Raw genomic sequence first — 72089 nt, 5'->3', positions numbered from 1 at the left:
AGCTGCACTTGTGGTGATTACTGAACTGAAAGGAAGGCTGCTCCCAGAGACCCCAGGAAAACTGAACAGAGAACATTACACCTCTGCTTTTTGAAAGTTTACCCCATTCACATTTATGGTTAAGATTCCTAATTCTGTATTTCCTGCCAACTTATTAACCCCAGATTATTCTTTTCCCTTTCCTTTTCCCCTTACCTCCCTCCCCAGTATTAAACTTATAAACACCAGTTGCCTCACATAGTCCTCTCTCTTTAGGATCCCTCCCTGCCATTTAGAGTCCTTCCCCTTTTCTTAAACCATTCCATTTCAATTTCTATATTCCCTTTTATTTATCCTATCCCTTCCCTTTTCACTTTTTCCCTCCCACTTTTCAATGAGGTGGAAGAAGTTTCTCTGTGAACCAAATATGTTTAATAATTTCTCTTTGATCCAATTCTGGTGAGAGTAAGATTTGCACTATGATCATGCTCCTCGCTGCTTTCCTTCCTATATAATAGGTTTTCTTTGCCTCTTCATGAGATGTAGTTTCCTCTTTTTGCCTCCACTTTTCCCTTTTTCTGATACAATTTCCTTTCCATCACTAGATTCTTTTTTATATTATAACAGTAAACAAATTATACATGTACTCTTTATGTATACCCTTCACAGAAATATAGTTCTCAAGAGTTCTTTTTACCTTTTTATGCTTCTCTTGAGTCCTATATTTGGAGGTCAAATGTTTTGTTTAGCCCTGTTTTGTTGTTGTTGTTGTTGTTGTTGTTGTTGTTAGAAATATATGGAATTCACCTATTTCATTGAATGTCCATCATCTTCCCTGGAAGAAAATGCTCAGTTTAGCAGGGTAGTTTATTCTTGCCTACTGGAGGCAAGTTCCTTTGCCTTTTGGAATATCAGGTTCCAGACCCTTCAATCCTTTAATGTGGAAGCTGCTAGATCCTGAGTGATCCTTATTGTGGCTCTTTGATTATTGAATTGTTTATTTTTTTAATTTTTTTTTCTGACTGCTTGTAGTATTTTTATCTTGGTCTGATAGTTCTGGAATTTAGCTACAATATTTCTTGGAGTTTTAATTTTGGGATCTCTTTCTCTAGGTGATCAACAAATTCTTTCAATGTCTATTTTATCATCTGGGTAGTTCTCTTTGATGATTTCCTGAAAAATAGTGTGTAGGCTCTTTTTTTCATCATGTATTTCAGGGAGTCCAATAATCCTTAGATTGTCTCTCCTTGATCTATTTTCCAGGTCAGTTGTTTTCCCCATTAGGTATTTTACATTTTTTTAAAAATTTTTTTCTTCATTTTTTTTGGTTTTGCTTGACTGATTCTTGTTCCCTTATTGAGTCATTCCTTTCCATTTGTTCAATTCTAAATTTTAGTGTATTATTTTCTTCATTTACTTTTTTTACTTCTTTTTTGTATTTGTCCAATTGAATTTTTGAATGAGTAGTTTTGTTCTATGAATTTTTTTTCCCACTTCACAAATTGTTTTTTAAGAAGTTATTTTCTTTTTCTGTTTCACGAATTCTGGTTTTCTAGGAGTTGTTTTCTTTTTCCAGTTTATCAAATCTATCTTTTAATGAGTTATATGCTTTTTCCATATCACTATGTCTATTTTGTATTGCCTTTTCCAGATTCTCTTGCAAGGCTTTCATTTCTTTTCCCCATTTTTCCTCTAGCTCTCTTTTAAGATCCTTTCTAAGTTCTTCTAGGAGAGTCTTGTGTGATTGGGATCAGGTTATTTCACCCCTTGGAACTTCATTTGAAGACAATATGTCTTTAGTCTCCTCAGGGTTTGAAATCTGTTCTTCTCTTTTGCCATAAAAGCTGTCAATTGTTAGAGTCCTCTTTACTTTTTTATTTATTTTTTTAAGTTTAGTTAAGGTCGGCCTTTAGGGCAGGAGAGGTTTTCCAAGCAAAGGCAACTATGCTGTGTCATTGCTGATTCACTCCTTGCCTCTGCCATATGGAGTCATTAGCAATGCCCTAGGGTGGAGTGTGCTCAAGCACCCTGAGATTGCACTGCTCCTGGACTCTGAGCTGTCTGTGCTGGTGTTTGTGGTCAGCTGCCTGGATCTTGCTGTCTATCTCCTGCTTCCCACTGAAGCTGAGCTTCTCTGGTCTGCTTCATCCTGTAAACTCTGGGCCCCGGAAGTTGCAAGGCCATACTGAGACTGTTCTGCCCTGGGCCCTGCTCTGTCTGCACTGGCAGCGTTTGTGGTCAGCTGTTTGTGCTTGGCTGCCTCTCTCCCATTTCTGATTGAAACAGATCTTTTTTGGTCTGTTTCCTCCCTCTGATTCTCTGCCCCAGAACACTGGGCTATCTGTGCTGGCATTTGTACTGGTTGCCCTGGCTGCCTCCCTCCCATTTCCAATTGAAACAGACCTATTTTGGAGATCTTTGAAATTATCTTCTGCTGATAATTTGTTGCACTCCCAATATTTGTGGGTTCTGCCCGTCCAAATCTAATTCAGAGGCTGGATTTCATAATTATTATGAGGGTTGTAAAGGTCAGAGAGGAATGCATATCATCTCTGCCATCTTAACTCTGCCCCTTCTTTTCAAAAAGAGTTCTTCTACAAACCCTTATTTTAGGCAGTTCATAGGCTGAAATTGAAGATTTACAGAGAAGAGTCCTGAGAGATAGGCTAGTTTAACTCATTCATTTTACAATTGAGAAAACATATAAAGGCCCAGAGGAGTGTATAAAACCATCATACCCTAACTCCCTGTGGTTCACATATTGATTTTGAAAACTACATATTAACATTATCTATGTTCTAATGTTTTCTATTATTATTATTTCCCACTTATATTTTAATCTGGATCAGGCCTCACTTGAGAGTATTATAAAATATATAAATCTCATGTTTGACACTTATGAAATGACATGCCCAGCACATACAAGTTGTGAATTAGGCATAGAATTCAAATCTGGATATTTTAACTCCAAATCCAACTTTCTTTACACCATATTTAATGATCTGTGATTATAAAAAGGAAAATAAATATTAAAATGACATATAAATACTAAAAATGTATTGAATTTTACTTTGGGGAATTTAAATCTAGTATTTTATTTTATAGCTGTTTGATATTATAAGATCCTATAACTCTGAGTGGGTCCATTCTTGATGATTCAATAGCTACACTAAGTATAAAGTTTCTAGATCATCACCATTTCTCCCGTAGATCAACAGGTTAACTCCTCAAAGTTGATTTTTGTATTCCTACAGATTCTAGGATTCATTCCTGAATCCTACTGGAATTACATAGGAAAAGTCAATATTTATTCTAGAGCATAATTTTAGATGTATATTTTCCAGGAGAATTGTTTCTTCCCAACAAATATAAGAAATTTTTGTTGTTGTTGTTGTTGCTATTGCTATGATTTAACAGTTTAACAGATTAACTTTTTCTTGTTGCTTAAATATTTGAGGAAAAATATAATTTTTCTTTATGCTTTTTCTAACTATTACATATCATTTCCTTTTATATGTATGTTTTTGCAACTAGAGAATAGAAAATTCTAATTATATTCTGTCAACTGAGTAGATGAGTAGTCACCTTAACAAGTCACTTAAACTTCCTAGTACTTAAGTTACCTTCCTTGTACAAGTGAAGTAGTTGAATTAGTTTATTTCTAATGTCCCTTATAACTCTCAAGAAATTATCAAAACCTCAAGAAATCATAGAAACATCCTCGGTACTGTGGCATTTAAATCCTAACTTACTATAAAAATATGTCCTTATTATCATTATTATTGCATAATTATAACCCAGTCACAGGTAGACCTTTCACTGTTAAGACAACATCAAAAGAGTTTCTTTCCTCCTATCTTACTCAACATAGCAACTCAAGGTATTTCTGTAGAGTGAGTGGAAGGAAAAAAAATTAAAGAATAAAAATATTTTATTTGTGTTTCAATCTTCTTCCACGTGTGATATCCTGCCTTTTCCCATGCCTTTCCAGGACATGGAATAGAAAAGAGGAGAGAGATATCATCTGTAGAGATGAGAAATTATTCCTCCCTTCTTTCTAATATTTCCATAAGTTTAGACTTTCCATCAAATTAAATTTTGGAAGAAGAAACTAAAGTTTTGAAAAGATTCAGTAAAATGAGCAAAATGAACAGAGATGAAGCAAAAAGTTATAGGGAGCCATTACTACAGAAGATGGAAGAATAGATTATAGTATAGGGTCACAGGGCCAGGAATAGTTGCATAAAAGAATAGTGTCATATATTTTATCTAGGATATACTATAACATATTTAACATGTGTAAGACTGCTTGCCATCTAGGGGAAGAGGTGGAGGAAGGGAAGGGAAGGGAAAAGTCAGAACAAAAATGAGTGCAAGGGATAATTACCCAGGCATATGTTCTGTTAATAAAAAGTTACAATTAAAAAAAAAAAAAAAACTAACCTGTCATAGTAAAAAAATTTCTAAAAATAAATAAATAAATAAAAGTCTAGTGTCAAACTCAAATAAAAATAGAGACTACTATATTCTATATAAGTGTTTATAAGAGCTATATAAAACCATTCAACATATCCTTACAGGTTGTATATTGACTTAGAAAAACATATATTAATATTAACTATGTTCTATTGCCTTTTTATTTATTATTACTATTTTCAGTTACAATTTTAATCTGGATCAGGCTCCACTTACAAGTAGTATGAGATCAGTAGGCCTTGTGTTTGACACCTGTGTTACACAAGCAAAACCTTGTCAAACAGCACCTCTAACACTACTTCATATGACTTACAGTTCCTGTATTCATCCCATGAGTCTGAAGTTATCCCTGGAATCTTCATCTCTGCCTCTGAAATTATGTCCGTCCTGCAAAATACAAGTCAAATGTAGCTTCCTTAATTATTATCCTTCATCATAGAAGCATAAATAGGATGTTGATTTATAAGTTGAATAGTTTTTCTTCCATGCTGCATGTGATTTGAGTTTAGATTTGATATATATAATAGAATATATATTATCGTCTGTATGTGATTGATTCTACAAAGAAATATGTATTGCCTTAAAATGTGTTAATTAGAGTAGAAAGCAGTATCAAACATTAATTTTAGTGTTTTGTATCTTTAATTATAATTCATTGGATTAAAAATTAATTGGATTAAAACTTAAAATTTTTTAAAAAGTAGAAAACATGAGAAAAAAATGAACTACTCAATTTACATATTCTCCTCTCATGCTCTAAAAAGCTGAATACACTATACAGATGTGAAAGAAAATGGGTCATGGGTAATTGTATATTACTATTGAAGTGAGACCACTGGAGAATATTCAATTTGGGAAAATATTCACTATAATGAGTCATTTATTAATATGGTAGAACCTCTTCTTGAAAGAGCTTAGATTGAATAAGATAATGGAAAAGTAAACTTGATATGATAAGGATGACATCATGATACAAAGAGAATGAAATAAGAGGAAAGGAGACCTTGAGGAAAATTACTGTAAGAAATATAGATGCTTGATCTGTCAAACATTTATTTTTGCTTACCTGAAATTGAATAACAGGCTTAACTGGCTTTTTTGCCTGAGTTGTTTTTCTTAGATTATTATTTTGTTGTTTCATTTGTCAAGTCATTTTGGTTGTCACCAACTTTTCATGAACTCATTTAGGGTTTTCCTGGCAGAAGTACTTGAGGGGTTTTATCCATTTCCTTCTTTAGGCCATTTTACATATGAGGAAACTGAGCAAAGCAGAGTTAAATAACTTGGACAGGATCACACAGATAATGAGTATTTGAGGCCAGATTTAAACTCAGGAAGACATCTTCCTGATTTTAGGAGTCATATTAAAATAAGAAAATAGATAATTCAGATAATACAACTTCCATTCTTCTTCCTTCTCTACTCACTTATATTTGATATTTCAGTTGAAAGCTATTAGTTCTGAATTAATTTGCTTAATTTGCTCCAATTCACCCATTGGGAAAATAGTTGATTTTGTTACTACTCTAGTCTTGTTTGGGAATTAGAATGGCTAGAAATATGCTTATGAGGAGTCTTTGTTTTAGAAGATAAACTACATCCAAAAGAAAAAAAAAAAGGTTCTTTAAGCTTTTCCCAGGACTAGCTGATCATTGTAGTAGAAAGCTGCTGTGATTCTCAGTAAAACAAGTTTGTTGATTTTAAGGATAAAGTAAAAATATTCATGAATGAATGAGAGGAGAGGAGGGGAAAAAAAAGTTAAATCCAATGCCAGTTCAGAATTTCACTGAATACCATTTCTGAGAACTTAACTTAAAGTAGCCCTTCAATGGGCTCTTCCTCAATAAAGGATATTCTGGAATCTATAAAAAATAACCAGCAATAAAAAGAGTGAAGGCATTTCAAAATGTATCCCTCTTTGTGTTAACTGAAAAAAAAATAATTGAAATAATTAATCAACTAATCTCTCAATCACTCAACAAGCATTTATTAGCCACCTAATTTTAAATATTGGTTTAGGAAATAAAAGGACTTTTAAAAATACATGGTTCCTTTAAACTTTGATTTTCATGTATTAATAAATGAGAAATTCATGAGAAATGCAAATCACATAACATTATAATTAAAATACATACATATACATATGTATTCACATGTTTATACACGTATGAATATATATGTTCACATTCTCACTGGAATTTAGAAATAAAAAAACTATACAGAAGATAAACAAGAATAGCATCTCTTTTTATTCTGTCATTTTGTTGAATTCTATTAAAATTAATGTTCTGTAACCACTTCTTGGTCAAGGGCCCACAGAATTATTTCAAACTACCCAACCTATCTCACAAGGTATCAATTAAAGTAAAAAAAAAAAAAAAAGAAAAAAAAAGGTATATGTTAAAACTCTAGATAGTTGGTAAGGATTATGGAAGCACAAATATTTTCATTAAATTTGAAACATCAGAACAGAAAATATTCATTATATTTATGACAGTTGAAAAATTATATTAATATTCTCACCATATTTCTCATTGAAAAAATGAAAGAAATATGCATTGTGCAAAATAATAGCATGTTATTTCAAAGACTTTCAATTTTCTTTGTTTTCACAGGATACAAATACTATATATGGTTCCACCATGTTGGGGGAATGATTTATTGTATTTTTTTAACCTCATCAGTGGACCATACATTTCAAGGTCTAACTATTCATTTTTAGTATTATGGTGATATGAAAAATAGTTTGTCAACAATACTTTTTATAAGGTGCCATTTAGCATTCCTTATATAGTTAAGTCAAATGCAGTTTATTGAAAGATAAGGCTTTGATTTTGTATGTAAAATTATATGTTTCTTCACTGATCATTAAAAAAAAGACAAAAAAAGTAAACCCATAAATAATTTAACCAAATGCTTACTAGAAGACACTCTTTTCATCTCTGGAGACACAAAGATAAATACCAAACTGATCTTGTAGATATTAAAGCAGAGATAAATACAAAAGAGGGACTCAAAGTGCTGTGAGAAATTTGAGGAATGAGATTTAACAGAAGAGATATCACTAAAGTTGAGCCTTGAAAAGAGTATGAGGAAATCTATTCTAAGCATGGGAGACAATGTGAAAGAGTTACGATGGGTTTGAGGCAGGGCAAGCTCAAAATGGAACAAAGTTTTAAAATCTTTGTAAGGTAAGCCTGGCAGTCAATGTTGAATTTATCTTTTTGGGTTTCAAAATTTGGGAGTTTATAATTTATTTTATAGACCACTGAAGATTTTGTTATTGGTGTGTTAATCAAAGAAGTGATAGTCAGACATTGCATTTGGAATAGGTATTTGTGGGAAGGGTGAATTAAAGAAGAAATAGGTTAGTGATGGAAATAACAGTTAGGAAATTATTCAAACAATTTAGGTGGGAGATGATAATGAATGTACCAACATGGTGGCAGTAAGAATAGATGAAAGTACATAAATGACAACTATTTTAGAAAGACAATGGATAATTAATCCTCTCCCTCTCCCTTCCTCTCTCTTCTTCCTCTCCTCCTTTCTCCCCTCCCTAACTCCCTCCTCCATCTCCTCTCTTTCCCTTTTCTGCTCCCCCTCCCCCTTCCCCTTCCTTTACTCTCCCACTCTGGTTCCCCCTTACTTATTCTGTCTTTCTCCCTTTCATTTTCCTCCTCAATAAAGAAAAAAAAAAAGAGGAGGGGAGGGAACAATCAGCATGAAAATGATCAACATAAAGAAAAAGCATGAAGATATGTACAATGTGTAACACTTGTGAAACTAATTTCTCCAAATAGGGGAATTGGATATATTCTCTCACATTTCTTCTTTTGACCTATTCTTACTCTTTGTAACTTTGTAACATTCACTTTTGATGTGGGTGTGTGATTAATCTTTCTGCTAACATTGTTGAAGTCATTGCACATCATATATTTGACTCTAGTTGTCTCACTCTACATCAGTTCATGTAGATTTTTCTATGTCTCTCTGTGTTCATCACATTTGTTACTTCTAACAACACAGTAGTATTCTTTTATATTAATATTACACAATTTATTGCTTAATTGATGATCATTTAATATGTTGTCCAATTATTCGCTATCATAAAAGTGCTGCTATAAATATTTTGGAATATATGAGGACTTCTTTTCAATGACCTTCCAGAGATAGATTGGGTAAAAGATTATGGACACTTTAATCATTTTATTTGCATATTTCCAAATTGCTTTTGAAATGGTTCTTATTCACAGCTCCTCCAATATTGTACCAGCTTACCTGTCTTTCTTTCTTTTTTTAATAATAGACTTTTATTTTCAAAATACAAACAATGATAGTTTTCAACATTCACCCTTGCAAAATTTTGTTTTCCAAATTTTTCTCTCTCCCTTCCTCTATTCCCTCCCCTAGATAGCAAGTAATCCAATGTGTTAAACATGTACAATTTTTCTATATGCATTTCTACATTTAATATGCTGCACAAGAAAAATCAGATCAAAAAGGGGAAAAAGAAAGGAAAAAATCAAGCAAACAACAACAAAAAAAGTGAAAAAAACTATGTTATGATCCACATTCTGTTCCAACAGTTCCCTTTCTGGATGCAAATGGTTCTGTCCATCACAAGACTATTAGAATTGGCTTGCATCACTCATTGTTTAAAAGAACCACTATTCATCAGAATTGATTTTTACATAATCATCTTGTTGCTGAGTACAATGTTCTCTTGGTTCTACACATTTTACTTAATATTAGTTCATGCAAGTCTCTCCAGGCCTTTCTGAAATCATGTTCTGATCATTTATTATGGAACAATAATATTTCATAACATTCATATACCATAACTTATAAAGCCATTCTCCAATTGATGAGCATCCACTCAGTTTCTAGCTTATTTCCACTTCAAAAAGGGCTGTTACAAACACATGTGGGTCCTTTTCCTTTTTTTATGATCTCTTTGGGATACCAGACCCGTAGTGGCACTGCTGGATCAAAAGGTATATATAGTTCGATAGCTTTTTGGGTATAGTTCCAAATTGTTCTCCATAATGATTGGATCAGTTCACCCACTATATACCAGTGTCTCAGTTTTCCCACATCTCTTCCAACATTTATCATTATCATTTCCTGTCATCTTAGCCAATCTGAGAGGTATGTAATGATGCCTCAGAGTTGTATTTACTTTGCATTTCTTTGATCAATAGTGATTTAGAGCATTTTTTCATATGAATGGAAATGGTTTTAATTTCTTCATATGAAAATTGTCTGTTCATATCTTTTGACCTTTTATCAATTTTGCCTATCTTTCTATAACTTCCCCAAAATTGATTCGGCATCTTTTGTCAGTTTTGTTAATTTGAATGTGAAAGTGTATGATTATTTTTATTCACATAATTTCTTTTAGGGATTTGGAGTGGTATAATATCTTCATGGAGTCCTTGTAGAATTTATAACCTTCCTTTATATGCTTTTCAAGTTTTTTCTGAGTTCCCTATAGTAGTCAATCATTTTCACTCTCTCTGTCTTTCTGTTTTGTCTTTGTCTCTGTCTGTCTGTCTTTCTATCTTTTCATTTTCTTTTCTGTTTTCTGCATGAGTTCTCAGCTTCTATTTCTATAATTGCAAAGATGAGGTGGAGAGAGTCACTTAATCTATTTACCTCATTTATAAATGTAAAAAAAAAAAAAGTTTCCTCATTTGTAAAATGAACTGGAAAAGGAAATAGTAAACCTCATATCTTTATCTTTGCCAAGAAAATCCAAAAGGTGTCACAAATAGATGCGAATAAAAAATGACCCAAATATGACAAACCTTTACCATTTTCATCTATGACTAATTTTGGTTAAAGTATTTAAAAGTGGCTCTTCTTTCTTGTTTTCTTCATAATTATTTTCATATTGTTTCCTACAATTTTTTCTGGCTCTTGATGTTTTACAAATATAACAAAGATCTTAATGTTCTTGTAAGGTAAATAGACACTTTCTTTTGAAAAAGTAAATAGGAGCAAGGAGCTTGTGATTAAAAAAAGTTGCCAAATATTTTGCACCAATATTTGGTTCAATATGGCAGAATAGATGGAAAATTGAATTTTGCCAGAGGTTAAAATCCTGTTACACCTAAGAATTAGATATACCAATGAAATTACAGATCCAGTCACTATGTATGTATATATGCATATGTGAAGATAAATACATATACAAATATATTTATAATATATGCATATTTTATCTAGCTATATCTATATAAGGGGACTGCAAAGTTTTTGTACATAAATATGCATTTATTATACACACATATACATGTATACATATACATGTATATACATATATAAATTTTTTTCAGTCCCTTTCCCTCTCCTGAAAAAATGGTAACAGAAAATTTCTGCCTCATTCTCTCTCTTTTCCTTTCTCTCTCCTCCCTCTCTTTCTTTTTTTCTTTTTCCTCTGTCTCCCATTCTCCCCCCTTTCTGGTATTACCCATTTTGTTTGAGATATATTTGATCACAAGTTAAACTATAAAATTAGGGGAAAGCACATTTTACAATTTCATAGTATTCAACTCACTATACAGGACTTCTTTTTTTATTTTATTCCAGATTTAAGAATTAAAACAAGCATTTCCATAACATAGAAGAAAAAAATGATTACACATGAAATAGCAAATCTATTATGTACCACTTAGTCTTCATTTTAAATATATAATCAAGTTATCATTTAAGTTTTTTTTTTCTTGTATTTCTTTCCTCTTCACCCTATCAGGCTTTATATGACTCAATAGATACAAATATCTGTATGTGAGTGTGTGTGTGTGTGTGTGTGTGTGTAGAAAAATACACACATACATACACACATTTAACCATTCCATACACACTTCTATTTATCAGGGTTTTTTTCTTTGGACACAGTATCTTCCTTCATATGTCCTTTATAATTAATGTGCTCTTATTTTTCCAATTAGAAGATCTCTTTTACTCCCTAGTAATTTCAAAACATTTTGTTCCCCATTTAAAAAATAATGTTTGGATTTGTTGTTCTTTTTGTTTGCTTGCCTGTTTGCATGTTCTATATCTGAAACAATCTCCATTCTCCTCTACACATCCTAGTTCCCTGGTATCCTTCAAGTCTCTTCTAAAATCCCATCCTCTTTAAGAAATTTTTTTCACAGTCTTCCTTAATATTATTTCCTTGTCTCTGAGACTACACCCAGTTTATCCTGTTGTAGCAAAGTTATCCTGCTCATATAGCATGGATACATGCTATATAGTTTGAAAAGAGGCAGAACAGATATCTCCATCCTCTTCTCCCAGCCTGTACATTTTCCAAAGGAGACTATTTTCTGACAAATAGGGAAACAGCACCAGAAGCCTGACCACTTTAGCTCTCCTCAGAGAGATGTGCCACCCAGTTAGAATCAATCTGTCTACTCATTTTAGTATTGTTAGTCTAGGAGATTTTTTTTTTCACATTCCAGCTGAACTTCTGATCATTGTAAATGGGGAAAATACCTCAACTTTGATTTCCTTTCTACCACATAGTAGTTCTCTGAAGAACATGCCCATAGTAAATTGAAATGTATTCTCTCAGACATCAGAAAATTTACAGGGAAAGATATATTCCAGGCAATATAGAATGAATAAGGTTTCCCATTGGAAGTGAGATAATGCAGCTCAACTGAAAGAATGTCACAGATCTCATTCAAAAGGAAAATTCTTTGAAGATTCTCATGTTTTTAAACTTGGAATAGAGACATATTGGAGACCGCCATCTCCTCTCATGTCAGCTTCTGTCAACTGCTCTAATGCCAGCTTCTTTCCAGACAATTATTCTCCCTTTAGCAACCTGAAGTAAGATTGGTCCCATCAGTCATCTCTCTTGAAGTTAGCCACTAATATCAGTAGAGACTGATAAGCCAGTTCAAAGAGAATATACAGAACAAAAAGAGTGAAGTTTCCTCTTTCACTCTCAGCAATTGTCCCTGCTCCTCATGAAGCCATGGAGCTTTGATCTCTTCCAGTGAAGAGATTGGCTTATTCCAGTGGGCTTTGAGATGCAGGTTATGTTGTGTATATTTCATTTATAGTTAGTTCTTTTCTTTTCTTTTCTTTTCTTTTTTTTCTTTTCTTTTCTTTTCTTTTCTTTTTTTTTACTGGATTGTGTGCTATTTGAAAACAAGGACTTGGTTTTGCTTTTTGTTTTGATTTGCTTTTTGCGTTTGTATCTCCAGTGCTTAGTACAGTGATTGGCTCAGTGGAGTGATATTTTTGAGTAGACTTCACCTTAATCTCTCAGTACTCTAGGCTAAGGGTGAGGAACATCAGGCCTATAGGAACTATAAAGTCTGTGAAACTATTTGCATAATCAACAGGAGATGATGAGCTGAAAACTAGATAGTACAACCTATAGCTTGAGTTCTATAAATTGATGATTGTGTATAGCTTGTGAATAATGTTATAAATATCTATGACTAGTGACAGAAAAAGGGTTCCCTTGCTGCTTTAGGCAAACCTCTAAGACTATAAATTGCAGAGAAAATGCCCACCTGCATTACTAGAGGGAATTTCCTTTCCTGGGATTTCCTGAGAATCACGGAGTACCTCTGGTAAGAAGTAGGTTTAATTCATATATACAGAACTATGAATCTCAATAGATTTTTAAAAATAATGTTTTAAATATAATTGTAATAAGATGATCCAACATAACATAATTTATATGAAGCATGTTGCCATTATTTTATGTATTTCGGTTTTTTTCCTTAATAAGATTTATAAAGTTTAGAGCTGTGAGGGAATTTGGCAATCATCCATTTAAACTATTATAATACGGATGAGGAAACCAAGGCCTTTGGAGATTAAATGGTATGTACAATGTCCCGTAATTATGAAGTAATTATACCAATTCTCTTATCCAAGTCCTCTGATTACATATCTAATGATCATTTGACCACAGATTGGTTCTTTGATTGTAAGAACTTTGAGGATAGAGGCCACATTTATATGTTATGTATCAGTCACAAGGCTGATGTTCTTATGTAACTCTGGAATTTATTTCTATCACTTTCTAATAATTCTAGTGTTCTTCTATATCTGATAAGGTACTGGATACCTAGAAGATTCAATAAAATAATTATCAATTGGTTTATTAACCAATTTTATATTTCTTTGTAACAATTTAAATTGACCTAGTTCCTTATGGAAAAAAAAAGAGGTTGGCATTTTTAGTGAAGATTCATCCTGTATATCAATTAGCTACATCTAAAAACAACTTTCTTGGGGAAAAGTTTTATTATAATAAATGATTTTTTATGAATCAGTCTATTATTGGGCCCTAGCTGACAAGAGTGATTCCATGTTTGACTATTATCAGCCTTTGTACTACAAAGTTGCTATGTACCCAATAACAGAATTAGATCCATTTAGTGTTAGAGCACAAGGTTAGTAAATTATTTGCTTAACAAACTTTATTTAATCCAGTTATATAATGGTAGCAAATATTATCTATGATGTCAGTGTGTCCTGAGGTAATAAGGGGGCATAAATTATAGTCTAGACTAACTACTGACTAAGAGCTTCTATGTCATTCAGTCCATGTTAATCTGCAAAGTGACAAGAATAAGATCTATGGGCACAAAGCCTGAAGATTCAGACTCTGGTTGAGGGTATAAAGCCCCCAGTTTGCTTTAACTATCCTCATTGAGAGTCCATTAGATCTAAAGGGTGAAGGAGCTTCACACACATATATTTACATAGCTGTGAGTATTGGATTGCTTGACTGTTGATGCTTTGAGGGATTATGTTCCTTCTCTCACCTACAATCTTCTTCCAGTCTTGGACTACTTTCATTTAAAATATTTCAGTAAATTAATATATACTTCAAAAGTTTAAAAAGACATACCTGCTATTAATCTCTATCAAAGTCAATATTTAAATTTTATATATGAAAATCACATACTGCATTTCAAGTTGCTCTGAGGTCTTTCTTCCCATTACCTTTGTAATTGAGACTACAGTACATTTGTACAATTTATTTTTTAACTCTTCAAATAATTTTAATAAAAGTACAAAAATTGAGTATGATGAATAAAGGGAAACATAAAAAATTTACATGAACTGAAACAAAGTGAAGAAATTTGAACCAAGAATACCATATACACAACTGTGGCAACATATCAGAAAGAATTATAAAACTATTAAATGAATGAATTTTTTTTTTGCAAAAATTACAAAAAATCACAGTTCTTAGGAAACAATACAGGTAGGCATTCAATTGGTATGAAATATTATGTGTTTTCTATTTTTAATACATTGATTATTTTGCTGATTTTTTTTCTTTAGAAATATCCATTATTAAATGAAATTATTCTGGTGAATAGAGGAAAAAGAAAAATAAAGAAATTAATAATTAACAGTTAATATGAAAACAAATAGCATTAAATTTTATTTTTAAAAGTACAAGTATTAGTTTTATTATAAAAGTATGAATAATTGCAATGTTATGAAGTATCAATATTCTGTACCTGTATGTGTTAGAGAGTTGTTGCAAAATGAAATTATGACATTTCTGCATTTCTAATCTTGTAAAGATATTAGTTTAACAAGAAATAGAAACATGACAGAATGTCTTTATTGCCATATAAAGTGCCAAGGCATAAGAGATAATCAAAATACTGATGGATGATCAACATCAAAGGACCTAAAGGAAGACCTTCAGAAGACTGAGTAGGTAGTTTGCAGTGAACAATTGGACAAAGATTGCACAGAAGACCCCAGGTGTATTAGAAACTTCATATTTGGTGGAAATATTCATATCAATAAGATAATTAATCCACTAACATACTAAGCACCATTACTATTTTCAGCTTTTCATTGGAGATTGTTCACATAATGAAATTGGGTTAATTATAAGAATATTATGTTTAGTTCTGCTTGTCTTTCTTTTCCCCTCATGGCAAGATGTTGAATTAAAAAACAATAACAACAAAAACAACAAACACTTTCTATTGCACCAAGTAACACTAGGGAGGATAACTAAAGTTAAAAATTCAGTATGAATCTATGAAAGGATATCTACTGATTTGCTAATTCATTTTATTTTTAAATGGAAAGAATATTGATTTGTGACATAAATGAATTAGGATTTTATGTCTCTCCCTCTCTATTTCTTTATACATATTCATGTATGTATTTACATCTATCTATCTAGTAATATGTTTGTCCAGATACCCCTAGAACATACATACTACAATTCAGGGGTCCTCAAACTACGGCCCGCCGACCAGATGCACCAGCTGAGAACATTTATCCCCCTCGCCCAGGGCTATGAAGTTTCTTTATTTAAAGGCCCACAAAGCAACGTTTTTGTTTTTACTATAGCCTGGCCCTCCAACAGTCTGAAGGACAGTGAATGGCCCCCTATTTTAAAAGTTTGAGGACCCCTGTAAGAGACAGATATTAAAGAGAGACTAAGACCCACAGGCAGATAGTGAGAGAGCAAGAAACAGACAGCCAATCAGCAAGAGACAGTCAGACAGCCAGCGAGGGACAGCCACACAGAGACACAGATAGACAGAGATACACAAACACACAGACAGACACAGAGACACAGACATATACAGATGGGACATACACATGGACAGGACTCACCAAGACATACAGACAGATGATGATACACTGAAACAGGAGACAGATGACACAGAGAAAGATAGACAGAGAAAGAATATGAAGGAAAATATCTAGAAAGGAGAGAGAAGTACACAGATACAGGAAAAAAAAAAAAACATAAAGGTGTTTTATAACAGGTTGGTGAATCAGATAGAAAGGGTTAGTTTTGAAACAAGGAAGACTTAAAGATGTGCTTTCTATCCTTCCATTGACACTGACTTACTATGATATCTTTACATAGAATCATTTATTCTTACTTTAAACTTGTCTGTGTGTGTGTGTGTGTGTGTGTGTTTGTGCATGCCACAATGCAATGTCATCCAGGCTAAGACAAGTTATTTATCATACATGGATATCACAATTTGTGTCCTTGTTTTATTTGAGAAAGTTATAAATACAAATGTTGTTAAGAATCTTCCTAACATAGATTAAATAACTTAAAGATATTGAAAATTCAGCTAGGAAACAAGTAACAAACTACTAAGTATTTAATTAAAGAGCCACAAGTTACAATTGGAGACATTGATTCTATCAGTTAATTTGCCTGCTTTAGTTCAATGCTTATCAAGTATTAAGGAATTAAAATGCAATCCTAGCACTTTAAATAGAAAATAATTTGCCTTTTTTGATTAAAGGTAATTTTTTATTCTGTCAAACTGTAGACCCCATAATAAAATACAGGAGCAATGTAATTAGCTGAAATGGGTGAATTTAATTTACCTTTAATTAGGTGTAATAGGAGAAAGAGAGAAAATCCACATTAAGCATTTCTTAAAGAATTTAGGAAAGTATAACCCAATTATAATATCATATTCTCCTTATGTTATCCTAGCTATGAATTTTAAACATTTGTCAAAGACATATGAGCCTTTCCTTTAGACTTTTTTTATTTTGTGATACTTATTGTTTTAGATATTTTATCCTGAATTTCAAAGTCACCTTTTCTCTGCCCCTAATTTACAAAATCAAGCTTTCACAAAAACTTTCAAATTAAGGCCTTTCCCTTATCAGCAACATTAGCTTTATGTTAACATTAGCTTTACAATAGCTTAAAATGTGAATTAGCATTTAATCTAGGGCAAGAGTAAATATTCATGGGCATTTGAGGCAAATACTAAATAATAATAATTATAACAATAATAACGATATATTATACTTCCTAACTGACAGGCACTGTGGTATTGTACCTTCACTGATGCATACTGATTTTTCTTTTTCAATTTTGCAAGGCAATTAGTGTTAAATGACTTACTCAGAGAGCTAGGAATTGTTATATCCAAGGTCAAATTTGAATTCAGATCTTCCTAACTCTAGGGCTGGTATTCTATACACTGAAACATCTAGCCGCCCCTCCATACTGATTTTTTTACTGGTTTACTCTTTCACCAGGATTATTTTGTGTATTAAAAAAAATGCCCTACACACCAAAGTGCTATTCACTGTCTTTCGCAATTTAGTGATATGCTTAGAAATGTTTAGAAGCAACATGTTTTTGTTTTACATCTTTATACACATCTCCAGGCTTGCTATCTTTCCCACTCGCTTAATATTTATCTCTCATGCCACAAAATTTGTTATAGCAACCTGTGCAGATCTTTCCTCTCTTTTCTTTTTCTGTTTATTGTCCTTCTTCGAAATTTGTATTCAAATTCATTTGGTGTGATCAGGCATTGTTATTCTGTAATTCCATTTTCCTTCTATTGTATCTCACTGATTTTGAAAAAGTCATGCTAATAGTCTTCTATCATTCTTCTCTATAACATTTTATAAACAAATTTATGTTCTAAATTAGTGTTTCCTTTGCCATTCATATCTCTTCCTGAGGAAAGAATTTTAAAAATCAGATCATGCATTTAGAGGAGAAAAAAGCTTTTTTAAAAAATTCCCTCTTATTTTATACAGCAGTTAATTGATCTGAATAAATCCACATGGCCAATAATATAATGTAGTAGAATTCTAACCCAAGACCTTTGATTCCAATTCCAGTGTTCTTTCCACTAAACTATGTATATGCTAGCTCAAATACTTTCTGGGCTTTTAGAAAAATTTTTATTTGTTTGTTTGGAAAGGAACTTAGATCTCATCCAGTCCTTCCCACAATTGAATATGAATCTCATTTACTATTTGCCTATTAAATAGTCATCTGATTTGGTCTTTGCCTAAAAACTTATAGTACAGAGAACTCACTATGTCCCAAAGCAGGTTGATTCATCATTGATTAGCTCTTTGGGGGGAAATGTTATCTTAAATGATTCCTAAACTGCCTTTATAACTTAGGCCTCTCTGGAACTAAACAGAAGAAGTCTTAATTTACATTATATTACCAACAAAATATGTGACAATCACCTTCCCTCATTTTTGAGAGTTTAGCAGAAATTCTGGCACATGGTAGTTGACTAATAAATTATTTCTGACTTGATTCTCCAGTTTGTCAATTTTCTTCCTAAAAAGAGTTGTCCAGAAATATTGGCAGCATTCCAGATGTAGGAAAAGGAAAAACAGAATTAGACAATTACCCTATTACCTCTCCCAACCTCAACTGACTTCGAGTACTCTGCGCTGTAGTGCTCTTGGCAGCAGTGCTCATAGATTTATTCTTGAATCCATAACTACCTTGAACTTTAATCATGGCTTTTCCATTGTCCTCAAGACTAATGAAAGAAGTCCCAATGGCCACATTCCTGATCCAAAGACTAATAGCAGCTATCATTTTTTTTCCCCCTCTATCATTTCCCAGAGGATAATGGGAAGTGGGCCTTTGGATATATCCCTATGCTCAAAGTTTCTGGAACATGTTTTCCTGACTTTATCCCTGAGGAATCTGACAGCAATAAAAAAGGATTCACCACAAGGACTTCATGAATACCTAAAAGAAATGACCCAACACATAAAATGTGAAATAAAAGCTCTGGGAGAAAATATTGGGAGGATAATATATAGCTTATAAGAGAAAGTGGTAAATAATAGGCTTATTCAAATAGTGTGCTCCCTAGAATTGATTAAAGAGAAATGAACGACTCCATGAGACCATAAGGTATATTAGAATAAAATCTAAAGACTTTTTGAGAAAAAATAAAATCTAAAGTGTCTATAATAATTAATCTGAAACATATTTCTAGGAGAGAGAATTGACAGGAGGGGAGAGAGAGAGAGAGAGAGAGAGAGATTTTTTTTTAAATACACATAAAGGAAAAGATGGAGGTCCAGAAGGAAGCAAAGTCACACAATATAGACTTGATATAAATATGTTGAATTTCTATATACTTAGGGAAAAATAAGTGTTATAAAATGGAGATTTTTAGTTTTATATACAACTTTCTTTTGCTGTTTTTTTTTTTCTGTTTAAAATATGCTTGCAGAAGACACATACAATCCAAGATTTTCTAATTTATAAACCATGGCTTCTAAATTATAAATGTTAAAAACTTATATTTTAAATGATTAACCAAATTCTTTGCCAGTAAGAATTTAACCCATTACTCTTTCTACACACTCATTTTTTCCCCTCTTCTCTATTCCACCCTTCTTCTTCTCCCTCTTCTTTCCTATTCTTCTTTTAAAATTAATTCAAAGATATGAAGAGGAGGAGGTGGGGGAGACACAACTAAAAGTTCTTAATTCAGTTAAAAATGCAACTGCTATATGTAATTACTTTGGTGGCTTCTATAGAAATGACATCAATCTTATTTTACTAAATTCCATTTTTGTACTGTAATTAATCACATTAGCCTGATTGATTTACTGAGAGAATTTGCCTTGTGTTCTACATTTTCTACTCCTAATTTTTTTTAAATCTTATAAGTTTATCCAGGCAAAGAAATTTTGAGTTCAAAGCTCATATAATTTTCAAAATTACTCATGTGGTGATCTTCTTCCCAAATGTAGCCAGGTGATAAAAGTTCAGATCTTTTATTATCTCCAATATAGCCCGGTTAGCTTAGAGGCCTGTCTCTCTGAAGAATCCAAAGGTTCTGTCCTTTAGCCTCTGCCTCTGCTTTCTTCTGGCATAATTCCACTGAAATCTGACTGAGAGCCTCTGTCTGTTTCTTTTATACAAGAGGGATGAATTGTGGGATACGAGAGAGAGGGATTATAAGTTTTCTCCCATAGTGCTCTCTGGCCCAAAGAGCTTCAAGGGAGGTATGAACTCACAAAGTTACAAAGTTTACTTTGTGAAGCTGGCATACTTGTGAACCTCAAGGTGCAAACACAAGCACTGTACTAATTAGTTCTACTTAGTACCTTGTTTCAGGTTCTGCCCAAAACATCTTCTTGTAAGATTAGATCAACAATCTATCAACTCTAATGAGTTAGCAGTTTATAAGGATTCCAACAACTCAAATGCCAACTCTTTAGAATTTTTCTTTTAAATTATTTATTGTTTAGTATTAAGTAGCACCTAAATGTAGAAAGATGTTTATCATCATCATCATCATCATCATTGCATAATGTTAAACTTATAAAAGAAGTTTAAAACTCTTGGAGTAATCACAGAAAAAAAATAAAAATGTGTTGTGGGAAAAACATATTAAATTTAATGAATTGAAAAAATAAATTAACAGAAGTCTAGTTTATTATGTAATCCTCTCTGTTATCCTTTGGAATTGAATTTGTTGATGTTTTCTTTTTTTTCCTAATTGTAAATTTAGCAATCTAAGGTAGTTTTAAAGTATCAAATACAGAAGATATGGGATGCATTATATTGAATTACCAAACATATACATAAAACCAAAAGTTTTAAGTTAACAATTAGAATCCAAAACAAATAAAATAAAGACAAGTTTACTAAAAGAGGGAATTCAAAATGTAAAGCTATAAATGAGTGTATGTTAAAAGAAGGGAAAGTCCAGTGATGAAATTAGGGTTTCTGGTGGTCAGGGAGTTAAATGATGAGGTTTGAGGTTCAAGGAACCAAATGAAGAAGGTTGGCTCTCTTAAATCCCCCTAGAATTCGGCACACGGCAGGGAGTTGTGGAAACCCCCTTCTGGCAGTTCAGAAGTCCTTCATAAAGGAATTTATGATCCCAAAAAACTAGACTGGTAAAAAGAAGTTTATTGTTGGCATTGGGAAGTCAGCCTTTGCTGGATCCTTATGCATGGATAGAAAAACTAAATTCCTTTGTTGTAAGATCCAGAAAGAGAAGTAAAGTTTCTAGTGGAGGAGTCCTGGAAGAGAGATAGAGAATTTCTAGCAGAGAAATTCCGACAGAGAGGTATAAAGTTTTGTTAGGGAAATAGTTGAAAAAGATAAAAGAGAGGGTAACACGAAAGAAAATGTCATTTCAGCAGAGGGTTGCGGCTATGCATGGCATGGCATGTTAGGTCCTCTGCAAGGACTAAGCCCCAAGTTGGCTCATTTGATAATAGAAGTCTTGGCTATAAGCTGGGGTTTGCTCTTGATGGGGGCTGGTGCAGCTTTGAGCTGAAATTTGAATAGAGAATTTTAGAATTGAATAAGTGTTTTTAGGCTGATCTTTAATTCAATGGGAAGCTTAATCTGGTGGGGGTGATCTAGTGGCTAGGATTCAGCACTCTCACTAGGTTCCCTGGTTAGGGAACCAAATGATGAGGTTTAGAATTCAGGGTTCTCTGTCAGGGAACCAAAATGATGAGGTTTAGCGTTCCTGGTGATCAGGGAATTAAATGATGAGGTTAGTGGCAGCATTCAAAGAGACTTTCTCCTTGAAGGAGTTTTAGAGAAAGAGTTTGGGGTCCCCCCTCGTCAGATTCTTAGGTCTATATTTCTATCCTATGAACTTGGCTAGCATTTATTGTCTCACTTTTTACTTCCCTTATAATATTTTTTGTGGTCATTTCTTTTCTTCTTGTTTTATCTCTCAAACTAGACTGTGAACCACTTGAGACAGGAAACTTAAATGATCTCTAAAGCTTTTGCCATTTGTAAATCGCTTGATATACATGGTGTATTTATCAAATAAATCCAAATCAACCTATTGTATGGTTAATGCTATGCTAGTAATACACAGAAATCCTCAATACTCTTAGAGTTCATAATCTATTAAAGGTGACAAATGTATAAACAAATAATTATAAAATTTGAAAAAAATGTAAGATATGACTGGCAGCAAATATACAAAATGCTGTATGAGTTTAGAGGAAGAAAATATTACTATACTTCATATTCCCAACAACACATCATAGGTAATCAATTTAATTGAAGAAAATTAAATTCCCTGCTAACATGACCAATTTGCCAAACTATTCAGATAAGTTTGTTTTTTTTTCCTTCTAATTTAAATATTGTTTGGTATGTGATTGACTAGTAGCTATAAATGATTGATAGCCATGGAATCTCTTTATAAATGAAATTGATAGCTATGTAAATATAGCACTTAAGGTTAATGGCTTAGTTCTTAAGGTTAAGTATAAGACATTAACCTTTAAGCCCCCAAGATTTCTTCCTCTTTATTCTGAGCTCATAGCTGTTGACTGATTTTCTGTTTGACAGTAGGTCCAGCCATAAAAATGGATTCTTCCTGTCAATATGAATACTATGATGTGTCTTGGATGAAAAGCATCTCTTTGTAGACAGACACTGGTGGAACTGCAGACATTTCTGGTCTGCTGAAAAAGAGGAGAATCTGACTATATATGTATATATTCATGTGTGTTTGTGTCTAGGATATGTTATATATTCAGAGAAACATGCTTACTCTTGTGACTTGAGGATAAAGTTATTCCTTTAAGATAGCTTTAAATTCTTTTATTTTTAAATCCTCCTTTATAAGTATCACATTCAGGACATTATCAAGATAACTCATATATTTATGGGACTGAAACATTTTTTTTTTCACAAACTTGATGTGTGTGTGGGTTTATTTCCCTGTTTTATTCCCTATATTTATCACAGTCTTTAGCACAGAATAAGCAGATAATAAATAATTTCAGTTTATTCATTAAAATCCAATTACATTGATACTGGCACAGATCTATGACCTCCTGAGGTGACTAGTTCCCATACTTTCTCTACCTCAGTGATTCTCATAAAGTTAAACTATATATTTGAAATAATTTTTGTATGGAGATTTAATGAGGCAGAATTACATATAGGAGTGAAGAAGACCTCTAATACCTAATATCTGTGGTAACAAAGCCATTTATCATCTCATAGGCCCCAATCAATTTAGAAAGATATTAAGTTTCAGAGAAGTTTTCTATCCATATAGAGACTTCACTGTTTCCTTCACTGATAAAAAAGAAATTATAGGCCTGGGCCTATTATTAAGGGGAAGAAAAAAAAAAAACCCTTAATAGTACATGTAATTCATTATTTTCTGCTCAATCTTTGATAGCAGAACAATAGTCAGCAAAATTTTATATGTATTCTGAACTTAATATAGCTTCAAAGGAGAATGAAAAGCATCTTGCTACAATCAGGAAAGCAACTTGATACTAATGGATTGATATATGTAAATTTACCAAAGTGCTCAGCAGTTATTCTGCTCCCAGAGGGGGAGCCCAACACAACAAAGTGTAAGCCAGTAAGTTCTAAAAGTTCTCAATTACAGTTGCATTTCAGGATATAGATTCATGAAAGTGAAATTTCTTAACGAAAACAGTGTAGCATATTGGTTCCATCTTGTGAAATACTTGATCTGCCAAGAAAGGACAATGATTCATTTTCTTAATGAAGTAAATTGTTTATGTATATATTTAGAAGGCTTCAGAGTAGAATGAAAATTTTTTCATCAAAGAATGACTTTCATTAACTTACTCCTATTAACATGGCCACTGAAGGAATTAATCAAATACTATTGACTTATTGTCAGGACTGATTAAAGAGGTATTAATTCTTTGGCCAATAGATTTTTATATTCTTATGACAGAAATCAAGCAATGATCAACCTATTTCCCTTTTTCTAGTTCAATTGCCATCTATAACTTTATTCCATTTTCTCCTGGATATCAGAGACCATAGAGAGTCTTAGAAATCCTTAAGAAGTCAGAAATTTACTAGTGTTAATATAACTGAAAAATTGCTATGCATATTTAGCTCAGGAAAAAAAAAGGTTCATTAATTGAACTTGGCGATGATCTACATAAAGTTTAAGCAGAAATTATGAAAAAAGAAAGTGAATTTATATCACTTTTATAATTCTGAGGGTTTTTCAAATCTGAAAAAATTGTGCTAATTATATTTTGTTTTAAAACTAGAATGAAATTATTTACATAGGAATAAGGCAATTATTAAGAATTTAACAAGTCCCTGAAATGCAAATGACAATGGAGTCAATTTAGTCATAACAAAATGAAAATAGAGGTGGAATTTGATTGAACTTGGGCAGGTTACAACTAGATCTTAATTTCCTAATCTTAATTTCCTTATCTGCTTACTAGGCTAAATCATAAATAAGATTTTTTCCAATTCTATAATTCTCTCCCCTCCTCTTTTCCCTTTCTTTCCCCTCTTTTCTCCATCGTTTTCAGTTTAATTTTTTGTTTTGTTTGTGTTGTTGTTAGGAAAAAATTTCTGAGTAGATTTCTATTGAAATAATGTTTTTGTCCTTGATATATATGTGTGTATCTATCTATATCTATCTCTAGCTCAATATCTATTTCTATCTCTATGTGTATGTGTATATAGTGAATGTATATATATGTGTGTGTGTGTGTGTACATATACACACACATATATATATAATGCTTGTGTGTATATATATAGTGCATGTATGAACATATATAGTGTGTATATATAGAGTATGTGCATATATATAGTGTATGTACACATGTGTGTGTGCCTATATATAGTGTGTATAGTGTATATATATATATAGTGTATATACATATACACACTATATATACATACACATATATACTCCATATATACTATATATACACACACTACATATATACACATGCACACTATACATATGTGTATATATGCATACAAAACGTATACATTATATGTATATATATATATATACACACACACTATACACATACTGTGTATATACATATATACATACACATACACTATATATTTATATATACATACTATATATACATATATACATTCACTATATACATTATATATACATACACTATATACACACACTATATATATACACATTATATATATATGTATACATACATTATACATACACATACACAAACATATATACAGAGCGAGAGAGTGAGAGAGAGAGAATTCTTAAAGAGCATGAGAGAAACAATCTCCATTTCTTTTCTGTTTTCCCCTCCCCCAAGTCCTTTGCTCTCTGGGGATCTACCTACTACTACCAGTGATTGTCAGGGTGCAAACTTCTCTGGCGCCAGCAGTCCACCAGAGGCTTTCCTGGAAGGGCAATGATGTCACTGATGTATTTCTTCCCTTTCAACCATCCGTTTCTACCTCCTCCTTTCAGCTCACAGAAATCTTTCCCTTTTTCTTTCTCACCTCTTTTATTTAGTCCTCTTTCCTTCCCCTCCCCCCAATTTTCTGGTTTTCACAATAAAGGGGGAAAACCCTGCTGATCGATAAACAGTATCCTTTCTCATTGTAAAGTATTGTATCCTCTTAATTTTTAATGTAGCTGGGCCTGACTTTTTCCCGGGGTAGGAATGAGGATGGCAATATTATCAATGATGCATTTATCCAACCCTTGGGATGCATGGAAGAATACTGCCTATTAATTAAGGTTTTATAATGTGCCTTGCACTCTTTAGAGGAAAGACACTATATAAATGCCAAATAGTAATAATTCAGCTCTATTCTCTCCTTTGGGCCCAGGAGACATAAGCTATTCACCCTCTTGAGGAAGAAAATGAGCCATTCTCCCAATAGCACCTACCTAGCAGAAAGCATGCCAAGTACATAGGCTGCTTCTAGAGCAAAATAGTCACACACATTTCAAAGTGATGGTAATTGTCTCCCTGTAGAAGTACAGTCTTCACCATGGTAGTTGAATGGGAGAATGGATGTTCTTTGAGAACTACACAGTTGGATAGGAAAGTGGAATCCCCTACACTTGTCTTCTCCATTTTCTATCTGGTCAGCACCTCATCATCAAAGAAGTCAATGGAAAGTTTTGGATGTATTTTTCCCAAAGCTTCTTTTTGTGACCTCGTGGGGATGTATCCTACCTGAATAAGAGGACATTAATCCAAGGGCATGGTGACTTCTTCTATTTGAAATAGTTGGAATATGGCTTTCTGCATTGGCTTGGTTCAGACTCATCATATTCAGTTTCCCTTTGATCTTAGTACATAAGACCATATCATTTTCTGATTCAACATTTTGTTTTAGATTGAGGAACTGGCAACTTTGTGTATCCATTTTCTAATTGGGAAGAATAGAAAACATAGATTTTAACTTGATTGTAACAAAAACCAAGGTACCATGCATGCTCTGGCACGATGGTAGATATGACTGTGTTTATGGTTGTTTAGAATAGATTTTGTACTTCTGACTCCTGAAAATTAGTATTTCAGAGCAAAAAGCTATGGGCCATAATATTAATATTGGTGATTTTCACAGTGGAAGTCTTTTAGTTAAATTTATTTTATGTTTTTGTGCTCAATGCATTGTATTTTTACATAATATTTAATGCGACTTTCATCACTGCTGATTATTGTTTAAGATATGAGTAATTCTTTCTTGCTCACATTCTATAGGATCGTATTAATTCCTAAATGGGTTCTCTCATACAATCTCAAGGATATTAACTTACAAAGTTTGGTTTAAGCATATGAACTAGAATACCAAAGCAAGCTTATTACTTCCATTTAAAACACATGCATGTATTTTCATTTCTTTTTTTTAATCAATAGATCTACTAAAAAAAAAAAAAAAGAAAAAAAAGTTTTGTTGGTCTTTACACTTATTTTTTTTCCCCCTGATATGCTTTTCTTTCCCAATTCAGCTTTGTATTCTCTCAACTTTCACTCAAATGGTCAGGTCAGGTCCCCCAAAGATAACTGCTACTTCTCCTCTGAGACTTATGGAATCCTTAAGGGATTAAGTGGCTTTTTAAGTATTATCTCATGAATCCCAAGAGGTGTGCTCCTTTCCTATCCCAATTATTACCAGTTGATAGTAATTATCCAATGACATTTAATTAGCTTTGGATAAGAGTATATAGTAAGATGATATAATAAAAACAAATTATATGTAACATTCTCCTAAAAATATGGTACCACCCTTTTCTACAGGTATACACAAAGTCCAGGGGAAAGTGGATCCATGTTTATAATGTTTATAATGGAAAAAGGGTAAATTACAAATCTTAGAAGTACTTTCAGGAGAATCCTTTTTTCTCCCCTTAGTGGAATATGCAAAAATTCCCTCTCATTTGTGGCACAATTTTTCAAATCTTTAAAAAAAATATTAGGGGCACCTAGGTTGCACAGTGGATAGTGACTACGTCTCTATAAACAACCCCAACATATACCTTGTGTAAGATTTTATTTCATCCAATGGATAGATGTTTTAAGACCTTTTTATACTTGATTAACTTGTTTGTCACTTTGGGTACCTTTGATTAATTAAATAGAGAGCTAGACTTTGTTCTTATCTAGTACATATCTCTGGTTGATTCACTTGATAAGTTTGAGCCATTTGTAATTATTGAGATGGGATAGAATATCCCTCTTACACTCATAACAATGAGTTAAGCAAAACCTAACAATTGAGACATCTGATATGAAAGAATATTCAGCATTCTCTATTTAGAATTCCTCCCATATATCTAAAAGGAATAAGCATTTTTCAACAACTCTTTGCTAAAACCAAAATTGAGCATCACTGCTAATTTGGGTTTGGTTGCCTTTGGGAACTGTTTACATTATTGTAACCATTTTATTATTATTTTAGTTTTCCTTGTATGTTGTCTCAGTTTACATCAGTCTGCTTATATTTTGCTTAAGTCCTTTTATTATGGTTTGGGGTGAAATAATAATTTTGAAGCATTTAGATGCTATATTTTTGAAATTAATTTCCAAATAATTGAATGCCTAATTTGTCTATCATTTGTTCACATATATTTTGTGGGCTAACTCCAGTCTTTATTTTTTAGAAGAATTAGGAAGAAATAAAAATATAGGGACAGTTGTCAATACCTCCAAAGTAATATTACTAGTAAAATGCATATTATAACATGCCACAATGTTTCTGTTAAATCTGTACATTGTCAAATTAAAAAAATATAATTATCTCTAGCAGAAGTTCCAATAGTCTCAAGGTCTTTGAGGCTTAACATCTTTTTTTATTTTTTATTTTTTTTTACTTTAATCATATCTTTTATACATTTATCAGGTTCCCTTTGGTATGACGATCTTAGTTTATTTGGAAATGTCTCTTATAAATTCCATGAGGGAAAGGACAATATTTTGTTTTTCTTTGAATCTCCCTCAATTCCTCATACAGGATCCTGCAGTGTTAAGAAAGTAGAAGTATATGCTATTTAGGGGTGTGTTGGGGTGGAGAAAGGAGGTGGGGTTGGAACATGAAGTTTTACAAAGGAGTTAATGTTGGAAAATTATGCAGGCATATCTTTTGAAAATTAAAAAAGCATTGATAAAAAAATAGAAGTATATATTTAGAGCTAAAAGGGAACTCAGGGATTATCCAACCCCCACTTTTACTGATGAGGAAACTGAGATCCAGGGATGTAAAGGGACTTATCCTAGAGTCACACAGATGATTAATATTTGTTGAACTGAACTCACATCTCTTGCAAAATAACTTTAATGATGTGGCTTTCTTTATCAGCTATTTTTGATGTTCTCAGATTGAAGTGATTTTGACATACTGCTCTGTTTTGTTAGTATACAAGTCAATAAATATTTATTAAGCAATTACTATATACCAGACACTGTGATGAGCACTGGGAATATAGAGAAAACAAAAGACAATCACTACTTTTTATGGATCTGGTGTGCCAAAATGTTGATGTGAGGACACATTTCTGGCTGAGGATTGCTTTACCTCTTGCTTAAATAAATGCATCTACATTGCTGAATGCTATGGTCCATAAAGTTTGTTTTACAATTTTACTTGTTAGTAAAAGTACAATAAGAAATGTTACAAAATTTCAAAATACACTGAGAGACAAGATAACAAAGTTGGGGCCACAGTATTTGTAAAATGAGACAAATTTAGTGTGTAAAAAGAAGGGGAAAAAGACATCTATTGCATGAATGATTAAAGGTAGAGAAAGAACTTTGATGTTTTTAACTCTTCTAAAAATGAAGATAAAATGACCAATACTGAAATGAGTAAAAGTGGTCCTATATTACCTTCCATTTCTGAAAAAAACAAGAAATATAGGGAAAATTGGTAGTAGTGTTTTATTGGAAAACAAAATCAGAGTTAAACTTGTTACCCTTCCAAATGGAACACCATACATGGCGTGATTTTAAATGATTGATAGGTCTTATTTCTACTCTGTGGTTACCTACTAGTCTTCTATTCCATTCATTTTCTCCTCAAAGGACATGAAATAATAGGGGAAACCATTTTGATGGGTAGAAAAAGTTCAGTACATGAAATATTACTTTGGGATATGGTACTGTGACAGTAAAGGATCATGGGCAGTTATGGACATTGGAATATTGGACACTGGGGAAGCAGGCTATTGAATGGAACAGAGTTAAATCAAATATATATTGCTATATATCTTGAAAATCTTCCATCTCCAAACCTTTCCACTTTTGTTAGGATTACAATGTTCTCAGTTACATCTTTCCTTGAAGGACACTTATTTTGATGAGACATTTATATGCACTATTTAAACAGTCACTATGTGATGGTAGTTTGGTAGTTTGTGAAGCTGGATAAAAAGTGATGAAAACAGAAATGATCATGAGAGGTTCCATCTTTATTTGGTATAAGAGAAGTGTTATTAATGATGGAGAGACACTAACTAGCATGACTAGGCTCTGCCACTTGTTTTTAATTTTACATCTTCCCTTTCTTTACTAACATATTTTTTTCTACTATAGATATATATTTTCCCCAGTTTCCTTGCATGTTTGAAATAGAGTTTCTACAGAGTCATCTCCTTCTATTTATTGGTTTAGGAACTTAACTGTCCTTTAAATTTTGTTAACAATAACCATCCATGCAATTATTGTCAATTTTGGCCTTTAAGGTTAACTGCTGAAGGAAAAATCAAGTCCCAGTTTGTATGAAGAGTCGAAGGTCCACTGATCCTCATGTGTTGATCATAATTATAGAAGGTTTTTATTGAGGACAAAGGAGCTAAAAAAAGATTTCCCACTCCAACTTAAGTATAAAAGCTTGTTTCCCTAGAAACCACAAAAACACACATGATGATATAGATGGTTCAGAGTGCCTCTTTTCAGCAGAGGGAGTTAGGGATTTTGATGCACTCTAGCAATTTCAAGTCCAAGTTTCGTAACACTTTGTCTCTCTCCTTTCTTTCCCTCCTGAGGAAATCAAATCCATAGGGATGTGTTGCTAACACACTTTCTATTTTTAATCACTCAAAAGAGTGGAATTATAGAAGAAAAATCCTTGTTTTGCTTTCTTTCTCTTTATAGATCACCAGACTTTGATTCCTAATAGGTAGATTTAGTTATTTGTTCTATCAAAAAATGAATGTGATTGGCTATATGTAATACAGCCTCAGAAAGGTTACCAAAGGCTCCTTAGGTTATTTCCATGTATACTTTAAAGCTTTATGAATATTCCTAACATGGGAGGTAGAAAGATGAGAATGAATAAATGGTAAGCTTTAAAAAGATACTCTGTCATGCCCTATAGTCATTTTACAAATAATAATGAAATATTATTTTTAAAAATATATTACTTTAATGTCCATTCATTTGGAAGACTTTCACAAATATTAATATTTTATAAGACTTCAGGAGAAGAAAGAACCATCAAAGAAACAAGACAAAACTATTCTAAATTGAGAGTGTGAAATGCTTATTGCAGGCCTTTTTGTTCTCAGAATAGTTAGGACCAACTTAATTTTTGTTTAGCATTCAAGTCACCAAATGGTTATTAAATGCTTACTATAATCACAATATAAGACTGGATGAGAGAGTCATGTTATAATATCCAGTCCCTGTAATACAAATTAGAATGTGGTATGTATGTAAGAAAGGATCAAGAGAGAGAGAGGCAAAATGAGTGCTTGCAAAAATTCTGACTGGAAGGTTTGGAGAAAGCAGAAAGCTTCCTGGAAGAAGTGATACCTAAGATGGGACTTGAAGAAGCATTTTAACATAGGACATTTGGAAGGAGTCTATTCAAAGGAGTTTTTTTTTTTTTTTTTGATGAGCTGTGAAAATATACAGATATAAGATAATAAAGAATGAAATCTGAAAATTGCTAATAAAATTGATAAGGAAGATTAGAGCTAACTATGTAAGTTCTTAAATGCACAAATAAGGAAGTGATATTTTATCTTGTACACAATGAGGAAACATTAGAAATCATTTTGCATAGAGGGACAATAAGAACTAAAAAAGGAATATTGTTTTGGCAACTGTCAGAGTGGGGAAAGACTGGAGATGGAGATCAGCTGAGAAGCTACTAAGCTAGTTAATGTGAGAAGCAACGAGAGATTGAACAGCAAGATTGTGTGATGATCAACTATATCAACTAGGCAATCCCAATAAACTTTGGATGGAAAGTGACATCCATATCCAGAGAGAGAACTTATGGAGACTAAATGTAAATCAACATATGCTACATTCACTTTTGTTTCTTCTGTTTCTTTTCTCATGGTTTTTCCCTTTTGTTCTGATTTTTTTTCTCCCAACATAATTGATTTATATGGAAATATGTAAAAAATGAATGTATGTATTACCAAAAATGTTGTTTTGCATGTAACTTAAAATAACATTTAATTTTTTTTAAAATAAAAGAATTAGGGTACTGGTAGGATAATAAAAAGAAATTCACAGATTTGTTTGTAAGCAGAAAAGACCAGACTCAGTAAGTTACTATATGCAGAAGACATCAGGGAGAGGGAAGTCAAAGAGATGAAATCAGAAATTTAGAGACCTGATGCCAGACTGCTTTGAAGAGTTTAATCCAAAGAGGGTTGAATTTTGGAGTTAAAGAACTAGATTCAATTTCTATATATTCCCCCTTTACTAGCAATGTGACCTTGAAAAAAGCATAACTTCTCAGGGCTTGAATTTCTTCTTCTGTAACAATAAAAATATTGGCGTTCTAAGATCCAGTTAATGACATAAATAAGAACATGTCATCATCAAGTATTTAACAAATGTATGTGTGTGTGTGTGTGTGTGTATACATACATATATATATATATATATATATATATATATATATATATATATATATTTGCTGAGGCAATTGGAGTTAAGTGACTTGCTTAGGATTACATAGCTAGAAAATGTTATGTGTCTGAGATCAGATTTGAACTCAAGTCCTCCTGACTTCAGGTCTTGTGTTCTATTCACTGAGCCACCTAGTTGCCCCTTAATAAATATTTACTACCCAGAAGGGGTAGGACATTGGAAGAGCTAAAGTTGAGCCAGTGGGGTGTGAAAGAGGGAGATGTTGGACTATAGGATTTGCATAATGGGTATATGGTGATAGCTGAGAAATGAGTACAAATACAGTATCAGTTGTGGAAGAGAGGTCTATTTAGGGAAGCAGTTGACTAGACTATATGGTATTAATTTATAGCAGGTAGCGATGCTATATACTGCACTAGGGAGCTCTGTACAGGTCACAGTAAGCTGGAGTAGATGGAATTATGGTCTATGACTCTAAAGAATACTAATTGGATGGGAAGAAGTCATAATGCCAGACTGCACAGGATCTTTTTTTAGAGATAGCTTCCCAGTTGGCTAGTTAAGATCCCTTGAAAAAGACAGATATTCAGCTGGCAGAGGACACCACAGAGGGCCCTGGAATGAAGACTTTGGCCTGGAGGCTGCTGCCTGGAATCTGGTGCTGATGCAGGATCCTGAAGAAGTCACAGAATGAAGAATGAGCCTATACAGAGTATAAGAGTTTGAGGGAGGAGTGAACATTTATTCTTTCTTTTTGCCCTTAAACCAGTTGAAGAAATTCTGGAAAAAGAAAAGTTCTGATAGCATCTGTAAATCCAAGGTGAAAAATATAGATATGTATACATATAAATATACATATACAGACATATATACATACATACTTATACACATATATAGATACACATTCATATATAGATATGCATATATATATTTATATTTATATTGTGTATCTGTATATCTATGTTTATATCTGTGTGTGTGTGTGTGTGTGTGTGTGCGCGCGTGCGCGTGCACTTGGTTTCAGGAAACCAGTGTTTGATTTCAACCTGATCTTCTTGAATCAGAGTCCAGTATTCTCTTTAAGATGGAAATTAATGTATAAGGTCAAAAAAGCCAAACCCTGTTATTATTGTTGGATAATCATAGGATTTTGAACTGAAAGAAAACTTAGAAATCATTCAACCATCTAATTTTACAAGTGAGGAAACTGAGAAACAGAGCAGATAAGTGTTTTTTGCTAAGAAATCTGTGTTAATTCCCAGACTTGCTTGATATCTAATCCTAAAACTAATTTAGTCTAACATGCATTTTAGTTGTTTGCATTAAATGAACTGACTTTACTGCAAGACCCCAAAACAGAAGATTTATCAGTATACTTGGCTACTAGACATTTCTTATAATCTGAGCTATCCTTGAATACAATGACAAAGGAAAAAATTGATAAATGATGGTCTTTCATAAACTGTAAATTTTATATGGATAGAGGGAACATGAAGAATTTTCTATTATTTTGTGATTTCCTCTTGCTGTTCTTCAAATTACCTAGTAGATATATTAGAGTTTAATTATTTTTGAGTATATGTACTCACTATATTAATCTCAGGAGAAATGAAAAGTTCTTTTATATGTACCTTCAGAAAAAAGTTTTCAATAAACTTTGATTTTCAAAAATACTCTGCATCCTTTTATACTTGAGGCTATAGTTTGCTTTTCCTTATTGAAGATAAACTAAATTTTGAGTTTTTATTAAATTATTATTTTCTTAAGTGCTTACATGCTGATCAAAAGTCTCTCTGTGGATGGGAAAGAATAAATCATAAATTGTAATTTGTGAAAGATTTCTATGCTCCTTTGCATTTACATTAGAAAATATTGTCTAGAGATCTCTTTTTACATAAGCAATTGACTGTTTTATTTGAGAAAATAAACAATGCCTATGAGAAATAAGATGCTGACCAAAGTTTTATCGGTATTAATTTTAGGAATGTTTTTTTTTTTTTTTATAGGCTATATTTGGTACATCTGGGTAATGATTAATGTTCACATAAAATAAAAAGTCTTTAATGACTATAAGTTGCCATGTAAAGTATCAAAACTTTCCTTATGGTCAGGGACACAGAAGGAGGAAGTCACACAACCTGTGCTTTATTACTTTGAATCAGATGCAAAGAGTTTTCAAAACTTCAAGTCCAACTGAAAGCAGCTGTTAGGAAAATATCATTACATTATACCTTAAGCTACAAAAACCAATTTAATGGTGACATTTTATTTTATTCAGATGGTCCACTCTTTTCTTCTGTCTAAACCAGTAAAGCCTATGGAAATTGTATCTGGATGAAATCATTGGAAGGTGAAGGCCCATGACTAAAAACATTCTTTAAAGATTATGCAGGGTCACAGTCAAATGGAATTGCAGCACTAACAAGAGCAAAGGTCTCCATAGCTACAGGAAGTAATATTACATCATTTAGTTACATATATGTAAAAACATACTGTCCCCTTCCTAATGCTGTTTGTAGTGTTTATTATATGAAAATGTCACTGGTTGAAACAAACATGAGTATTACTTTTGAAATACACAGATTATGCTTTCCACATCATCCAATTATATTGTTCTAAAATGGAATTATCACTTCTCCATTCTTTTCTACTTGGCCCTATTGTATGAGCTCTCTTTGATTATTCATAATTTGGGGGCAGCTAGGTGGCGCAGTGGATAGAGCACCAGCCCTGAAGTCAGGAGAACCTGAGTTCAAATCTGGTCTCAGACACTGTCTAGCTGTGTGACCCTGGGCAAGTCACTTAACCCCAATTGCCTCAGCAAAAAAAAAATTTAAAAAAAAAGATTATTCATAATTTTAGCTACTTTATATTTAAAGAATTATGTAAAATCTTATTGGCATGAAATGCATACAACAAACTCAGCAACCTTACATTTTGTCAAGAATCTTATATTTTTGCATCTGCTTTCACTGAAAAGTGAACAGAAATGAAATCTGAATACTGAACAAAATACATTATTAAAGGTTGTTGAAGATTTTTTCTAAGTTGGGGGCAGTATACTATAGAATGATTTTTTTCAAAGCTTTTTTTCTATTTATTTTGGTTTGCCAGTATTTTATACATTCCTGTGTTTCTTTTTCTGTGCATATAGTAATATGTGTGTGTATATATAGATAGATAGATGGATGGATATAGATATAGATAGCTATACATACATATCTATATCTATCTATATCTATATGTATATCTATCTATCTATCTATATGTATATATAATACACATTTTTATCCCTGAGAGAGTTCCTGACACATTCACCTTTTATTTCATATTATATATAATAATGTCTAGTACTTCCCATGGAAACTGGAAGAACACTAACATTAAACTTCACTAGATACATAAGAAAGATATTTTCCTTGACCTTTCTAACATTTTTTCAGTTCCATGTACCAGAAATATAATTTTCTTGACAGCATCAAAAATAGTAAAGCTAACCCTCTTTACAGATGAGGATTATCACTATTTTAAAATACATTTTGATTGATTTTTTTCATTGTCCAAAATTCCCTTTGTGTATCTTCTTTCTCCTCTTCTTAGAGAGGCTTTCTTTATAGTGAAGAATCTTAAAAAAAAAAAAAAAAAAGAAATTAAAGGAAGAGAAAAAGCTTAGCAACATCAATCAAATGAAAAATCTTATATATAATGTTATATAGCAATGAACTCTACAAAACTCTTTTGTTTGAAGTCAAATTGGTTGTGTATAATTTTTTAAAAAAATTTACATTGTCCTTATATCAAAAATAAAAGCAAGAAAAATTAAGAATTTTTAAAAATCTTTAATCTGCACTGAGTCCATCAGTTATCTTTCTGGTGGTGAATGATATTTTTCATCATGAACTCTTTGGAACTGTCATATATCATTTTTTCATAATTAATTATGCAATATTACTGTTATTTTGGTGCAGTGTTCTACTCACTTCATTTTTTTATTAGCTTATATAAAATGTTTTTTCCCCTAAAGCCATTTCTCTTATTTCTATAAGAATAATAGTCACAATAATAGACTGTAACTTTTTCAACCATTACCCAATCATGGATATCCCCTCAATTTCCAATACTTTGCTACCACAGAAAGAGATGTTATAAATATTTTTTACACATAGGTCTTTTTCATTTTTCTTTGCTCTCTTTGATATATAAACCTAGTAGTAATATTGTTAAATAAAAGGATATGTATATGCTCTTTGGATCATTGCAAATTGTTCTCCAGAATAATTGGATAAGTTTACAAGTCTACTAATAGTGCATTCATTGATTTTCCTATTTTTCCATATCCCATCCTGTTAGAGTTCAAATGTTGGAGTTTGTTCTTCTCAAAGCACAGCCGGTTTAGAGGCTTGGAGCCCTTCGGATGTCTCCAAATCCAAAGGTTCTGTCCTTCAGCCTCTGACTCTGCTTTCTTCAGCCTCCAACCAAGACAGAGATGGAAGGTCTCTCTTATCTCCTTCTGGGGAGCCCAGCTACCAACTTGACGCGGAGAGAGGGCTTCTGGTGTAGCTCCACTGAAATCCGTTAAAGTGTTCTCTGCACAAGAGTCGTTCCTTTCGAGTCTAGCGCGATCAGCCAGCCAAGAGGAAAAAATGTGTATTCTGGAATGGCTGTCTCGCCTTATATGTGAACCTTCTGAAAGAATGGGATTATGGGTTTTCTCCCATAGTGCTCTCTGGCCCAAAGAGTTTTAAGGTGTGGACTCTCTTGAAGTTAGAAAGTGTACTTTGTGAAGCTAGCATACTTATGGACTCCAATGAGTAAAGGTGGGAACACAAGCCTTGTCTTGATTAGTTCTACTTAGTACCTTGTTTCAGGTTCTGGCCAAAACAACTTCTTGTAAGATTAGATCAACTCTAATTACTTAGCAGTTAGTAAGGATTCCAACACCATCCAACACTTATCATTTTCCTTTTCTGGCATGTTAGTCAATCTGATAAGACTGTACTATCAGTACCTCAGGATTATTTTTATTTCTCTAATTATGAATGATGTAGAGTATTTTTATGATTTATAAATTTTATTCTTCTGAAAACTACTTATTCATGTCATTTCATTTTCAATTGGAGAATAACTTTGTTTTGTAAATTTGGCTTAGTTCCATTTATTTGAAAATTGAGACTTTTATTTGAGAAACTAGCTATAATTTTCCTCCATTTTCCTACCTTTCTATTATTTTGGCTGCAATGGTTTTGTATGGACAATAATCTTTTAATTTAATGTAATCAACATTATCCATTTTTACCTCCCTTGACTCTATTTCTCATTTGATCATGAACTCTTCCTTTATATATAAATCTGGCATACACACACATACATATATACACATGTATATATTGTATATTGTTGTGCCATAGTTTCCTCAAATAGTTCTGCCTCAGTTCCTTGAATTGTTCTCTCAATCCTCCTGGTTGCAACCCTCCTTTCCTGTTCATTAGGGCTGAGATAATTAGGGTTGTAGAGATTTGGCCATTCTGGCATTCCAAAAGATAAGACTCCAGATGTCCTATCTCTGATACCTAATTGGCATCCTCTATCTCTAAATTCTAGTCTTTCTGTCTCTAATGACTACCCCATTCACTCCCAGTTTATTAGAATTTATGGTCCTCACCCCATCTCTGTCAAAACCAGAATGATAGTCCATTTCTGGAAATTCCTGCACTCTCAGTGTTTGGACTCCACCCCTTGTCTTTATATATACTCCATTATAGCTATATATAATCCATTGTTATCTCACATTTGATGCTGGATTCTTTGAGACAAAAGTCCCAATCAGCCCTGGGGCCAACATGGATCCTGTTTTGGCCCCAGATAATCTCTCCCTCTCAAATAAAATATTAAAAACTCTCTAATCATTATCTTGCCTCTGTTGCTTTGGCATTACATATGTGTGTGTGTGTGTGTGTGTGTGTGTGTGTGTGTATGTATGTATGTATGTATTCCCTATTTCTCCTAAATTGCTTATGATGTCATCTTTTATCTAAATCAAGTAACTGATTTGAGCTTATTTTTGCTATTTGTTATAAGATTTTGGTTAATGCCTAATTTCTCTCAAACTGCTTACCAAATTTTTTTCAGCAGATTTTTTTGAATAGTGAGTTCTTGCTTTAATAATATGCATCTTTGGATTTATTGAAAACTAGATAATCTAGTAAGTTTGAAAACTTATTTTTCAATTGTTTAAAGTTCTTATTTTACATTATTTACATTATTATAGTCATTGTTTATGTTGTTTACCTGTCCTTGCTTACTTCTCTTTGTGTCAGTTAATGTCTTTCATGTTTCTCTGTATGCATCACATTCCTTATTTCCTGATGCACAATATTATTCCATTGCATCCATGTGCCATAATTGTTTTAGCCATCCCATAATTAACAAGAATATACTCTATTTTCAGTTCTTTGATAAAGGGTACTCACCATATAGGTCAGAATATAATCATAAATCTACAATTAAAAAATAATCCCTATTCATTCCTCCTTATGCTAGGACTAAAGTTGCTTCCTGCTAGCTTTCTACTGCAGCTATAGCAAATGTTTTTTGAGGACAATGGATTCAAAAAAGTAATTCAAGGGCTTCCTGTAGCCTTAAAATATTTTTATGCCATCATAGCAAATTTGTGATAGTTGTGACTTTGTAGCCTGCTAAGTATTTCCAGTTTTAAAAAGAGAGAAAATTATTTTTTTTCCTTCTTCCTACTTAAAAATGCATCATGTAACCATATTACAAATCTTTCATCACTACATTAAGAGAAGAATCTAGATGAATATAATGTTAGGAATACTGATATGAAAAACCATCAGATCATGTACAGAAAACCTAACATAGATATAAAAGGAGAAACTTGTGTGAACAAATAGTGCTCTTTTTTGCTTTTAGCACAGTGCCTTGCACATAACAGGCAGATTGTACATATTTGTTTATTGATTTGTTGCAGTTTTCCCATATTTCCTATATCATATATCAATGTTTATTTTTCCCCCATCTTTAGATGGTAAGGTCTTTGAAAACAATTTTGAGTTTTCTGTCTTTATTACCAGAATCTTTCATTGAGTATCATGGTTACTTGATAAATATTTGTTGGATTGAATTGATATGGTGATAAAATGAGTTGGCCTATATGTCTTTTCTAATACCAAACAGTTTGCAGCATGCTTTATTTCTTTCATTTTTTCAGTGATGAGAATGACATCAATGTGACCATCTATCCTCATGTGAACATATAATGGATAAATGGTGCATGCTATGATCCCTTCAGCCATGCTCAGGGGCAACTGACTTCTTAAAAGACTAAACAGTTACATTACGTTTCCATGTTGTATTTTCATTGGGTCTCAGAAATATCTCTATTTTGGATCTCACAGATACACATCGTATTCCTCTACATATACAGCACTGGAACAAGAGCATACTAGGAATGCCTATTTAGAATAACATCAACCTGTAAAAAACAGTCAGAAGAGCTAGGCATAGACAAAATATTACTTAAGTGTTTTGCTCTCACCCAGTGAGTAAAAGTGTATGGCCCAAGGAAAGCAATGCTGGACACAGAGCAAGAAAATCTGCCTTTTTTTAGCTTTGTAACCTTGGTTGAGCACATCATTTAATATTTCAAGCTGGAAACTTTTTCATTCAAAACATGGAAGCAATATTACTTGCACATCCTACCTTGCATGGCTACAGAGAGGAAAGAACATTTTGAACTATAAAGGTCAAAGTAAAAAGTATTATTACGAATGGCTGTTACTCCCATATCTCTTTTGTCAAGGTTAACCCTGATGAAAACTTGTTTTTCATATTCTTTGGATATGAACTTTGGATTTTTGTGCATAAGACTGCACAGAATACAGGAATTTATGACTTTTGTCTTTGGAATACTTAATAAATTATAAAGAATTATAGATATTTTAAAATGAAAAGAAGCCAATTGGTTTTTTATTTATGACTTGCTACAGTATCTATAACTTAACATTTTTCCATAAAAATAACAGTAATATAATTTTTAAAATCATTATCCATGTTTAAAGTGTTTTGCAGAAAAATAGAAATATGTACTTATATGTAAACACACACAGATATACAGACATACACTTATATATATACAAATTTGGATAAGAAATCTCAACAGAATTTTACATCATTCCTGAGGTGAACAGATGGCATTTCCATGTTACAAATGAGGTCACCAAACTAGTAAGTATAAGAGGCTATATTCAAACCTAAGTCTTTTAACTCTTCATTTAGTATTCTTTCATCTAACTTCCAATACTGTATATGAGCACTCATTTCTAAGAATTGTTCTATACATTAAATATATAAAATGATGGAATTCTGCAATCTGCTTGTTTCCTTCTTAATATAAGAAATTTCTGGAAGAAATAACATAAATAGTAACATAAACTTTAAATAGAAAAATTTCTGAGGCAAAAGAGTCTTCCCAAACACCTTCAAATCATGTTAATTCATTGTTGGTCTTAGTGACCAAGAGCATAAAACTCTGCTATTGGAATGTTTTGATATACTCTGGAAACAACGCAGGGATCAGAATTGCAGAAGCATAGGTTGAATGTGAGATTTGTTTATATATATATAATACACAATTAATTCATTCCCCCCAGAACTGCCTACAACATAATGGTATTTTAATTAGTTGGATATTAATAGGTGTGAGGCCTTAAGTAAATCTTAACTTATTTTTTTTTAAATAATTGTTTATTTTGGTCCTTGGGGATCTTTTCAATATTTACAGGAAATTGTAGAAGGCACCTTTTCCCATTATTTGTGCATATCCTATACTTGTTTGTATTCACAAAATACTATTTCTTCATGCATAAATGGATGAATTATGCATCCAAAGGATGCCTTAATCTAAAAGAAGTGAAGACAGCTGGAAAAAGAGCTTTCCAAGTATGTGTGCAACAAAAATACATATTCATGATGGAAAATCACCCACCCCAAAATGTGTTCTCAGGAATGGGTGACAGTTTAGTTTGCATAAGTTATAACCTCTCACCCAAGTACCCAAGTAGGTGTTTAACTCCTTATGGATAATGCAGGCTATACTGGTAGTGATTCTCTATTGTTTTTGCTCAGGGATGCATATTCAGAAATATTGACTGGGAGGAAGGGAGGAGTGATTTTTAAAAAGGTAAATGACTGAAAAACCCAGGCAGCTGCAGCTTGTGCACAGAACACATTTATCAACATATTTAATCTGAGATTCATTTCACATCTTGTGGTTACCAGAGTATTGAACCTATTGCATGGAATGTAAGCTTAAGTATGTCTGAAATACACAGCACCTTCTTGAATAAGTAAAATGCCATATATCATATAAATTTCAGTGTTCTGTTTGGAGGCCTTAAAATATTTTAAAGGGAAACACATGGTGTCAAAATAAAGAAGCCTTTTTTTCAACTGCATATTTATCACAGGGCTTCTCATCTTTCTTCCTCCATTTTTATCCCTTTTATTTTTTTTTTTTTGTCTGTGGAATTTTCCATACAGCCAATGCAACATCCTATGTATTGCATACTTTGGCAGAAGAGTGTAACAATTGGGTTAAGTTATTTCAAATAACTGACCACAGATATTCTCATTTAGTGGACTAGGAATGGGATAAAGGGAGTGATCTAGTTTAACACCTCTGTGAGTCATTCCAAACAGGATTTTTTTTTTTCCCATTGAACTATCAAGTACAACTTGCTTTGACATATTAGTCACTCATTCATTTATTGCATTTCTATCTTCAATGACTAACATGGCATCTGGAGCATAGTAAGAACTTAATAAATGTTTGTTGATTGATTTTACTGGCTTTTCAACCAAATGAGAAGAAAAGTTTTTAAAGCTTCATGGCTTGTGTTACAATATCCCCTAATAACAGAATCACGGTGAGGATCATAATAATGATAATTCCTTTCCTTCTTCTTCTTTTCTTTTTTTTTAACTTTCCCCTCCATATGAGCAGTAAATCATAATAAAACTGCAGTGTTGTATGTCTTTATCAGAAAATAAATATCTGGAAGAAAGATTGATCTCTAAGGTTCACTCTAGTTTTAACTCTCATGATCTAGTCTATAATTATGTCAAATGAGAGATAACCTATTCTAATTCCAGTGGATAGGGAGGTGAATGAAATAATGCAAATCAGTCACTTATTTTATCCTTTATTCAGTAAATTATGCTAAATTAAGATGTCAGCAGAATTTGAAAGCCCAAACATGCTACTGCTGCTGTTGTTATTGTTGTTTTATCTCAGATATTCTTTAAACTTATCCAAAGAAAAGTTTTCTATGATTGTGTTTTTTAACATTGTGGGAAATGCGTAGATTTGGATTAATTTCACGAATAACAATTCTTTCTCTTTCTTCCCTCCATTCCATTCTACACTCCACCACCATTTTGTCATCTCTTCCTAAGAAGTGCTATGTAAGAAAGTTTATTTATTTTTCAATTAAATGAATTAAAGTTAATGGGGGGATAGGAGGTTTTGAGATATTCAAGATAATCAAAACCATCTGGTTTATCACAAAAGCAATGTTGAGAAACATTCTGAGGTGTTTCAGAAACTTTTGAAAAATACACAAGAGAATTTAGGTTTCTCAAGAATCTCCTTTTCTCTTCTATTCCCTTAGAAATTTTCCTAAGATTTTTACTCTTTTCCCTAAAATAAAATGTTTTTAACTAGTATATATCTCCATCAGGAAGAAGTAAGGTTCTTTTGCATGCTTATGAAGTGTTGTTCATCAGGCAAAGGGGAGAAGAATCTAACCACTTAGAATTTGCCTGAGTTGATTCAGAAGTCGGACTTAAAGAAAAGACATTTTTAATAGTAAACTCTTAATGATACTACATAACTTCTTAGTTTTAGCATACACAAAAGACAAGTTTTGTCTTTAAAAATATATATATTTGAAACCACTTTGGGGATTGTTTATTTTGTAAATAAAATATGTCCTATCCTACTCACTGTTTCTTTTCCAAATATAATGGTTCCTTTCTACAATATTCAAAGGAATTACATGATGGATCATCAAGCAATTCACATAGAATTTATGTAGGTGGTAGGAATAAAGATACATTTTAAAAAGAAAACCATTCCTGGGAAAAGTGAGGGCTCCAGTGGGAAGAGGCAGGGTCCTTTAACAAATCTGAGGAGGTGAGGAGGAGCCAAGTGGAAAGGTGAACATAGTGAGCTAGGAATGACAAGGCAGGGCAAGGTAAATGAGGCAGGGTCAGCTGGGAGGATTTCTATCTGGAGCAAAGGGGAAAGTTTAGAATGAGTTAAGGTTTCCTCCAACAGAGTAAAGGAAAGAAGTTAGAACATAGCTTTCAGATGGGGAATGACAGCATATAAATTATCACCTACATACAATATGATTTTAAAGCAGTTTTTGAATCCGATTTTTGATTACACATAGATGATGCTACCAAAAATAAACAGTTAAGTTAAAAAGCTTTCAGTTGGGATTTTCTAGATCCAAAATTATGCTAAATATGTGTCTTGATTTTTTCTCATTAAATTGACAGAATAAACCAGTTGTGTCTCATATAAATATCCTATTATGTATCCAGTCTACTATGTAGTCCATTTTAAAAATATTTTAAACCTAAATTCATTTCTTGAATTGAAAAACATCCATACACACATATAGAGATACTAACAGTGGATAGAGAACTTGATTTAAAGCTAAAAAGTTCTGGGATCAAAGTTTGACTGACACATGCTAGCCCTGTGATCATAAAGTCTCAACCTCTGTGTTGTAGATAACTTTCTAAGACTATAAAATACAGAAGAAGGTGCTGACAATCAGTCTTAGGAAAATTTTGCTCATACATTCCCTAAACTCCCTAATTTAATAAATTAAATCCCTAAATTAATAAAATCAGTGAATTCTTTCTGTCCTATACACATACCTATGCATGTATACATATATAGTTTGATATTGATATGTCACAAATGATAGAAAAAATGAATATTCATGTTAAAGGATAAAAAAGATGGAGTATATTGTTTTATTTAATCAGTGTACTTCCTAAGTGAACTCTAGGTGTGGCTTCTTTTAATATCATTATAAATCTAGGAAATTTTTTGTGTGTCTCCACATTTTCTCAAATTTATAATTCCTATTGTGTGTAAAAATTTTGGACAACTTTTCCATTATATGTGGTAAGATATAGAGTTGAAAATTCTTTTAGAGGTTAGTTCATCCAGCCATATCATGACAGAGGAAATGGAATCCTAGAGCATTTAAATTCCTTATTCAAGCACACTAATTTAAAAAAAAATACTTCAACTGACTCTAACTAGTGAGTGCCTAGTTTTGGGAATTGATACATAAAAGCATAAAAATGCAGTGCAGGAGGTAGAATTATGTGGACAGAATTCTGTACAGAAATTAATAAAATTAAGTAATTTTAAAAAATAATGTAGGCCTCATAATAACATGCAAACTGAGTCTTTTTGCAATGTCTGGGAGGACACAGTTCACCAGGTTATCCTCCACAGTTATATTGTGGTCCTTGAAAAGGCACATGCTTTCCTTATAATAATGTTTTGTTCACAGAGCTAATCTTATGTAAAAAAGAAAATATAACACTTTTAATATACCATATCGTCAAATGAATTAAACATCAGAAAAGTATGATTAAGAAAATAATACATATTTGGAGATATTTTGTAAATTTGTTACTAATAGAAAAAATATGCAAGATTAGAGAAATAAGAAAAGCAGAGTAATTTTTACACCTTCTTTTCAGTGGGAAGCCTGAATAGATACTTGCGATATAATGACTATGTAAGTAACAGCTTTGTTAAGTTTAAACAGACCTATGATTTCATCTATGTAGGGAGTTCTCAGAAAGGAACTTCCTGTGTCTATACAGATTTGTACCTCTTATACAATTTATAGTTTTAGAGATTTTCCAGGGGCAGGGAGAGATTAAGTGATTTGGCTCAGAGTCAGACCAGTAATAGTATGTATACTTGAACTTAGGTCCTCATGGTAATGAATATTACTCTTTTCTATATGAAATCCTGCTTCTTGTGCCACATTAAAAATTTATATATAAGCAGTTTGTTCTTTTTTTACTTTAAAATTCTAATAAACAGCTAAGTTAAAAAGTAAATATATGTGCTAATAAGAGAAATTAGTTAAAAATTTCTGACTTGTCTAACTGAATGCTAGAGGTGAAAGAGACTATTCCTGGATGAAACCATAATTAAGATTTTTGTTGTAGGGCAAATAGTATGAACGATTTTTCAACTGACTGAAGTAGCACCATCTTGTGAAGTGAAACTAATATCTAAATATGTCTCTAAAACAATATTAGAATATCTGAAATATAATGGTGATTTCTCTCTTGTTTGAATCTTTAAGTTTGAGTTTGTCTAAGACCAGTGATTATTAGTCATACTTTTTTTTGTAGTGATTGTATATAATCTTTCTTATCCCTGCTAACTCTTCTACTTTAATTCTGCTCCTTAATTTACCTTTCTATTACTTAATTTCCTCCACCCATGGATCCCTCCTTATCTTTTCCCTCCACCTTTTGCTTCCCTCCCTTGCCCCTCCCAAATCCCTCCTCCAGTTATTTCTTTATAGATTTTGGAGAGTGCTCTACCTTTCCCATTATATATGAAATGTTGCCTATTTATCTCACTCCTGAAGTGGGTTAAGTGAAGAAATCTAGATAGGTTTTCAGAATTATGAGCCCTCCTCACCCCTCTGTTTATTCTTCTGCTGCACTTCATTTGTATATCATAATTATTATTTTTGCCTTTTCCTAGGCAGTTTTGCATTTTAGAATCAGATCACACTCAACTCTGTCCTAATCTTTTTTTTTTTTCTTAATCTTTCTTTTGAGCTACCCAATTGCTGATGTCAATCTTTAACATATGGTATGCATTTCCATGTAAAAATCATAAAAAACTTTGTCCATGTTAAATTCCTTAAAATTGATCTTTGGTATTGGCTTTTATATGTTAAATTTTCTATTAAGTTCTGACTGGGGAGGAAAAAAGACCTGAAAATTTGTGAGTTCATTGAATTACCTTTTTTTTCCCTATTTAGTATTATGGATAATTTTACTGGATATGATATTTTTGGCTACAGGCCTAGTTGTTTTGAATTCTGGTGTATATGATTCCAGGACCTGTGGTCTTTTATTGTGGTTATTGAAAAACCCAGTACAATTTTTAAAGATTTATTTATTTTTAAAATACATTGCTTTATGATTCATGTTGGAAGAGAAAAATCAGAGCAAAAGGGAAAGACCATGGGAGAGGGAAAAAAAAAAAGAAAAAGTGAACATTGAATGTAAATCAATACATCCTATCTCCATAGTTCTTTTTTTTTGGGGGGGGGGGAAGGAGAATGCAGATGGCAATTTCTTAGGATTGCTTTGGATCAATGAATCAAAGTAGAACCAAGTCATTCATAGCTGATCATTGTACCATTCTTGCTGTTATTGTGTACAATATATTTGTGGTTCTGCTTGTTTCACTCAGCATCAGTTCATGTAAATCTTTCTAGGCCTTTCTAAAATCAGTTTGTTCATCATTTTTTATAAAACAATAAGATACTATTACCTTCATATACCACAACTTGTTCAGTCATTCCCCAATTGATGGACATCTGCTCATTTTCCAATTCTTTGCTACCATAAAAAGAGCTACCACAAATCTTTTCTTGTACATATGGTTCTTTTACCCTTCTTTATGATTTTCTTGGGATACAGATCCAATACTTATACTGCTGAGTCAAGGGATGTGCACAGTTTGATAGCCCTTTGGACATAGTTCCAGATTGCTCTCCAGAATGGTTAGATTATTTCACAACTCCACCAACACTTCATTAGTGTCCCAGTTTTCCCACATCCCCTCCAACATTTATCATTATCATTTCCTGTCATTTTAGCCAATCTGAGAAGTGTGAGGTAGTATCTCAGAGTTTTTAATTGGCATTTATCTAATCAATAATGATTTAGAACATTTTTTCACATGACTATAGATGGCTTTAATTTTGTCATCTGAAAATTGCCTGGTCATATTTTTGGACTATTTATGAATGGGGGAATGACTTGCATTCTTATAAATTTGACACAATTCTATATATATTTTAGAAATGAGACCTTTATCAAAAACACTGGCTATAAACTTTTCCCAGCTTTGTACTTTCCTTTTTATCTTGTTTCTGTTGGTTTTATTTGTGCAAAATCTTTTTAATTTAATATAATCAAAGTTGTCAATTTTGCCTTTTACAATGCTCTCTAGTTTTTCTTTGTTCATAAATAACTCCCTTCTCCAAAGATCTTATAGGTAAACTATTCCTCACTCTTCTAATTTGTTTATGGTATCATTTTTTATGCCCAAATCATGTACTCATTTTGACCCTATTTTGGTATTTACGAGGTTAGTGGCAGTGCAGAGAGTTGTGGAAATCCCCTTTTGTTCAGAGGCACAGGCTCTTTGTGAAAGAATTCATGAACCTGAAATATTAATGGCAAAGATGGAGGTTTATTGTTGGATAGGAACCCAGTTTTGCTAAAAGACTGACTTTCTCAGTGGCAGAATCCTATTAGGGAAATGGAGGCTGGCACTGAGAAGAGAATACTTTCTCAGCAGACAGGGTCCTACTATGGACATTCTACAAAGAAATGAGTAAAAGGAAACCTATTTTATGAGCAGCTCTTGGCTGGGGTGGGAGAGAGGGGGGTGGGGACAATTTGAGCTGATCAGTCCAGGATTTCTCAATTGAATGAGAATTTAGAATTTCATGAATAAAGATGTGACTGTCCAAAAGATGAATGGGAGTTGATTTGCTCTTGAATAATGTTGCTTGTCTCATCCAGGCTTCCCTGGATCCTTGGATCGAAAGGGAACACAATTTCAGAGTCATAATTTTACAGATTAAAAGGGAACACAATTTCAGATTGATAATTTTAAAGGAAACACCTTTTCACATCCCCTTCATCATGAGGAGTGAGATGTAGGTCTATGCTGAGTTTCTGACATATTTTCTGGTTTTCCCAGCAATTTTTTTCAAAACTGAGTTCTTATTCCAGAAGCTGGAGTTGGGGAGGGGGGGGAAGAAGGGGCGGGAGGGAGGTGTTATCAAATACTAGATTATTATAGGGCTTGATTATTGTGTCATGTGTATTCGATCCTTTCCACTAATCCACCACTTTATTTCATAGCCAGTATCAAATAGTTTCGATGACTGCTGCTTTATAATATAGTTTTAGTTTTGATACTGCTAAGCCACCATCCTTTGTATTTTTTTCATTAATTTTCTTGATATTCTTGACCTTTTGTTCTTCCAGATGAGCTCTGTTAATATTTTTCTACTTCTGTAAAATAATTTTTTGGCAGTTTCATTGGTATGACACTTAACAAGTAGATCAATTAAGGCAGAATTGTCATTTTTATTATATTAGTTCAGCCTACCCAGCAATTAATATTTTTCCAATTGTTTCCATCTGACTTTATTTGTGTGAGAAGTGTTTTGTAGTTGGGTTTGTCTTGGCAGGTAGACCACACATATTTTATTTTAACTACAATTATTTTAAATGGAATTTTACTTTCTATCTCTTGTTATTGGACTTTGTCAGTAATATATAGAATTATGATGATTTCTGTGGGTTTATTTTATATCCTGTATCTTTGCTAAAACTGTGAATTGTTTTAAGTAGGTTTTTCTAGGATTTTCTAGAATTCTCTAAGTATATCATCATATCATCTGCAAAGTTCTTTACACTTCTAAGTGTAGCTTCAGCATATTTGAATTGGTTTTTTTCTTGGTTCTTGCAAAATTTTTTATTTTAGCTGGGTTTTTTGAAATTTAGCAGTAGTATTCATGAGCATTTTACACAAAAGATCTTGTTGAGGTGAAGATCAGTGGATTTTTTTCTATTTCTACTTTCTCCTCATGTTCTATCACTCCAGGATACTTTTCTTGGCTTATTTTTGCATTAACGTGTCAAAGTTTTTTTTTTTTGTTTTGTTTTGTTTTGTTTTTATTTTTTGGTCATAGTTTTCAGACAGCCTGAGTATTCTTGTATTTTTTTCTTTTTGATCTATTTTCTAGATCTTTTTTTTTTCTTACAAGATGTTTCATATTCTGTTATATGGTTTTCATTCTTTATGTACTGTTTTGTTATTTCTTGTTTTGTTTGGTTTTTTTTTTTTTAAATAACTTTCACTGGCTTCCTCTTGCCCACTTCTAATTTCTTAAGAATTATTTCTGACTTTAAGACTTTGTGTCTCCTTTTCTAACTGGTTAAGGTTTTTTTTTTTTTTTTTTCACAATTTTCTAGTTTTTCTTGGATTATTTTTTTTTTAATTTTTGCTTTTCCTCAATATTTATAATTTCATTTTTGTTTATTTTTTAATTCTTTTATAACTTCTCTCTGAACAGGGAGCCATTTAATGCTACTTTTTGGGGTAGAAGAAGTGTTTTTGGTTTGTTGTTGTTATTTTGTTTGTCTTTTACTTTAGTGTCTTCCTCTGAAGATGAAGCCCAGTCTTCTCTGTTTCCTTTGTATGATTGGTTCCTTCTTTGCTTATTCTTTTTTTTGTTGTTTTTAAAGAAGTATTAGTATAAGCTTTTCTAATTATGGATGGGGTGATAGTGCCTCACACTTCACTTCAGCTCTCCCATCTGATCTAAAACCCCAAACTAAAAGCCCTCCTTACCCCCTAAGTGCTTGCAGCCAGCAGCATCCCTGCCCCACTACCTCTGCACTCACTGGGTGAGCTGGGTTTGTTCTTGCCTAGGGTTGCATCTACAACACAGCTGGGCCTGGTGTTCCTAATCAGCTGAGGCATCCAGTCTCCCTGAACTCAGATCCAGAACTCTGTAAACTGTCCAGAAGGTGAAAGTTTCTATAGTTTGGTCTGAGGCTCCAACCAAACCCAGCTTACTCCATTGGTTCTCACTTGTTTCTATGCAGCTAGCCCAGAGATGTTTGCACTTCACACTGGTTAATCCCTGGACTGGGTTTTTCTTCTAGCTCTTCTTGGATTGTCCCATGAAATCCATGTTCTGCCGCAAATCTTCTTGGTTTTTCGCCAGTCTATGTTCATTCCTGAGGCACAAATTTGTTTCATTTGTGGAGGAAATTTGGAAAGCTGGAAATTTATTGACCTACTCTGTCATCTTCCCAGAATCTTCTGACTTTTGTATATTTGAACCACTCTAAGCATATAGATTTTTTTTCCTCAATGATTTATTTTTCCAAATACATGTAAAGATAGTTTTCAACATTCGTTTTTGTACGAGTTTTGTTCCAAATTTTTTCTCTTTCCCTCCCTTATTTCCTTCTTACTCAAGACAGCAAGTAATTTGATAAAGGTTATACCATGCAGGTATTTCTTTTTATTTTTTTTTTAATGCAGGTATTTCAAATGCAAAATATTTTATAAACTTCTTAGTAATAAATCCTAGTGTGAGTATTTACTTTGTGTATAACTATAATAACTGACTAATAGTAGTTTTAGAGTATGAATATATTTTCCTCAGTAATGAGTTTCCAGTTTATGCTTTAGTTTACTATACTGCTAGATTGCAATTAATTTAGGTTTGGTAATATGAAATTTGATTTATTATAAGTTATAGAATAATAATAGGTTACATTTAAATGTACATTAATGTGAATGAAGTATGAAAATTATTTTTTTATCTTTATCTTGCTACTATTTTATCCTGATACTACATCATCAATTAACACTTGTCCTTAGTTGCTTATTCTTCTGTGTGCCATGTTACCAATATTTGTTTCAATTTTTTTGAGTTCTTAATGAAATAGACAAGAGAAAAAATACTTCAAATATAAACACCACTAGCACACACACAAAAGAGGCTTGTTATTCCATTAGAATGAAAATTCGAAGTAATTGTATATGAATATGGTTATAACTCTAAAATAGGATGAATTGTTAATCAGTTGTTTCAGTACTGTCCAACTCTTCATGTTCCCATTTGAGGTTTTCTTAGCAAAGATACTGGCATGTTTCTTTTTCTATTTTCTTCTCCAGCTCATTTAAAAATGAGGAAATTGAGGTTTCCCCAGGATCATACAATTAGAAAGTGTCTGAAGTCAAATTTGAAGGTTTTCCTGGCTTCAGGACAGTTAAGTGGCACAGTAGAGACTATGCCAGGTCTGGAGACAGAAAGACTTATCTTCTTGAGTTCAAATCTGGCTTCAGAAACTTGCTAGCTATGTAACCTGGGGAAAGTCACTCAATGTATTTACCTCCATTTCCTTATTTATTAAATCAGCTGGAGGGGGAAATGGAAAACCACTCCAACATCTTTGTCAAGAAAACCCCAAATTATTTAAGGAAGAACTGGGGACATAACTGAATAACTTCTTGACTTCAGACCCAGCATTCTATCTACGGTACCATCTAAGTGCCTCTGAATCAACAGTATGGAATATTATAAAATGCACAGGAGAAGTGGAATTAAAACCGAAAAAAAGTTTTGTTTTTTGTTTTTTGTTTTTTTGTGGCAGGTAAAACAACTACAAGGGATTAAAGTGTCATGAAGATAGAAATGGAACATTTTTTAACTGTATGGATTAAATAATAAATTTTAAAATACATTCTATTTAGGAAAAAATCCATTAAGACAAAAGCTTTCAAATTTATTTAAGACATTGAAAGAAAATGGAAATAAAGTTCATTGTAAAGAAATATTTATAGCAAATATTAGTTCTTTTGATCACTTTAAAAACTGAGTTCAACTGAATAACATTAAAATCATGGGAGAGGAAGCCATATGAAGTTATCTATGTACAGTACATATGAAGATGTTATAGCTAAACATCTTGATGCCTTGACCATGTACACAGATACAAGGAAAACAAATTTTAATTATAGAAAAAAGAAGTTATTGAAAAAGATGCCTTCCCAAATGTATATTTATAAGGTTAAAAAAAAAAGTCAGCCAGGATTTAAAGTATCTAAGAATTATGTAAGATAACTTTATTGGTGGGTAATGCAGAAAGCGATTCAATACTGATTTATCAGATTCAAAATTATCACACTCTGAGAGATTAAATACATCAATCTCTTCAGTTCTTTGCAGTAACATAAGAAAACATAAGTAGTCAAAAGTATTTTAAAGCTACTTTTAAAGGCAATTTTAGTATTTTTAGAGTAGCTACTGAAAAATATTTCTAACACAATGTAATGGGCCAGAACTCTAGAGAAATATCCTTGAGGCAAGGATTCTTACAACAAGGTGTTAACTCAGTGGAATTGATAAGAAGATGGTTATCTAATTTAGCATGGTGATTAATAGTTCTCTAGTTCAGTATGATTGATTTAATCTTACAACAAATAATGGTTCCCTAATGATATAATGATTGGCTTATACTCAGTATAATGAATGGATTTAATTGTAATAGATTATTTAAGAGATCAGAGTCAGACCTAGAGGAAGACTTGAAGAGATTTGAAGACAGAGATCATGGTGGTACTGGCCTGTCCTCCTTCACTTCTCTCCTAAGACCAATGCCCATCTGAAGATTCCCCACAAAGCTAGCTCGGCCCCAGGAGAAGGAGACAGATTATGAAGGAGATAATAAAGGCTTTGGACTTTATTCCTGACTATTCTTAGGGTGATTATTCTGCTGAAACCAAGGCCCATTCAGAGGACCTACAGAGAGCTAACTAGAAGATTACAACACAAGAACATTGTCCTTAAATCATTACTGATTTTAAATAATACCCCAAGTCATCTAACTACTCTTAGTTCATTTTGGGAGAATGTGAATATACAAAATTCACTAAGATGTGGATAAAGCTCTCTGTACCTACTAGAGTATATATTAAGATTTAAATAGAATTTAGATTGGCTTAAATATAATTTAAATTATAATTTAAATAATTTAATTTAATAATAAATAATTTAAATGACAATGACATTTTAATCATGTCATCATTGTAGAATTACAATATAATATTTATCAGTTTTAACTTTTAGGCAAAATTCTAGTGGGCTACACTTTTTAGGTACCAAATATAATGTCTTTAAAATTAAAAGATCACTTCCTATAACTATTCAATATTTTGTAATAAATAAAATCAGAAGCACAATACTGTAAAGAAAACTAACATGGACAAAACTAGAACTCTAGTTAATTTAGTGATCAACAATTACTTTAGAAGAGTGATTGAAACATCTTCCACCTTTCAGAAGAAAGAGGTAATGAACTCTATATATCTAATAATGAGAACAAAGTTATCAGACTAGGTAAAATGTGTTGATTTAGTTTGTTTGTCTATAGTTTTTTGTTGAGAGAAGTGTTTCTAAATAGAATCAATAAGACATTTATTTAAAAACATTACAAATTCTCAATATTCTTTGGAATTTTTTAAACATTATTAAGCTTTCTCTGACTCTCATAATTTACTTTTATCTTAACTTTTATCTAAATTTTTGTTAAACATAATCAACACCATACAGTCATTCTTGATAGTTTTCTTGGATTAGTCATTGCTTCCTAACTAGATTTCAGGCATTTTAGAGATGTTGATATTATCTGATATTTGCTTTCCTCTTGTTACCTGACAGTTTGGAGAATGAGCTAAAGCTAGTATGGAAAGCTAAGAACAACAAAAATACACTAGGGAAAAAAAAGAAAGAAATCACACAGGGGATTGGATCATAGCTTTTGGTGGATGGATCAATGATAACAAATGATAGAGGAAAAACATTGCTGAGAAATGCTATTTTGCCTGTTTTCAATACCACAAAAATTTATCTTTGAACTTCAAAGTCAGAGCAAAAATATGTCTAATAAAGAGTTAGATTGCATTTATAGGTAAGACAAGTACGAAAATGACCTCAAGTTCTCTTACCTAGACAAAATACATTCTAAAATATTTTTTAAATTGACAGGTGTGATTGTTGATCAACTATTAATCATATTTAATAAATTCTGGTGAAAGGACAAGTGCTTACACAACTAGAGAGGCAAATGTTATACCAATTTTCATAAAAAGAAGATAGACTTTTGAACTTATGGAATAGTATTATTGATAGATCAGATTCTAAAATGTACTTCCCTCCAACTGAAATGACTGAACAACATGACCCAATTATTGCATTTTTATCACTTTTATTGATTTTTCAATCTGTCATTCACTTTTGTTAATTTCCTCTTGATTTTTTGTTACCTACAAATTATATAAGCAAACTTTATCCAAGTTTTTGGTAAGGGTAAACATTTGTAAATCTTAAAAGCACTTTTTAATTGTTTTGGGGGCATTTTTTATTAATTAAAGCTTTTTGTTTATAAAACATATGCATGGGTAATTTTTCAACATTGACCTTTGCAAAGCCTTTCAAATTATCCATTCCTTCCCCTGACTCTATCCCCTAGTTGGCAGGTAGTCCAACACATGTTAAATATGTATATTTGTTAAATCCAATATATGTATGCATATTTATACAATTATTTTGCTGCACAAGAAAAATCAGATGAAGAAAGAAGAAAAAAACTGAGAAAGAAAACAAAATGCAAGCAAATAACAATAGGAAGAGTGAGGATGTTATGCTGTGGTCCACATTCAATTCCCACAGTCCTCTCTCTGAGTGTAGATGGCTCTCTTCATCAATGAACAATTGGAATTGGTTTGAATCATCTCATTATTGAAGAAAACCACATCCATGAGAATTGATCCTTATATAATCTTCTTGTTGCCTCATATAATGATCTCCTGGTTCTGCCCATTTCACTCAGCATCAGTTCAGTCTCTCTACACCTTTCTGAAATCATACTGCTAATTATGTCTTAAAGAACGATAATATTCCATAACATTCATATACTACAGCTTATTCAGCCATTTCCCATTTGATGTGCATTTATTCAGTTTCCATTTTCTTGCCACTACACAAAGGGCTGCCACAAACATTTTTGCACATGTGGGTCCCTTTCCTTCTTTAGTATCTCTTGGGATATAAGCCCAGCAGTAACACTGCTGGATCAAAGGGTGTGCACAGTTTGATAACTTTTTGAGCATAGTTCCAAATTGCTTTCCAGAATGGTTAGATCCACTCATAGTTCCACCAACATTATTAATGTCCCAGTTTTCCCACATCCCTTCCAACATTCATCATTTTCCTTTCCTGTCATCTTAGCGAATTTGAAAGGTATGTAGTGGTATCTCAGAGTTGCATTTCTATGATCAATAATGATTTACAGCACCTTTTCATATGACTACAAATAGTTTGTTTCTTCATCTGAAAATTGTCTATTTGTATTCTTTGACCATTTATCAATTAGAGAATGGCCTGAACTCTTATAAATTTGAATCAATTCTCTATATATTTTAGAAATGAGGCCTTTATCAGAACCTTTGAATGTAAAAATATTTTCCCACTTTATTGCTTCCCTTCTAATCTTGTCGCATTAGTTTTGTTCTTACAAGAACTTTTTACAAACCATTTACTCTCACCTCTCAATTTCTTCATCTGCAAAATAGGGATAGTAAAAACACCCATCTCCCATGATGGTTGTGAGAATCAGATTAATAATTGTAAAACATTTTCCAGATATTTGTAAAGAAATCTGCAAATGCTTTATGGAAATTCTAGCTATTATTTTTTACAAATCTAAGATGAGAGAAGTATGATTAGACAAGAGGTTACTTAAGGAAGATCTGGAAGTTTCAGTGGATTGCAATTTCAGTATTAAAAAAGTGTAATGAGGCAATCAAAAACATAGGAGGTTAATAAACTGCATTAAGAGTAGTCTGGATGCCAGTTCTGGGAAGATTGTAGTTATATTTTATTCATCCTTGATCAAACCACTTTATTCAGCTCTAGCCAACATTTTCCTCTCTCCCTTCCTCCTTCCTCCCTCTCTGCTTTCCTCCCTCCCTTCTTCCCTTCCTTCCTTCCTGCCTTCTTTCCTTCCTGCCTTCCTTCCTTAATTCCTCCTTCCTTCCTATCTATCTTTTTAATATGTCTTTTCCCCAGAGAGATCACTTGTTATACATTTACCAGTATACATTTGTATTGCTCTATAAACACTGCTTGACTTCAATACGAGTACAATAGAAGGCTCAGGGAATGAAGTCATCAGCAGACTGAAGGCTATTTATAATAATAATAATAACTGGCATTTATATGATGCCTTAACATTTGCAAAGTGCTTTACATTTTTTCCTTCCCCCCTTATTTTAGCCATGTAATACTGCTGGCTAAGGATATCAAATTCATGTGAGTTGAATTTGAGTTCATCAGTTGAAGGAATTGATTATGTCTAATGTGAAGAGTAAAGCTTAAGGAAGACATGATTGATAGTTGTACTTAAGTATCCAAATGATTGTGATGAACTAAAACTGATGGGTGAACCTTGAAGAAACAGAAATTTAAAATTGATATAAGGGAAAAAACTTCCTGTTCAAACTACACAAAAGTGGATTACCATTCATGAGAGGTCTTCAACCAATTCTGTGACTACTTGAAGGAATTTGTATATTGTGGGAGCCATGCAAAATGAGATGAGTTAAAGTATTCAATTCCTCAAATAAATATATTAATCATCTTTATCTATTAGGCATGGGTCAAAAACTTGGAATAAAGGATGAAGAGAAAATAATCCTTAGGTAGCTTACTTATAACCTAACAAAGGGAGTTGATATAAAACAATGATAGTAAGAAATAAAATTCTAATGTAAATTAGTTTCAAATCTAATGCCATAAGCAATTCTAAAGTGAGAAATCATTCTTACTTTAGCAACATGTACCTGAGAAAGAATTTAAACTTTATTAAGGAAATGAATCAAATAATTTTTGGTGTTTGAGAGATTATACTTCTGAAAGATTACCCCCAAAATCACTTTGATCTTGCTAATGGTTGTCATAGTGGTTTAATTGCATAAAGGGAAATCATGTGTAGAGCAAGATATAAAACTATTTTCCCTATCTTAACAAGATATTAGGGGAAACATAATGGAAGTTCTGTATATAGACAAGTATGCATAGTGAATTTCTAAAAACATTAGAGAGTTGATTTAAAATGAGTTATAGAATTTAAGAATTCTAGGACTTGTCTTTACAAAACAAAAGAGAATTTTCTTTTTTTTTTTCTTTTTTTTTAATTTTAATATCTTTTTATTGATAGAACGCATGCCAGGGTAATTTTTTAATAGCATTATCCCTTGCATTCATTTATGTTCCGATTTTTCCCCTCCCTCCCTCCACCTCTTCCCCCAGATGGCAAGCAGTCCTTTACATGTTGAATAGGTTACAGTATATCCTGGATACAATATATTTGTGCAGAACCGGACAGTTTTCTTGTTGTACAAGGAGAATTGAATTCAGAAGGTAGAAATAACCCAGGAAGAAAAACAAAAATGCAAGCAGTTTATATTCATTTCCCAGTGTTCTTTCTCTGGGTGTAGCTGCTTCTGTCCATCTTTGATCAATTAAGGCTCTCTTTATCGAAGAGATCCACTTCCATCAGAATACATCCTCAAACAGTATCGTTGTTGAGGTATATAATGATCTCCTGGTTCTGCTCATTTCACTCAGCATCAGTTCATGTAAGTCTCGCCAGTCCTCTCTGTATTCATCCTGCTGGTCATTCCTTACAGAACAATAATATTCCATAACATTCATATACCACAATTTACTCAACCATTCTCCAATTGATGGACAAAAGATAGAATTTTCAAATAAACTTGAATCTCATCTGAAAAAAATTATACAAAATGTTTAATGTACACAATGTCTTAAGAAAAAGATTTTGGAAACAGATCCAAGATGCCAAAAGGCCAACCCCCCCCCCCCCCATAATACCCTTTAATAATTATATAAAACAAGCAAATGAACCCACAAAGGCATGGGAGGAAATAATTTTCCAGCCAAGACTAACTTAGAAGATCATTGGGCAAGGTTTGTTGCATCTGGATGAGAGTGGAGCACAGGCCAGCAGAGGCCAGCACAGGCCAACCCCCAGCAAACCAGGAGCAGTCCTTGAGGGAGGCGTTAAATCAGCAGCCACAAAAGCTGCATCAGAACCTCTCAGTCCACAGACAATAAGGATGTTGAACAACTGGTCAAAAAGGAAATTTCAGAGGTCTCTTTGGTGGCACTGAAAGGGTAGGACTCTGTTGCTTTGCTCTTGCTCAGATCTGTGTCACAATCTTGTGTAGCAATCCCAAGCTGAGGAAGAGCCCTAGCACCCTAAACCTTTAGCCATAATAGATCAGGGACCTCACTATAGTTCCAGGGCTCATGGTCACTCATGGACATGATCACAGGCCAAAAGAGTAGTAAACATACTTCTCCTTAGATCATACCACCTTAGAAGAATTGAATATTTACAGGTTCCTGAAGTATTTCCAAAAGTAACTGCACAAGACCCTCTGAAGCTTAAGGCAGTGCATCATCCTGGAAGTAAAGCTCCACTTTAAGAAAGAGATAAAAGTCCAAAAATAGACAAGAAAATGTACAATAACAGAAAAAAATTCTGACAATAGAAAATTGCTATGGTGACAAGGAAGATCAGAACACATAGAAGAAGATAAAGTAAAAGCTCCTACATTCAAACCCTCCAAGAAAAAATATGAATTGATTTCAAAACAGGGAAGACTTCAGAAAAGATTTTGAAAATAAGTTATAAGAGGTAGAGGGAAAATTGGGAGAAGAAATGAGAGTGATGAAAGGATATCATGAAAAAAGTGAACAGTTTAATAAAAAAAAGGACACACACTCCCCCATGGCGGGGATGAAGGTGGGTGGGGGAAGAAAACTGAAAGACATAACATTTATAAAACAAATTGGGCCAAATGATAAAAGAGGTGTAAAAAGCTAATGAGGAAGGGGATACCTTAAAAAGCAGAATTGACCAAATGGAAAAGAGGTACAAAAGCTAACTGAAAAAAAAAATTCCTTAAAAATAAGAATTGAGCACTTGGAAACTAATAACTTTATGAGAAATCAAAAAAAAAAATAAATAAATAAAACAAAACTAAAAGAATGAAAAAGAATAGAAGATTGTAAAATATCTGTGTGAAATATCTCCTTGAAAAAACAACTGGCTTGGAAAATAAATCCAGAAGAAATCATTTAAAAATTATTGGACTTTCTAAATTGCATGATCAAAAAAAAAAATCTAGATATGATCTTCCAAGAAATTTTCAAGGAAAATTGCCTTGACATTCTAGAACTGGAGGGTGAAATAGAAATTAAAAGAATCCACTGATCACCTCCTAGAAAAGTTCATCCCAGAATATTATAGCCAAATGCCAGACATCCCAGGCTACGAAGAAAATATTGCAGCAGCCAGAAAGAAATAATTTAAGTGTTGTGGACCCAAAGTCAAGATAATGAAAGATTTAGAATCTACATTCTAAGTTTGGAGGACTTAGAATATGATAGTCTGGAAGACAAATCACCTACTAACAATCACCTACCAACATTCACCTACCCAGAAAAATTGAGTATAATTCTCCAGGGGGAAATGTGTAGTCATTCAAATAGAAGACTTTCAAGCATTCTTGATAAAAAATGGCCTGAGCTGAATAGAAAATGTGTCTTTCAAATTACAAGACTCAAAAGATAAACAAGAAAGTGAAATAATAAGGGATTTAATAAGATTAAACTGTTTACATTCCTATGTGGGAAGATGAGACTTATAACTCAAAAAAAGTTTTTCATTTTTAGGACAGTTGGAAAGAGTATTTATAGACAGAGGGCACAGGTGTGCATTGAATGTAAAGAGATGATATCTACAAAAATAAAATTAAGGGGTGAGAAAGGAATTCACTGGGAAAAGGAAAAGGGAGAGGTAGAATGGGGCAAATTATCTTATATAAAAGCATCAGGAAAAAGTTTTTATAGTGAAGGGGAAGATGGAGAAGGGAATGCCCGAGTGAGTGAATCTTGTGCTCATCAGAAATGACTCAAAGAGGGAATAACATTCACACTCTGTTGGATATAGACATCTTTCTTATCCTACAGGAAAGTAGTAGGAGAAGGGGATGGGATAAGGGGGTGAAGTGAAAGAAGGGAGGACAAATTTGAGGAAGTGGTGGTCAGATATAAAACACTTTTTAAAAGCGTCAGGGTGAAAGGAGAGAGAGGAAAGAATAAATGGGGAGAAGAAATAGCTTGGTGAAAATATCTAGCAATCCCGATTGTCACAAAGTTTGAAGCAAATTTCAGTGATAAAGGTCTCATTTTTTAATGAGAATTTCTCAGTTTCTCATCTATATGATAAGTCAAATTAGTAAAAAAAAAAAAAAAAGTCAATCCTCAGTTGATGAATGATCAAGAGATATGAAAATTTTTCAGATGAAGTGATCAAAGTTATCCATAGCCATATGAGAAGTTATTATAAATCACTATCGATTAGAAGAAAGCAAATAGAAACAATTCTGAAGTACTACTTTATATTGACTACCTTAGATTCTATCTAATAGGACAGAAAAGAATTACAAATGTTGAAAGGGATATGGGAAAATGAAATGTTAGTGCATTGTTGATGGAGTTGTGAACTGATTCAACCATTGTTGAGAAAAATGTGGAATTATGTCCAAAGGGCCATAACACTTTATACTTCCTGACCTATTAGTGCCATGACTAAATCCAAAAGAGATATAAAACAAGGTGGGAGGGGGGAAGCCTATAGGTATAAAAATATTTATAGAAGCTCTTTTGTGGTGGCTGGGAGTTAGAAATTAGAAGGATGCCCATCAATTGGAGAATGGCTGAACAAATTGTGCTATTTGATTGTGATGGAATAAACTTGTGCTATCAGAAATGATGAACAGGATGCTCATAGAAAAAGTTGGAAAGACTTCCATAAGCTGAAATGTACTGTGTTCAGAATAACAGTGATATTGTAAGATAAGCTGTCAATTATTTAACTATTCTCAATAATACAATGTTCCAAGACAACTCTAAAAGACTTAGGACAAAAAATGCTATCCATCCCCAGACAAAGAACTTATGGTATCTGAATAGAGATTGAAGCACACTTTAAAAAAAAAAATTCTTTAGTGTTTTTGTTTTTTTTTTGCCTATTTTCTTTCACAACATGATTAATATGGAGATATGTTTTACATGACTACACATGTATTACTTATATCAAATTGCTTGTCTTCTCCATAAGGGAGTTAAGGATGAAGGAAGGGGAAAAAATTAGAACTGTTTTTAAAATGAATATTAAAATTGCTTTTACATGTAATATGGGAAAAATCAAATGCTAAATATTTTTAAAAGAAAAAGATTTTAATCTTAAAACTTTTCATGTTTTTTCTTTATCTTTAATGTTTTTTCTCCCTCAAAATGGTTAGACTCAACATGTTTGAGGTTCCTATATTTCCTACTTTTCTGTTAATCATTTTCTTTGAAACTATCTCAAATATTTTAATTAGATTCAACAGTTTGACTATGAAGAAATATTTAATAAGACATATATATATACATACACAAACATAAATATTACATATAGTATTTTCTAATTCTAATTTTAAACTCTTGCTTGATTTAGAAAACATAAAACTAATTACTTGGTCCATCCTAATATATCCTGATATGGCAGCAAGATCTTACTATTTGTTAAATGTGACAGTATTTGTATATACAATAAATGAAGTATGATGTCTGAATTTTCATTCTGCCACCAGATGGCAGGAACAATCAATCAATCAATTTTTGTTGAACAGAATTGCAATCTTCAAAAAAAAAAAAAATCCCCAAAAAGAATGTCCTGTTAACAAATAGAACTCTATTTAAAACATGGTACTCAGTCATTAGTTTATGGACATTAATATGCTATTTGTAAAGGCTTTAAATTTATTTTGTCATCTTTTTACAAATCATTTTGTAATATATTCATTTTTATCCTAACATCTTTTTCCACAAATTGGAGAAACATTGTAATATTTAATGACAAGATGTGTTTCCCACACAATCCTGTAAGCCATCAAAATGATTTAGTGATCTTTGCAGAACAACCCTAGACACTATTCTATTTTGGGTCAAAAGAAGTTGGTGACTTCATTCTTCTCTGCAGGAGGCATTCACTTAAAAAGAATGACACCACAATAAAGCACATAACCAGTTAACATTACCCACAGAGATGACAGAGAATGAATGGGAAAGGAAATTGAGCCAATCTTTCACCTTAAAGTTAGTTCCTTTAACTCATGATCAAGTTAGGAATTATGTGTTGCTAATGCATATCCTACAATTTCCTTAAATAAACAGAGTTATAAAGCTTCAAAACCATAGTATAAACACAATTGGTGTTACAAAAGGACAATTCACATACAGTTGACAACATTAGGGTTTAAAACAGGAATTTCCAAAATTCCCACTAAAATTTTTACTTCTCATTAGACTTTCATCTGAAAACCCACGGGAACTTAGATTGGATGCATAAATCTGGCACAAGGTGAAAAAACTGAAGCTATTATTTTTTAAAAAGTCAAGACAAAATTACTTTTAGCTATATTTTCCAAATAATTGTTATTTTGAGAATTTTTTTGAAGGTAGATGAGGAGGATATGATTGAATTACTTCAATTCTCCACATAGCTTTCTATGATATGCACATAATTTTATTTTCCCCTTAAATTGCACTGTTAAAAAAGTAACTGATGGAACTTTCTTGTTTCTAGTGGAAAAAGTAGAAAATATATGTGTGCTTCTTTTCTTGCTAAGATACCACCCAGAATCAAATTTCTGTTAGCAATAAAATTCAAGGAAATATGCAACCTTATTCCATTGAAATTCTGAGCTACTGCTTGGGAATCTGTTGTGATTTAAAATGAGGCAAATTAAGTGGATTTGTGTAGGCAAAAAGAATTAGCATTTTCTTTTGATGAATGAAGCCCATTAACAAATATTTCTCTGGAGAATAGGCCTTTATCCTGGCTTTTTTGAAATTTTATACTTCAGAATTTTAGCAGGTTTTGAAGAAATAATAGCAAATAGACTTTGGGGGGGGGTGTTCTCTGTGAGAAAATTATATTAACTTCCACTTACGTTTTCTGTAAAGTACGATTTGTATTGAAGTTTCTCTCTATAATTACATGATCTTATGGAAGAGGTCAGGTGACTTTCAAAAGCTCACACAGCATATCAGAGGTGGTCTTGAACTCTGGGTAGTCCTGAATTAAGGCTAGTTTTGTTTGCTTGTTTTTAATCTCCTTACATGCTTTCACAGAACTGGTGCTGAACTACTTTGAGTACAGGTAGTTTTTTCAATGTAATTCTCTACCAATAAAATTAAAAGCAAACAAACAAGAATTTGAGGTAGTTTTCTCATTGGGATTCCATTCTCCTATTCACTATGTCAATGAAGTCATAAAGCCAGTATATCCTCCCACCCCCACTCTAAGAAATGAAAGCAAAGCAAATAAAGTAAATTGCACAAGGTTGTTTTTTGTTTTGTTTTGTTTCATCATATTCATTATGTAACATATATATATATATGATATATTGTATTCAGTGTATAATATTCGCTATATAGTATTTTATTCACTTAACAAAGTTGTTCCATCTATATAAGGACACAATGTTTCATTTTTTCTGACGGCTTTTCATTAGACAGATAAAGAAAAAAGACATTTTGGTAGATTGTTACGCTAATATTAGAAATTATATGATCTTATAATAGGACCATTCAGCCCATCACAAAAGTCCAGCTGTGTAGCTATGTTAACTTAATGAAATAAAATGTCTATACTCATTTCAATGCTGACAACAGGAAGAAGAAAGGTCCTGACAGTTTGTCAAGATTTACTTCCTAAATAAAGGCCCCTGTTTGCTTGTGTAAATGTCCACAGAAAGTGAAGAGTGACCCAGCATAGCAAGTTAAACAAGTTACTAAAGTGAAAGAAAAATGGCATCTCTGGTCACTGACAGATGAACTTTGCATTCATCAAGCTATTGGTGGTGGAAACAGATAGAAGAGTTTGTACTTCTGTCTAGGAGTCATTTAATTATTGACTTCCGAACATGTCTTCCCTATAGAAAAAATAAATGGTTGCAGTAGAGATGAGTAATAGAGGTCTTATGGTACACACTTTTTGTTTTTGTCATTGTCTCTTGAATTGATCCACCAAGGTATGTAAACATCATTATCTTTACATACTTAATATTAAAAAAAAAAAAAGTACTTTGGTATGTTTAGAACATGAAAAAGAATCCCATTACCATATCATATATAAATCAGATTTATGATATTCCCAAATCCTTTGGCTACATGAATGCCTCAGGCCATCCTTGGACACTAATAATCACAACCTTAAGCTACAAAATTTCTTCATGCTTGTACATGCATGTGTTGGTAGGGAATGATATCATGAAACAAAGACTTTGGTTACCAGCTCAAATCATTCCAACTCCTTAGTAGAGAACATTTTGAAGAAAACTAGTACTATATTTCTCAAGTAGTACTTAAAGACAAGGTTTTTTTGTTGTTGCTTTTGCTTTTTTTAGTCTGCAGCAGTTAGCACACTGAATCTTTTCAGTTGGTGTGGGGTTTAGTGTAGCAACAAGATGATATTTTCCAGTCATTCTCTTAGGGATATATATCTTAATATATACTTCCACTTTTATAACATCCCTACCTTTTCCACATTAAAATGAGTGAATGAGAAGTTCAGAGAGTTAGAGAATTGTTATCTCTTATAGATCTCAGAGGCAGGAGTAAATCCATACAACTGGAATTGAGAGCTGTGCTTCCAGTTCTATTCTTCAGATAAAATTGAAGGCTATTCTGTGAGTTTGATGGTCTGGTTTCAGTCCTTTGGTGTCCCTGTATAGGTAGATAGATAGATATAGATGGTTAAAGTAGTACAAACCTAATTTATCTTCATTTTCATAATTTTTCAAGTACTGTAAAATTACAATTATATACTTCCTAAGTCTTCTCAGAAAACAACTACATTATTACATTTTCCACTATTTCTCTTATAAGATTATTTAATATTGGATGAATTCTATAGCTTCATATAAACCCTAGATTTTCATACAAAGGCCTGATACAAAATAACATAATACATGAGTTATTGGGCTATTGCCAGTCATCTTGACTTCATGTCACTAGTTTTTGGTGACGCTGGAAATGAGAATGAGACTAATGATTCTGCACAACATTTTCTCACTCTTAAATCCACTTAATACACAAGTCTAGATGCATCCATGTTGACATTGGTCCTCTTCAAAAATGAAGGAAGAAGAAAATAAATCATTCTTGTCTACTCTCTAAACTTGACAATTTCTCTTCCTAGAATTTTGTGAAGATATTTTCTCTCAGCTCTTCTTTGACCTGCCTGACTACTTTCTCAGTTTCTTTTTCTACTTCATCACTGATGCCCCACTCCCTTTGCATGAATATACAAAAAGATCTTGTCTCATATGCTTCCCCTCCCCCATTTCTACACCTCTTCTCTTGATTTCACTAACTTCTATGAATTCAATCATCATTTTTATACAATTGAGTCCCAGATCTCAATACCTAGTGTCATTTTCTTTCTTGCACTATATTCTTACACCCACCTGCTGGGCATTCCCAATGAGATTTCCCATATATATCTCAGAGATTCTATGTCAAAAACAGAACTTGTTTTTTCCCCCTTCCCACTCTGTGAATGTAGCCAGTTCCTAACTTCTTTTTCTATTGAAGGTATTACTCTTTCCTCTGATTGTGAAACCTTGAAGTTGTTGTATTTGTTAGGTCTTACTAATTCTATATAATATCTCTCCCTGTTGTCCTGTTTTCTCCACTCATGTAACCATTTACTTCCTGCACCACCTCAATTCAGTCCTTTTCATTTCTAATCTATTTTCAACACAGCTGATTATTTATTTGATTATTTATGTAACAAAAAAAACTAGTCCAACCATCTTATTCCCCTGTTCAAGAAAATCCATTGCTCCTTCTTATCTCTGGGATAAAAGACAAACTCCCCTTTTGGGGTTTAAAGCCCTTTATAAACTAGTTTCAGGCTACATGTCTAGACTTATTACTTACGATTCTTTTATACACACTCTAATTTCTAGCCAAACTGTCCATCTCTATCTTTTTATAAGCTGTTTTCCTATGCCTGGCACATGTTCCTTATTCACCTTGATGTCACTGAAAACTTAGTTTCATTTAGAGCTCCATTAAAAAGGCACTTTCTCATTATCTCAGTTACTACTGCATCCGGAAATTGCTTTGTATATACTTTATATTTGCTTAATTGTATACATATTGTTTCCTTTCACCATAATGCAAGTTCTTTGAGTTAAGGAACTTTTAAAATGTTTATTTTTGTATCACCAGCACCTAGAATAGCACTAAGAATTGTGTGGCAGAAAAAGAAAATAGGCTATTCAAGTGATGAAAGTGAGGGATATCACTTTTAAATCAAGGGTATTACTCTTTTACTCTTAATATGGGGAGAAAATAAAGGAAGTTCTTTGTGCTGAAGTTTCAGGAGGACATAGACAAGACTCTCCCAGGATGGGTAGGCCTTGATGAGCTGAAAACCATTGAATAGACACTAAAACTTTAGTATTTCTAACCCCTAGCATAGTACATGGCATGTAGTATATGCTTCATAAATGCTTGTTAAATAAATGAATGCTACTGGACTGATGTGGTAGAAAGAAAAGAAGAAGAAGAAGATTTCAACAAGATAGTGACTTGCCCTTGTACCATTACTCTTATTTAGAAAGAAATACTACAGAGGTGGACTAGATTAACATAAAGCAAAATGATAGGAGACATTGCCTTGTTTCTAACTTTCATATTGGCTCAGAAGAAAGGAATATGAAGAGAAAGGATATTTTGAGTTCTTACCTAATCTAAACGTCAAATATGAGAAGAATTTCTACTGTAACCAATTAAACTTTTGATCATTCAGAGAATGAGAGTGAAGCCTGCAGGTGCTTTTTAAATCAAACTGTTTCCATTCATTAAAAACATATATTGGGGCAGCTAGATGGCACAGTGAATAGACCACCAGCCCTGAAGTCAAGAGAACCTGAGTTGACCTCAGACACTTACACTTCCTAGCTGTGTGACCCTGGGCAAGTCACTTAATCCCAACTGCCTCAGCAATATATATATATATATACATATGTATATATGTACGTATATATAAATCATCTCTCCTATATAAGACTGTCAGCTGGTAAATAAATGACACAAATTTTAGCTTGAGGTATTTCAAAATGAAAAAGTATTAAAATGAGCAGAATAGAATACATCCTAGATTATGATTATTGCATAAATATATAATATAGAAAAAAAGGTAAATTAGGGATCTCAACACAAGGAAGCAAATTTTACAACACAGGCAACTACTGAGACTTGTTAGCATAGGATTAGAACATGGATTTGGAAGGACATGCCTTGTTCAAAAAGAATAAGATAAGTAAAAGCAAACATATTATTATATATTATATAACTATATTTTATTAATAGATAATTGTATATCATATACATTATATATTATTTCACATGTAATATACTATAGCATATTATATTAAGTAGACATTCTCATGTGAGATAACCTAAATACTATAAGTAAGAAACTTAGAGAAGAACATTATGGTGCTGATGAGTAACAACTGAAACAAACAAATCATCGAAGTATTCTATGAAGCACCTGGAGGAAAAAGGAGGAGTAGATAAAGTGTTTAGCAAACACCACAAGCTTAGCACAGAGGTATACTAAATTAGCAATGAAGAATTTACATCTTCTAAACAATTGCAGTGTTTTTTTCTTTTGTTAAAAGCCAAGTCACTAACATATTCTGGATTTGCCATAATTGTCTCATTCTTTAAAAGATGGAGAAAGAAAAGACTAGAAGGAAAACTGTTCTTCTGGAACAGAATGCTAAAAATAAGAATAAACTAGTTGCCAAAATAGAAATAATAGACAACTTATAAAGAAGTCACTGCTCTGTATTAGCGTTTGTGTCAGAATTTATGATGATAGTAATAAAAACATTTATAAAGTACTTATTATGTGGTAGGAACTACCACAAGTGCTGTACTAGTATTATTTTATGGGGGGAAAAAAGCCATGCATAGATTGAGATATAGCTTAGATTTTGAAGAGCATGTTCAAAGAGAAAAATTAGGAGTGTGTGGGCTAAAATTTAGAAGGAAGGTCAGCCCTAAAAGGATGAGAAGCTATCAAGAGTGAAATTTGGTATGTTGAGAATGGAATCAAATTCATAAAAATATAAATTATTCCCCAAATGATAAATGGTCAAAAATATGAACAGGCAATTTTTAAGATGAAAAAATCAAAACCATTTAAGTCATATGAAAAATGTTCCAAATCACTATTAGAGAAATGCAAATGAGAACTCTGAGGTACCACTTCATGCCTATCAAATTGGCTAAGATGATAGGTAACATTTAAATGTTGGAGGTGATGTAATGCATTATTGGTGGAGTTGTGAAGTGATCTAGCCATTATGGAGACAAAGTTAGAACTGTGTACAAAAGGCTATAAAACTATGCATATCCTTTGATCCTGCAGTCTACTTCTAGATCTGTGACCCAAAGAGATCATAAAAGAGGGAAATGAACCTATATATGCAAAACATGTTTTTAGCACTTCTTTTTGTAGTAGCAAGGATTTGGAAATTGAGAGATGTCTATCAATTGGGGAATGGGTAAATAAGTTATTCTATACAAATATAATAGAATATTATTGTTTTATAAGATATGATGAACAGGTTGATTTCAAAAAAGCATGGGAAGACTTAAGTGAATTGATGCTAAGTGAGTAGCACCAAGCAAACATTGTTGATCAACTATGATAGACTTCCTTCTTCTCAGCAATATAGTGATCCAGGAAAGTTCCAAAAGACTTTGAATAGAAAATGCCATGTTCCTTCAGAGAAAGAACTATGGAGATTGAATGTGGATTGAAGCATACTATTTTTACCATTTTTGTTGTTATTTTATCGTAGTTTTTCCCTTTTATTCTGATTTTTCTTTTCTCATATAACTCATATGGAAATATGTTTATACATATATATATCAATATATAATATTGATTATACATATATAATCTATATCTTGAGAGGGGAGGATGAGAAGAAGGAAAGGAGAAAAAATTTAGAACTCAAAATCTTGCAAAAATGAATGTTGAAAACTATACCTATAATTGGAAAAATAATATACCATTAACATAAAAAATTTAAAAGAGTGAAATTTGGAAGATATAAGTCCAGGAATAAATAAAAAGGGAAAGTCATCTAAAGATTACTAGGCTTATGCCCATAAAACTCACTGACCAACTTGGAATGTTAAGAAGCCATATACAGGGAAAAGGGTACAAGAGCAGGTAATGAAGAATAAATATAAAAGCTTGATATGGTACTGTAAAAATGGTGTCAGCAGCACTAAAATTCAGAAGAAGCTGACTGGCAAGAAAGAAAATTAAAAACTTTTAAAAAATATTTTTGAAAACATGAAGATCAACGAAGGAATAGGAGTAGTGTTCATGGTACAAATAATATTAGATAATAGCAAAAACTATCATTGTCGCTACTTCTTTGGTAAGCTAATACTATATAGCTATATAGTATTCAAAAGAGATGATGAGGAGAATGGGAAGTCTAAATATTATTTATGTGATGATCTTCAGATATAAATACTGGAGATATTTAACCTGAAGACATAGGTGGAGATAGAATATAATTTGAGATAAACATTTCATAATTTGAAATTTGATATTTGATTATGTGGAAGGAAAAGTAAAAATAGATATAGACATATGTATATATATGTGTGTAGATATAATGTTTGTATATATGTATTTGTGTGTGTGTGTGTGTGTGTGTGTGTGTGTAAATATGGATTTTTTTTTTCTTTTTTGGCCACCAAGAATAATGATAGGAACAATGAGTTGAAGAGGAGAAAATCAGATTTAGGCTTAATGTCAAGGGGAAAAAAAGACAATAATTAAAGTTATTCAAAAGTATAATGAGCTGCCTCAAGAATTGATGGGATAATGGATTACTTCTTCTTTGAGAATTACCATCAAAGGCCTGTTGTTGTTAAGTCCTTTCAGTCATGTCCAACTCTTAGTGATCCTATTGCTATTTCCTCCTTCAACTCATTTTATAAATAAGAAAACTAAGGCAAACACAGTTGAGTGACTTGCCTAAAGTCATACATACAGTTAAAAAAATGTCAGTTGGATTTGAACTCGGATCTTCCCAACTTCAGACTTGTATCCACTGTGCCACCTAGCTGCACCCAAAGGCATTTTAGGTGCACTCTAGAGGGAATTCTTATTGAGATACCATTTTGCTCCTCCCTTTTCTGAGATACAGTGAGAGTTCAGGAGATATAATTTTTTCCTGTGAAGGAACCAGGATATCTTCATGGTAATCGGCATGTGAAGAGATATCTGAAGAAAAATAGAGACTATTTAGTTCAACACCTTCATTCTAAAACTACAGCATGGAAAGTGAAGCGTGACCTCAAGGAATGTGAAGTCACCTCTAGTAAAAGCAATCAGAGAATGTTTCATGGAAGAAGTAGCATATAAACTTGGCTTTTCAGAAAAGGTAGAATTTTAAAAGACAGAGTTGGGTGAAGTGAGGAAAAGAAAAAAGAATGGTATTTCAAGCAGACAGAATAACATTAGCAAAGGTATTCCCTGTGTAGTCTGACTCCCTCCCAGGACATTTCTACAGTTGCCAGAAGTCTGACATTGCTTCAGTCGCATAATTTCTCTCCAACCTTCCTTTTCAACTTTATTTCCCAATTCTTCACTCGTACCCATCCATCATCCAGTATAACACTTTCCTGTTTCCTGAATATATTCCATCCTTTTCTGCCTCTGTGCTTTTGCTTACATTCTGTATGCCTGGAATTTTCATGTTTCCTACATCAGAATCTCTAACTCTCTAAGTCTTGTACCACTTGCATGGCATAAATCTCTTTTTGTCTTAACACGTTTGTTCTAATATAATGTATGCTACTTTGAAATCAAAGGCTATTTCTTAGGCATTTTTTGATTGATACAGCTTCCATATATAGTAATTTCTCACATGTTGGCTAATTAGGTAATAAAAGGGAGAATGTTGAATGAGTTTGTACTGTAGTTCTGGGAAAACATCATATAGAAGGTGTAGACAGAATGAGAATAATATAAAGAGGAAAATATGTACTAATATTTACACACATGTTTATTACTGAAATTTTACTACTTTCATATTTCCAAGTTTATTTTCTAACATATACTTAATTCCCAAGTTGTTTAAGTCTTCTATTTCTTATAATTCTTCTTGTCTATGAATAAGGATGAAATAAATATTTGAAGGTATTCATGAACACTAAAAAAAATAAATAAATAAACACAGACAAAATCTGTGAAACACTGAAGCTGTGAATGATAGTCACTTTTTCAAGATCACATGGAAAATTTAAGAATCTGCATTCAGGTCTTCCTGATTCCAGGTTTAGCAGTCTATCAATGGGAAAACCTAGCTACCTGAATTATAAGCATGCACTACAGAGATAACACCGGCCTAGCTAATTTAACCTTATTGCACTTATGCAAATAGAAGAGAAGTTTTAGAAGTTACTTCATTTGAAGGAAGGTGATTAAGAATGATAGAAGAGTTAAACAAAAACATTTCAAATCTCAAATTTGATTTTTTTTTC

The sequence above is a fragment of the Antechinus flavipes genome, chromosome 5 (genome assembly GCF_016432865.1).
Source record: "Antechinus flavipes isolate AdamAnt ecotype Samford, QLD, Australia chromosome 5, AdamAnt_v2, whole genome shotgun sequence".
NCBI classification, from domain to species: domain Eukaryota; kingdom Metazoa; phylum Chordata; class Mammalia; order Dasyuromorphia; family Dasyuridae; genus Antechinus; species Antechinus flavipes.
Note: the sequence above shows the minus strand (reverse complement) of the source record.